The sequence below is a fragment of the Lepidothrix coronata genome, unplaced genomic scaffold (assembly GCF_001604755.1).
Source record: "Lepidothrix coronata isolate B3197 unplaced genomic scaffold, Lepidothrix_coronata-1.0 Scaffold12, whole genome shotgun sequence".
Lineage (NCBI taxonomy): Eukaryota > Metazoa > Chordata > Aves > Passeriformes > Pipridae > Lepidothrix > Lepidothrix coronata.
Genome location: NW_016690192.1, coordinates 8,526,398 through 8,596,955, shown reverse-complemented (window position 1 = coordinate 8,596,955; position 70,558 = coordinate 8,526,398). Strand labels below are relative to the sequence as shown.

At 39.4% G+C, this 70,558-nt stretch overlaps 4 protein-coding genes and 1 long non-coding RNA gene across 12 annotated transcripts in view; 4 read left to right on the top strand and 1 right to left on the bottom strand.

Annotated features, from left to right (window-relative positions):
• Positions 1–13,329, top strand: part of SYDE2 (synapse defective Rho GTPase homolog 2) — a 28,803-nt gene extending 15,474 nt beyond the window's left edge. The window contains exons 4-7 of the mRNA XM_017805304.1: positions 1,167–1,293; positions 6,577–6,758; positions 7,651–7,882; positions 10,822–13,329. Coding sequence (XP_017660793.1) covers positions 1,167–1,293; positions 6,577–6,758; positions 7,651–7,882; positions 10,822–11,324 — 1,044 coding nt within the window. The 3' untranslated portion in view covers positions 11,325–13,329. The remainder of the gene's footprint in view (positions 1–1,166; positions 1,294–6,576; positions 6,759–7,650; positions 7,883–10,821) is intronic.
• Positions 13,330–17,164: 3,835 nt separating this feature from the next.
• On the bottom strand, positions 17,165–40,252 carry WDR63 (WD repeat domain 63). 2 transcript variants are annotated; one of them, XM_017805395.1, is made up of 23 exons: positions 40,136–40,252; positions 39,141–39,260; positions 38,902–38,940; positions 35,172–35,353; positions 34,518–34,622; positions 33,548–33,691; positions 31,954–32,153; positions 31,580–31,696; positions 30,710–30,900; positions 29,659–29,783; positions 29,467–29,556; positions 28,934–29,050; positions 26,583–26,711; positions 24,617–24,672; positions 23,104–23,212; positions 22,272–22,359; positions 21,459–21,589; positions 20,577–20,640; positions 20,075–20,205; positions 19,258–19,462; positions 18,757–18,848; positions 17,946–18,079; positions 17,165–17,372 (listed from the first exon to the last, which is right to left on the bottom strand). In XM_017805395.1, the coding sequence occupies exons 2-23, from the start codon at positions 39,244–39,246 to the stop codon at positions 17,366–17,368; spliced, it is 2,562 nt and encodes an 853-aa protein (XP_017660884.1). In that variant the 5' UTR covers positions 39,247–39,260; positions 40,136–40,252; the 3' UTR covers positions 17,165–17,365. The 2 variants fall into 2 exon arrangements, with proteins under 2 accessions (XP_017660884.1, XP_017660885.1); XM_017805396.1 differs by having other exon boundaries at positions 18,757–18,845.
• On the top strand, positions 29,463–31,703 carry LOC108492760. The gene is made up of 3 exons (XR_001873217.1): positions 29,463–29,576; positions 30,656–30,767; positions 31,612–31,703. It is a non-coding gene; the product is annotated as an uncharacterized LOC108492760 (long non-coding RNA).
• LOC108492754 (mucolipin-3-like) lies at positions 40,205–59,202 on the top strand. Of its 4 annotated transcripts, none has more exons than XR_001873216.1 (14): positions 46,085–46,156; positions 48,032–48,261; positions 49,871–50,038; positions 50,547–50,700; positions 51,180–51,264; positions 51,343–51,439; positions 51,966–52,065; positions 54,035–54,147; positions 54,225–54,374; positions 56,354–56,486; positions 56,567–56,689; positions 57,220–57,426; positions 57,792–57,921; positions 59,093–59,125. XR_001873216.1 is itself a non-coding variant. In XM_017805399.1 (14 exons), the coding sequence occupies exons 2-14, from the start codon at positions 48,034–48,036 to the stop codon at positions 59,110–59,112; spliced, it is 1,677 nt and encodes a 558-aa protein (XP_017660888.1). In that variant the 5' UTR covers positions 46,085–46,156; positions 48,032–48,033; the 3' UTR covers positions 59,113–59,202. The 4 variants fall into 4 exon arrangements, 3 of the variants coding, with proteins under 3 accessions (XP_017660887.1, XP_017660888.1, XP_017660886.1); XM_017805399.1 differs by having other exon boundaries at positions 56,354–56,455; positions 59,093–59,202; XM_017805398.1 differs by lacking the exon at positions 46,085–46,156 and adding an exon at positions 40,205–40,268 and having other exon boundaries at positions 56,354–56,689; positions 59,093–59,202.
• Positions 59,203–62,943: 3,741 nt separating this feature from the next.
• Positions 62,944–70,558, top strand: part of MCOLN2 (mucolipin 2) — a 21,274-nt gene continuing 13,659 nt past the window's right edge. The window contains exons 1-3 of one of the 4 annotated variants that reach the window (XM_017805400.1): positions 62,944–63,079; positions 66,146–66,305; positions 68,057–68,230. In XM_017805400.1, coding sequence (XP_017660889.1) covers positions 63,030–63,079; positions 66,146–66,305; positions 68,057–68,230 — 384 coding nt within the window. In that variant the 5' untranslated portion in view covers positions 62,944–63,029. Of the gene's footprint in view, positions 63,080–63,234; positions 63,343–63,594; positions 63,616–66,145; positions 66,306–68,056; positions 68,231–70,558 lie in introns of those variants that run through there. The other 3 variants (XM_017805401.1, XM_017805402.1, XM_017805403.1) reach the window with 3 other exon arrangements.

Sequence of the window (70,558 nt, the reverse complement as noted above, 5' to 3'; positions counted from 1 at the left end):
GGGGAGTACAACTTCCATTGGGTAATTTTTCATTTATTTTAAAAGGAATTAATATATGACCAGACAAATACTCTTGCTTGCAGACCTACATTCCCATGGTCTTAAGCCAGTATAGTCTAAGTCAGGTGGGTTTGGTTTTTTGTTTGGTTTGATTTTGGGGTTTTTTTGTCTTGAGCCCATGGTACTTTTGGACTAGCCATTAACTGCTCAGTACAGCTGCCTATAAAGTTAATTAAAATAAAATGAATATTTTTAAGATTTAGTTTCTTAAGATCATAGGAGTGCTTTGTATAAATGGTGTTGATGAAAATTAAAAATAATTATAAAATGGAAGATCTGAATGCATGAAGGCACATGATTTAACTAGTCATTCAGTTCAAGAGTAGTGTGGGTTTCAGTCTTATCACCTTAAGCATGTTAAATAACCCTTGTTTTGCAGAAAACTTTAAATATAATTTGAAACACGTAGAATTCAGCATATTGTAATTTTTAAAACAACATTTTATAGGTGTAATGATGGAGTATTCATAATTTTCTTGAAACTGGTTATGGGTATAAAATTTTTATTTTTTTACTACATAACTTAATACTGTAGGAAAAATGTTTTAGTTTATTTTGGTTTTGTGTTGTTCTTTTAATTGTTTTATAACATTTCTCATTTTAGTAAGGGGTCAGTTATATGACTTTTTCTGCTGGGGATTAATAACTGTAATTTGATATACTGCAATTTTGTCTACATAAGGCTCTAAACACTTCTTTCTACTGTAGTTACAATTCTAGCTTGTATAATTAAACAATTAGGAAAAATAACGATGATCTGAATGAGTAGGGCAAGAAGGTTTCATCTGTGTTTCTCTCTTTCCTGAGTTTGCATAAAAGCAAAGCATTAAACAATTCTGTTTTAAAGCTCGCTTTCTGTCAATAAAGCACTTCTCAGCATGTTCACTGTTGTGAAAACATTCACCTTATTCACTTACTGCTCAACGGTGTCTCTGTGAAGTGTCCCATACTGTGTATGTTGACGGTTTCCACTGTTTGGGTTTCCCTAACACGGGTTTACAAACAGTTGCTTTTGTTGCACTCTCTGGATGAGACACCACACGATGTCATTACTAGTCCCCTCTTCAGGCCAATGACTGACGTGAGGCTCTTGGTTTTGCTTTCAGGTGGTGGGTCTGTACCGGTTGTGTGGCTCAGCAGCGGTTAAGAAAGAGCTTCGAGAGGCTTTTGAGAGGGACAGCAAGGCTGTTACTCTTTGTGAAAGCCAGTACCCAGATATTAATGTCATAACAGGTAATACATTTACTTGCTTTTCTTCTAGTACAGAGTTGTGCCATGTTCTTAATGTATCTTTTAAAATGTGAGCTTGTTTTCTGTTGTAATTTAATAAGCTTTCAACTGCTGCTTTGTACTGCTGAAAGCCGGGTGGGAATAAGCGCAGTAACTGTGGGCATGCAAGTATGAATGAAGCAGCAGTGGTTTGAAGGGAGGAGAACATGGAAGGAACTGCTTTCAGTAACTTCTCCACCAGTTACAGAGGGAAGTGGGAATCTGAAAGGAGCTAAAGTCTCAGAGCTGGTTAAACTTCTGCCATTGTTTTTTTATTGGGGCAGATCTGGAAAAACTTGCTTGTGATCAGGTACCTCCACACCATGTGACCCAAGGCCCATCTTGGATCAGTTGTTCTGCCCTTTCTGTTGGAGATTACAGGAGTTAGGGAAACAGATTTCCCATCTTGTGCAGGCTAATTAGAGCTGCAGGAAAGTGCATTTGATCCCTGCTTTTTTTAAAACCTTATTAAGGAGCAGCTTTCTCCTGCTCCCTGGAGTGGCCCTTTTACTTGCTGTTGTGCAGCAAACTCCAGGCATAGGTAAGAAGAGCTGGAAGTGCAAGAACAGAAGGTCCTGGGAAGCCTGGCTGCATCTGTGTCAGCTCCTTACATGAGTCTCTTCACAGGCGTTGCACTGCAGAACTGAAGTAAGTTGTTGAGGTTTTTTGGTTTGTTTAAAAGCGGAACAGTTTTATAACTATTGATACTTGTTATGTAAGCTAAAGTTGATCTAATTTCAGGCATCACTGAGTAAGCCAGTTGCTCCAGCAAATTAGTCAGAAGCATTCATTGCCTGTATATCAAGGGATGGGAAATGTAACAACAATACTTGGGGTATAAATTTTCAGTGCCAAAGCCCTTTCTGTAACACCCAACATCTAGCTGTATGGCAGAGTTATACCCTTTTTGGTGGTTTATTTAGTTTCATTGTACTGGGAATTAATTTTGTTCATTACATTTTATAATATACAGTGTGTATCAGAAGATATTACTCAGTGGCATTTACTGAGTTACATAAACCTTTTGGTTCAGAGTGTGCAGCTAGTCAGTTCACCTTAGTTGCCTTGGCTGATTTCACTGTTGGATTCAGTGTTGATCACAGCATTCTCAGCATCAGAAACTTGTATTTACAGATTCATAGAATTGTTTAGGTTGCAAAAGACCTTTAAGATCATCAAGTCCAACCATTAACCCACCGCTGTTTCACTCTGACAGTATACAGCCTTTATAAACTAGGTGTATGGTAAAGGTATAGTATAAATGGTCTTTTAAACTGGATAATTTTTTTGTCTTTGCAAATAAATTAATGAGAAAAAGTGGTGAGAACTTCTAAGATCAGATTATTCCATGAAATTATTGAAATCTTATTTTCTCGACTTTTGTAAATCACTTCAAAAGGGGAAATTGCTTTCTACCAAATAGCAAAAGCTGTCTGATATTGACTTGTAAGCAGACAAACGGCAAACTGCAACTTGGTTAATGTAAACTTTGGGGTACTGGAAAATTTTGTTGGTTTTTGGTGGTTTTTTTTTAAATTTAGAATACTAAAAATGGCATTGCACTCCCATGCTACAAATAATCATTAAAATAAGACAGTATTTGTAGAAATGGTTCAAGAGTATTGTGGGGAAAGGGTATAGGAATTTAATACTCATCCATATAGAAAAGAATCTGTAACATTTCCTAAGCATTTCCTGAGTATGTCGTACACTCAGAACCAACCAGAACTGACTGAAACTGAAGTCTGACCTTCAGGAGGGCTCAGTGCTAATGCACAGGCTGACAGATCTTTCCATCATGAGTTTATGCTGTGCTGGTCAAATTGAAAGATTTGAAGTACACTTTCCTGTATACATTGCTGCAAGCCTCATTGTTGAAAGTGAACTTCTGGTAACCGTGCAGGTCCTGCTTGGTGGTGGTACTACTGAAGGATAATTTTTTTCATCCAGAGTTTATATTACAAGAGTGAAAAGAGTACAGTTTTGGTGTCTGCCTTACAGAAAGACTACTGGATGTGCTTTTGTATGCGTTCTATTGCAAGAGTTTACTAACATGCTGCTTTCCTTACAAGGGACAGATAGTTTTAAGAAATTACATTTTAAAAAATGGATTTTTTCCCCTGGTAGCCCTGCAGATGTGCTATGTGATTGCCTGCAGTGCCTGTGTTAGTATAGGTCCTGTTGGGGGGGAACAGGGAAGGAAGGAGTGTTTGTACCCGTAGCTTTCACTCACCAAAATGCAGCCCACTCTAATTATGGGCAACTGTTGGTCTGGATTCATGGGGGAACCTGCAATTTTTGCTGACAACAGAGTTACCCACCGTGCTAGGAATACAAGAGTCCACAAAATTTACTGCATATGCTTAGGGAGTTGGGTTGAGGGAGAATGTTTCCCCTGAGTATTTAATGCTGAGGCTGATGCACATGATTCATACTTCTATCAGCCAAAACATGTGTTCCATAAAATATGAATCCTCAGCATAAATCTTGGCTGATTTGAAAAGAAGTGCTGCCTTATGTCCTTTTTGAAATTTGAGTAGCACTCCTTTCCAGAGAGATTAATTTTATTTTTTTTTGACAGCTGTCCAAAGACTAAAGAATGAACATTTAATGACTAAATCTTGACTGAGAAATGCTCCTGGGATTGGCACAGGCTTACACACAATTAAGTGTGCTCGTGGCTCAAACTGAAGCGTGCAGCCAGTTTTTGGAACTGACCAGTAGTCATGTTGTTACATCGTGTCTGTTCACATCCACGTGAATTCCTATCTCTGCATAAAGCATGCAATACTGTTAACAGTTCAGTGGGTCAGAAAAATGAGGAATTAATGAAGTGGATGGCAATTCCTGCTCTCTGTCTAAATTTGTTGTGTGTGGTTGTGTCAAGAGGAATGTGCTAGTGGGTTGGCAGCAGCGGGAAGCGTAGATTCGTGGAAAAAAATAACAGCAGTCTCTTACAGGGCTAATTTAGCTGAGAGAATAGCAAAACGATTTAGAAAGGTCAAAGGGCATTCATGGCTCCCAAACCATCCTGTTATTCAGGGCTGAACAGGAGAAAGTCCTTTGGCAGGCGGTAGTCCTATAATTGTGGATGCTATTACAGGAATTCCTGATAAGTAATTATTAATAGACAGTTGTGTTTCAACAGTATAAGCTGATTTGATTACAACATGCCATTTCCTAATGTAAGCTGATTTTGATTTCAGCCTCTCCCTCCAAAAAAAACCAGGCTGAAACAAAGGTCTTGAAAGAAGTCAGCATCTCTTGCTGGTGTTTTGCTTATGAAAAAAGGAAGACATCCCAAACTGTGTTGTACAGCACCAGCATCTGCCACATTTGTCTCATAAATATTTTAACCAGCTAATCCACATATGGAACATGAGCCTCTAAATCCAGGGAAGAAATAGTATTTGGTGGGGAGGGAGGAATATGAGTAAGTTACTAAACAAAAACTAGCCACTTAAGTGGAGAAGTCCTGAAAGTGACATATTCATTTTAAAACAAACAGAAAACCCCACCAAACCACCAGGGGAAATACTTTTTCAGGAAAATATGTGGATGGTTGTTCACATATTTTCTGTTCCTGATGGGATGTTCCCATTTTAAGCACAGAGTGAGCTCTTGGGAGCTGTGTGGAGGTCTGCAGAGACAGAAGTTTTGCCTTGCTGCCCCGTGCCTGTGCTACAGAGGGAAGTGGTCTGGCAGCTCCAGGGGGAGATGCCGCTTCAGGTAGCGCTGCCTCAGCAGCTGCACTACAGCTAGGTGCAGCATTCTTTTTAAGTGAAAGTATTTGTACAGGTAGAAGCCAGCTCTTACTTACATTTTGCATGTGAACATGCAGTGAAGGGCAAAACGTTAACTTCCGTTCCCTGTATTTTTTCAGAAACGACCTCATAACAAAGCCCAGTCCTGTACAGTTCATTTTAGAGCTCAGTTATAACAGGCCGAGATAATAAAAACTGTTGCTTTGTTAAATAACACAGTGTGATGGTAATTAATTACTGTGATGTGAGATTTTACAAGGCTATGAGGAGTGCCTGCTAAAAAATATTCTACCTTTTTAACTTTGCCTGTTTGGAGGACAGGCTGCTTTGTTAACTACAGTACCTGCTTTTGAATAGTTGGGTTTTTTTAATCCACAATTTCGACTTAACAAAGTATTTAAATTCAGTTGTGATCTAGCTAAAATGAGTAGATATTTGTGGCACAGAATGCATTTTTTTTTAAGGAAAATAAAAGCTGCTGGGAAGCAGGCTTGTTTCCTTCAATTTTCTTTGTTGGTTGTAGTGGATACTTTACTCCTGGATAGCATCCTATTATGTCTTTTCCAGAGGTTACTGTTAGAAGTCTTAATATTTTGGGTTTTTTAATTATTATTCTTGTAATCACTGAAACCCCTCTCAAAATGAAGTATCAGCCAGCCTCCAAAGCCAGCTTCCAAGAATGAAAACGCTCAATTCCTTTTTCTTTTTTTTGTTTGCATCTTTGGAAAGAATAGGGGTTAATAAGGCACTTGCCTGATTGTTGCATCCCCTAGGAACAGCCTTTCCTCCAGCATATCCGCAGCTTCAGAAACAGTGCAGTATGTCTCTGCCACGGGGAGGGCTCAGTGTCTGGGTATTTTAGCCAGTATCTCCTGTAGATGTGAATTATATTTGTCACAGCAGAAGCAGGTGGTGTGCTGGGGGTGCAGGGTACCCAGAGGCAGCAGGGAGTTGGTGTTTCCCCTGTCATGAGGGCATCTCTTTGGTTTGTGCTTTGGTAGGTGATAAGGTGCTGTGTGCTTCACTGCATGTGCCACTGGCACCGGGATGTTTGGTCATAATTTTATAGCTGAAAATAAACATAAAAACTAACTTCTGTGTGTATATGAAAGATGAGGGGTCATCAAACTGAAGACTTTGGTGTTTGTGGGAGCTCTTTTGCTTGGATGGGAGATGGACCGATAAGAGTCCTTTCCTTGCCTCTCCCTCACCCTGAAAATAAAGGAGACCTGGAGAGATACTCACTCTGTGCTCAGTGTCCTCACTCCTGCACACACAGCAGCCCCTGTGCCCCAGCCCCTCGTTACTGTGCTCTTTTGCTGTTGTCCTTCCGTCCCTTGTTCCCAAGTGCAAGGCTTGTCACTGATATGGAGGACTTTCTTATGGGATGGGTGAGGCTGACATACCTTAATGCTCCCAAAAAATTGCTGGAAAGTGAATCTGCAGCTTATTAAAGGCACCTGTTCTTGTGTTTCTTGTGAAGGTGTCCTAAAGGATTATCTGCGAGAGCTGCCCTCTCCCCTGATAACCAAGCAGCTCTATGAAGCAGTGTTGGATGCCATGGTGAAAAATCCCTTGAAAATGACAGCAAATGGTTGTGAGAATGACCCAAGTGACTCTGAGCACACAGCAGCCCTTCTGAATTGCCTGCCAGATGTTGAGAAGGTGAGCAGTGTTAGCAGGTTCAGGTGAATTGCATGCTTCAGAAAATAAAGGAACATTTTCACACTGGATATAAAATGTCTCAGTATATGTATGCCTGTGCATCTGACTTAATGGTTCGCTTGGATATGTGATGCTCTGTGTCTTTGAAAATACTTCCATGGCATGATAAATTGGAGGGTCTGCATTGCTGGATTTATTCTAGTTTTCATTTTATATTGTCTCTGTAAAACTGAATGTAAGGCTGTGATCACTACTTTTGTATTGTTAGATCAGTGATTTTTCCTGTGTGAAGTCCTGCTCCACTTCTGTGGAGCTCTCTGTTGTAATTACCTTGTGTAATTACAAATGCATTTCTCTTTCCTACGTATGTGCAATAAAACCTTTATATCCCATGCTGTGCAGTGTAATAGTGCTGTGCACTGTTACCTGCCAAATTCACCTCTTTAGAAAACCACAGTTAGCCCGTTTTGGGGGGAGGGACTGAGCAAGTGGCTTGCACAGTGTCTGGGCGTTCCCTGGAAGCTTGTTCAGATGCTGACATTATACTGAGGGTTTCTTTATTTTCTAATGTACCTGGATCATCTGTAATATTTCTGCAGCTTCTCCTCTCTCCCTGATGCACCTTTTTTACTGTGAGAAAACTAATCCATATAAAACTGAGTTCAGGTAGGAAACAAGCTGAATTTTACCAGAAAGTCTGTCTTAATTGGTCTATTGTGTGATAGTCAAATACAGCTTTCCTAACTGAGCACTTAGGTGGTCTGTTGATGGGTGTTGGTAGTAAAACCAGAGCTATCAGCCTTGATCTTTTCCTTCTAGAGCAGTGACATTAAGATGTCAGCACCACCTTCCTCTAGTGTTTTGTTTCCTGAGCAGTATTTTGTTTCTTTAGGCTACCCTGAAGATGCTGTTGGATCACCTGAAACTGGTAGCTTCCTACCATGAAGTAAATAAGATGACGTGCCAGAATTTAGCTGTATGTTTTGGCCCTGTGTTACTGAGTCAGAGGCAGGAGACAACCAACCATAACAACAGAGTCTTCACAGACTCAGAAGAGCTTGCTAGTGCCTTGGACTTCAAAAAGCACATAGAGGTTCTTCACTATTTACTCCAGTTGTGGCCAGGTACTGTTTCATGACTCTGATCAAGGGAAAAGCTCAAACTATTGCTGTATGTTTTTACTGTGTGATGGTGTATGTTAATTCACAGGGTGACTGAGCAGCATCGGAGTTATTAAAACATGAGGTACTGTGGCATCACATATTAATCTAAAGAAATTATGATAGTTTCATAATCAACTCTTTCTATTTCGTTACTTTGTTTAATGGGAATTTTGCTTGTTTAATTGCTTTCTTACCAGATTGCAAAGTTTGTGTATAATATAAGAAATGGTGAAGACTTTATGTGAGTAAAGACAGTAGAAAAAACAAACCCAGTGACATTATGGTTTCCACATCTGAATTAGGGAGTTTGGGGATTTACTGTTTTTCTTCTGCTCTCCTGCTGCGACTTGAGGGATTACTTTATTTCTGCCCTTGTAATTTGGCAGAGTTGAGAACATCCTTACAGTAAGACCTGTGCAACTTCTACTTCTTTTTGCAGAGCATTGCATAAGGAAAAATATTTTTAAAACAAAATACAGCAAAACCCAAACCAAAACACCCTAAGTAACTTCTGGCTCCCACTTCAAAACTTAAGAGGTCATAGAATAGAATAGAATAGAGTATCCTGAGTTGGAAGGGACCCACAAGAATCGTTGAAGACCAGCTTCTCATTCTCTTCAACCATGCAAGTAATGCTTTGTATGCTCTTGCACAATTTGGGGTCAATTCTCAGTAAGAAGGGAGGTGAAATTCTAGTACTGCTAATAAACTAATAAAGTAAACGTGAAGGTAACTATTTCTGCTAATATCTGCCTTTCAAATGGGAATTGACTGCACAGTGTTCATGTTTCCTCTGGTATTCAGAGAGGCATAAACCAGTGGAAATAGTCAGGATGACATCTGGAGCCCTGGGTTTCAGCCCATACTGAATTCCTGTGTATTGCTGCTAAACCTCAGCCTTTTCTTCCACAAGCACTGCCTGGAGTTGGGAGCGGATGAAGGTATTGCAGCTTTTCAGTTAAACAGAGAGGGTTTGAGTGTAATGCTGTGAAACAATTTAGCACTGAATCTGAGGGGTTTAGTCTCTGTCAGTCAGGGTGTGGTGCTGCCGTGTGGGCATGGTGGCTGTGCCCTGGAGTCACCTCCTGTGACAGCTGAGCTGTGGCTGTAACACACTGACCATGCACTGGGTCAGCAGTGTCAGGAGGCTCCTGGCTGTTGGCTCCACTTGCTGCAGCCTCACAGAAACCTTGTCTGCCTGAAAAGGAGCAAGTTAGTTTGACATATAGGGCTGCTCCATGATGGGTTTGAGGCAACTGAGAATGCTGTTGCTCCCTTGTCAGCTGCAGATGGGCAGCTCCAACATTGCTGACCACCAAAAATGAAAAGAAGCTTCCAGTCAGGCCAATGAGTCTGTACAGGAGAGATGGGAAAAACATGGGTGGAGGAGGAGGAAGACCAAGAGGTATTTGGACAGTAAATATTGTGCAGAAGCTAATCAGGAAACCCTGGGGATGGCTTATGGCATGTCTGCTGTGGGATACAAAAGCAAGTGGATGTAGCTCTGTCCAAAGGAGTGTACCTTGCTGTAACAGGGTAGGAGTGGGATAAGTATTTCCTTCACTTTGAAGAAAAAGCCAAATGCTATCCCTTGGCTTGCAAGAAGTGTGCAAGATGTTGTGCTAAAAGGGAGGTAAAACATGAATGCAGAAGAGTTGAGCAGGTGAACACCTCATAGTGTAAACAGAACACTTGGACTGAACAGAAGGATCACAGTCTGGTCCCTTACATTTAATCTTCTGTAGATTGAGACAGCTTGATAATCAACATGTTGTGCAATACTTCAGTTTCCGTATATTTCCAACTGAAAACAAATAGTCCTTGTTTGGCTAGACCATGTAACACTGGCAAGTTATTGTTAACCCATGGCCCTTTGTCTTAATGGAGCACAGTCTAAACAGAAGGGCTTTTGTTATAGCAAAAGTGAGGGAAAAAGCAGTGAGAGTTATTGCGTGTTGCTGTGCAAGACATAAAGTAAGACTAAAATCCCCCGGAGAGAACTGTAGTGGACCCAGAAAGAGGATTGGGCACAGTTCAGGACTAAGCCTTTGTGCTTGTGTGTGAGGAGTCTGAAAAGGAGGGGGGGCAGATTGTGGACTGCATGGGTTTGCATGCACCTCCTTTTCAGCAGTGAAGGGGAATAGAAAATCTCTGCTGTTCATTACAAGAGGCAGTGGTCTGTATAAAACCAGAAGAAGTTCTGAAGCTCAGATATGTACAGGCACAGGTCAGTAAAAATAGTTGTGCTGTTTACCGTAGGAAGCAGGTAACAGCAGAGGAGCCTTTTAGTAACTTATGCTGTCTAATGGTGAGCTCAGGTAACACTGCCATCCAACCTGTGTTTGTGTACATCTGCCATGGGGTGGTGGCTGCTTAGAAAAATTAATGCAAATGAGCTTCTTTAATAGTGCAGAACATCAGGGCAAAAGAGAAGCGCAAGAGTTCAGCTCCTGGTATATTGTCAGCTTCTGTAGGTGTTCGTCAGTGGTGGTATTTTTGTTGTGTTTTAACTTCTTTTGCTCTGCCTGCTTTCTGTTATCCTTTAGCCTGGACAAAGTGTGTGAGCTGAACTGTTTGCTTTTCTTTGACCCAGAGCCGGATGGTGATTAACTCACACAGTGAATTTAATTGGAGTTCTGGGAGTTTCTACTTTTAGATAGGCTTCTCTGCTGCAATTTGAATCTGAACCTTCAAAACTGAGCTTTTACAGTAGTTTTTCTAATGATTTTATATCAAACAGCGGCAAAAAATGTAATAGTGGAATGTGTTTGCTGTAAACTCGCATGTATTCGTGCATGCTGTTAGTGTGTGACGTCGAGGGAAGACAGTGGGCATCTGTCGTGGACTTTTTTTGTTTCAGCATGGATTCAGTCCTGACTGATTTAACTTCTCTCTTCTAGTTCATCACTCCCCTGCCAAAGAACCAGCACATCTGAATGCATTTCCTGAGCACCCATCCTCCTTGAATTACCTGAGACCCAAGAGGCAGAGACCTCAGATGCTGAATCTGAGTGGTACCGAGGTGTCTGGGGTACTCAGACCAAGGCCAGCAGGTCTAGACAGCCCATCGAGCAACCGCTATGCTGGGGACTGGAGTAGTTGTGGGGAGAACTACTTCTTAAACCCGAAGGACTGCCTGAGTGAAGCAGACTATGATGATGTCCCTTCGGAAGACACGGAGAGCGGGGATGACAGCAGCAAAGCCGAGGAGTTGGATGCCCCAGAAGGACGCCCGCAGCCCGTCCCTGGAGAGCACACCTTCCAGAGCTACCTGACAGTGCAAGCGATAGACTCTGCAGTGGATCACAGGGCAAACCTCAAAGACCTGCAGGAAAGTATTGATACTCTGATAGGAAACCTGGAAAGGGAACTCAATAAAAACAAACTAAATATGAGTTACTAAGTCCTGTCCTGCACGATGCCTCCTCCTCGTGCCTCCATGCCCCTCGTTGGGATTCCCCAGCGGTGTGAGGAGTGATGGTGCCCCTAAACACCTTGTGGTAAGGCCACGGCACATTTTAAGCCATTCCGTAATGATTCTGCTTTTTTGTTAGAAGGCATTGTCCTGATTTCTGTGTTGGAGGCAAGCTTAGAGACCGTGAGGTGATTGCACATAGTGGCATTTCTCCCTAAAAACACTATGCACTTAGGTGATCTGGGCAATACCTGGTAGAAGATAAAGCAACATCTCTGCTGTCAGTGGCAGCAGAACTCCCCATCCCTGAAATCCTGGCTCTGGTACAGATATTCCTCTTGGAAGAGGATGAATGCTGCTTGACCTGAGTTTTGCAGCATGGACTTCAGATAGACTTGTTTTACTATATATGCAATGGCTGCTATGAAAAATGCTTTCTATAATATTTATATATAAAGTTTTAATTGTACAAATATTAACGTATTACTGTATTAACACTTTTCAATAATTATTTAAACAAGCAAAAAAATAAATATTTTTCTAACCTGGTTTGTATATATCTATGTATAAATGTGCATGTGTCTGTAGCCACCTTTGGAAAGGAGAGGTCTCAGAATTACGAAATGTCCCTGTTTCTAGGAAGACGTGTTCAGTGATGCCAGGATGAGAGTTACACAGCGTTTGATTTATGCACAGAAACATGGCCAGAGAGAAGGCGGGGTGAATGATTAATGTAAATGACCTTGTGTATTGCAGGGACATCAGTTTGCAGGTGTTGACTATTAACTCTCTCACACACACACACCCTGCCCTTTCTCTGTTTTTTTTTTTTGTTCATTGTTTGTTTCTTCCTCAATGGTTTTTTTCACATATAAAAGAGTCTGGAAGGTACTTACTTCTCAAGAAATACTTTTGGTTTGTCCTTGTAACCTGTTACTTTATTATTGATATTTCAGTATGTTTCTTTTTTTCTCCAGAGTTTCATGTATTTTTGTTGTGGTAGCCTTGTCTCGCTGCTGGTAGTTAGATGTCTTAGAGCCCTCTGTAAAGGGCTGTGGCTCTGGAGATGCAAGACTCAAGTTCTGCACAAAGGCGGTTACTTTTTTTTGTCTGAGTTTTTTTTTTTGGCTGTTGTTGGGTTTTTGGTTTGTTGTTGTTTGTTTTTTTTAATTAGTCTCCCAAAAATGGAAACAGGAGTTGTCACATGAGGTGGAATGAGTCGAGAGATGTCACTCCTGGGCAGTTTGAGTGGATTGCAGTTCGCTGGGACCTTATTAGATTCAGCTGTCACCGTCTGCTCAGCTTGTCTTTATCTTTAGTCGTTTATGGTGAGCAATTAAACATTTGATGTTAAGGAGACGCATTCTTGATGTATTAAAATAGTTATCAAATAATTACCAAATTGCATACAGATGTTTTGATAGTCCCTGTAACCAGAAGGAGATTCGGAGCCATTCCTTGTTCTCTACAGGTCACATACACACCCCTGAGGAAGGGGGGATTTGGGCCAGTGGGGGTGAGAAGGTTTTGGTGTTTTGAGAGGTCAAACACCAAGCTGCTGTCAGCTGGCAGGGTAGAAATTAATTCTACATCTTTTCGGTACAATTTTTGGCATCCTGCCATGGTTTTCCATTCACCCTGTGGGTAAGTGCTTTTCTGCTAACCCGTACTTCTTTATACTGCTTAATTGAAGAGTTATTTATTTACAGTAGCAAGGAATTAAGAATTGTTAGGGCAAACTTCACCCCTCTTTTCTAAGGAATTATTTTAGCATGGTTCCAATGGTTTATTCAATCTCATTAATTTATTTTATAAGTGTTAAAAGATGCAAAACAATTATTGCAATATAATGATAATGTATGAAAATGTAAATTTAACCTGAGGCATTTATCAATAAATCAATGTATTTTTTTAAACTTTTATACCTACAGAATGTGCATACTTTTTAAACTATAAATTTAAATTCTAAATAAAAATTGAATTAAGAACAAAATTTGTCTATGCCTAGTTAGTGGTTATTTAAACCTGTCTAAGCTGATGCCATCCCTCTGCACTGGCTGCACATGTGAATTAATTCCATAAAGACATTTAGCTTTTCGGGAGGTGTTTTGTTCTATTGTCATTTCTAGATTGACCCAACATTTGAGTTAGATAATTAAAAAAAAAAACCAAACAGCAATCCACTACTCAATTAACACTACTTGAAAGATGTTTGCATTTAAAGTTTTTTGATAAGTGATATATGAAGCTTTCATTGTCTGTAATAATCCAAATATGTAAGTAGTCACTTCTTGAATAAGTGTAAGATTTTTCTCCAGGAGGAGTCTGTAACTCAGAGCAGCAGTGCAATGCTGTGTCAACTTGAATATTTTAACATTGCAGCAGCGGAAATGAATGACTTGATAAATTGTAATAATGTTAATCTAATCAGGCACTTGAAATACAGTAACGTATTGGTATTATTTAAATGAAACATCTGCTGTTAATTCAGTGACAGCAACTTGTAGAACACGTTTTATGTCTTAGAAATCCTCTTTCAATGAGACATTTCCCCACTGGTATTTTTGTTATATGTTATCCCTTATATGTATTCTTACTGATACTATTATATTTCATATTATTTATATAATCCACTCAAGGTACATTCTTTTTATGATTGTTACCAATTTGTAAGGAACAGGATTACAATGGGAATTACCCTAATCTAGAAACATGGAGATTAAAACAGCCTGTTTTAATCAGAGCAGTAATGAATTTTTTTTATACAAAAGATCAGCCTTGGGCTGTGTGTGATTTGCAGGGCAGAGCTCCTCTCGAGCCCCGTGGGCACAGCCAGGAGCCTCCCCTGCTGTACTGACCTCAGTGTTGTCTGCTTGGTATAACTGTGTTTGACATCAGGAGCAGCTCCTGTTCACCGGCGGGTAGAAGGGTTATAAACAGAGGGCAGAGCCTGTGGTGGAATTCAGAGAGCAAATGTCCTTGGTGGAATTCAGAGAGCAAATGTCCTTGGTGGAATTCAGAGAGCAAATGGCCTTGAAGTTCATGGACTTCCTTCAGGTGTGACCTCTGCTTCCCAGGTAAAGGAAATGGATGTGGGTGCTCTTGCAGAAACAGTTCCAAGACTTGCACCCAAATCACATATAAATGGTTGTACCAAAGCACAGGTCAGTGCATAACCAAGAACTGCAGGGAAAAGCAGAATTGCAAAGGTAGGTCTGTGCAATTCTTTGCTGCCAAGTGTTAAGGATGTGATACACTTAGGTGGATTCAGGAATGGACTAGGCCCATTCATAGAGTTTTAATCCTTTCCTGTTTGCTTAAATAGGATTTTCCAAACACTGCTGAGGCTGTGTCACTGACCCAGCTGACACTGAATCACTTCTCCCAGTTTTTCAGCTTCCCAAAGTGGCTTATTACAGGAGCGTGCAAGGGATGGGTAGGGATGGCGTGGGGTGTGGTGTAGTGGGGGTGGCAGCATGACCTCAGGCTGGCTTAAGCCACTGGGGACCCACATCCTCAGAAACCTTGGGATTTTACATCTTCCCAAATGTGTAACGTACTTGTGTGTTTGTTAATGCACCAGACAAGAAACATACCTGCAGCTATTCAGGTATGTTCTAAAAATAGAGGGAGACATCCCCAACAGATATTCAGGATTTTTACAGAATAAATCTGTAAATCTGATAAGCCAGAGACACATCTGGTATTTCTACTGTCAGATCCTAACCCCCCTTTACCTTCTTCCTCAGCCCAAGGTGTATAGGGTTTTCTTAACAGTAAAAGTGTATTTTGATATAAGAAGCCATGTCTCACATTCTGGAGCTAGCAACAGCTGAAAGATGGTTATTTGGGGTGGAGGGAGGACTGATATTACACTTTCATATAACTGTGATACATTTGTTTTAAAATGTCATCCTATATAATAAATTTTCTGGTTTTTCTTTTTTAATTTACCATTTGACTTTTTTAGAACCATGCAGGAAAGCCTTAACACCAAAGTTTTCTGAGCAAAATTGGAACAGTAGGACATGAGATGATGCAAAGCTGACCCTACAGGTATTTGAATGTCTAGAATTGTGTTAGAGAGGATAAAGGTCATGATGGGATGTGTAATCTCAGATCTCTAGTGTTGTGTGGGAACAGAGATGAGGAGGAAAATGACTGTCAGGAAGATTGCTCCCTTTCCATTGGGAGATTCCTGCAGTTACCCGAACTACTTTGCTATAGGGAAGGAGAGGAGCTGCTAAGCAGAGCCCTGACCCCCTGCCTCCTTGGCCTCACTGTTAGGAAAACCCAGCTGAAATCCCTCTGTCTTCTGAAATATTTTCTTAATCAAAACTCTCGAGAGTGCCTCTGTGGAGGGGAACAAGGCTCCCATTGAGGCTGCTCCCACTTCTGGGGGGTAGTGGCAGAGCTGCAGTGGAGGGGAAATGTCTTAATTTTCCAGATAAGCCATGACCATAAGGTTGCCTTAAATGTATATGTAGTTTGCGGCCCTGTTAATCAAAAAAATCTGTGGAAGATGATCTGAGGTGGTATACTAATCAAGTCCAGATCTGATAACAGAGAGCTGAGCTTTTTAATTAGTCAGTTGTGTGATATTTGCATATCTGTATAGAGCAGGCTGTTGGTTAAATATTGATTTAGCAGAGCAGCAATGTTCTCTTCCTGTTTGCACTCTGACTGCAAACACTGTGCTGCAGGTGGTAGGGACATGCTTGTTGAGTTTTCCCTGGTTTTAATTTAGAGGTAGTTCAATATGAAGGGCAAGGAATATCGCTATAATATTTAAACTTCAAATTAACAAACAAAAGAGACCATTTTTCAAACAGGGTCCTATCTAGTGCTACCAAATCTCTCTTAAATCTGACCAAAGTTCAATCAAAGTGGTAAAAGTGCATGACAGGGAGATCCCGGCTGTAGAAAACTGAAGGGGCATATTTTTACCACTACTGAAAACCAATTTGCAGTGTTTATTTTGGGACACAGGAGCCTCACACTGATCCTGTTGTGTATTTGGCTGTGCTTTACTCTGACAAGCAGAGCACTGGGGCTGGCTATTGCTTGTCAGCTGAAGATCCTCTCTGCAAATCCCCTGTGTGTCAGTTGTCTTTTGTGCTTTAGTGTCTGCTGTGACCACATGGACATTTGTTTGACAGGAGTCTGTGACCCTCAAACAGTTTGGTGAGTCATGGAAAGAGTGAACTCACCCATATAGAGTTTAATCTGTCCTCCTCTGATAGATTTAATTTCTGCTTGACAAGCTCTGCTCAGTTACATGGTGTCTGACCTGGCAATTGAAACCGAGTAGCCACCAGCAGAACTGCTTACCAGGGACTTGTCTCTGTGGATGGAGGATGAGTGTTAATATTCATGAGCTGTTACTCATTTACACCAGTAAATATTAAAACTTCTGTATAGCACCATTTGATCTCTCTGAGGAATAATTGTCTTTTGACAGAAATGCACAGCCACAGTGCGCTTGGTAAAAGCTGTTTGTTCTAAATAATGCTGATTTCTTTGAGGGAAGAATATATTTTAATGGATTTGGTTTCCTGTGTGTAAGCATTTGCCAGGATTAAGTAACAATTCTTTTGTAATTCTGATGACAGCAAGTAAAAGTGGTTCAGAGTCACAGAAGTGACTAGGTTGGGAAAGACCTCTGAGAGTCCTGACGGACAGAACTTTGAAACTATTATTTAAACAGAATATTCATTATAACTGTATTAATGAAAAATAGTGGGGGAAGTGTGCCCAAAACAATGGTACTTTAACCACACTGAGTAAACAAACAGATGAAGTTAAGAAACAACAATCTTCAACTGCAAGATTCTTTATTTCCAAAGCTAAACAGGTTCTGCTGAAATAGAGGTCTTCAAATAAAAAGCTCACTGGTTCTAAAGGTGATAATGGGCTCTAAGTATCCAGTGAGGGAAGTGTTTCTTGTCTCTAAATCCAATATTATCTGCTTCTCCAGGTCCAGAAACACAGTCTTCTTGCTCCTCCATCTCTTGTTTTCTATAGAGTAGTCATACTCTGAAGGAAAAACACACACCACACCGTTAAGCTTTGAAACCTGTATGCAACTCCATTGCTTTCCAGTGGGTTATGTCAGTGCTGTCAGAAATTAATGAAAATAGGCATCACCTGGGGCTACAGCAATCAACCAAAGAAATGGCAGTTTAGTTAAGTTAGTATTGTTACACCATTTACCAAAGAATGTATAGGCAAAATCCTTATGTGAGTAAAGAACAGGAGGTTGGAGTCATCCCTGCTTGAAGGAGCAATGTTTATAGGGAAGTTGGCAAAAACGTAGCTTTCTGAATGAGTAACTGATGTAAAATGAAAAGCAAATTTATAGTTGTTAAATGTCCATAGGCTTTAATGCTGTTGCAGGGGTTTCACTTGACCAAGAACTGCACTTACATGAACTAGGACCATTTTTTCCATTCTTAAGAACTGTAAATATGAAATAAAGAGCTGCTAAGCTATTCTAATTACATCCATACTGATTTTTGAAAATACTAGGGGAAATCCTGTCTAGCAAAACAGGTGTGTTTTAAAGACCCAAAGAAACAGAAAATTTTCTTAATTCTAAATACAACATACTGTTTTCTCTCTCTGTGCCTCCAGCTCCATTTCAGTTCTGTTTTGGCTTGAAACTTTTGATACTCTTGAAACTCTTGTTCACAGTACTTCAGGTATTTGACTTCTCTTTCAAAGAAATCAAGTACATTGGCATGCTGTTAACACAATGACAAACAAGAGTCATTACATGCCCAAAGACACAGATCTGTGGCTGATGATCTGAACAGTATTATTAGTTTATCTATATTGGGAATATAAATATCTCTATTTATCTCAATAATTTGCAGCAAAACAATATAAAGATGTGAACAACTTCAGACACGGTACAGATAGTGCTTATTTCAAAAGCACATGAATGAGTGGGAATGCTAGGAACAGTTTGCAAAATGTGCTTTCACTAAGCTAGAACCAGATATGAAGACATGTAAATTGAAGTACTAAATTTAAAGGGAAAAAATGGACGCAAATTTGGACAAGAAGGTGTAAAGAAAAAGGAATTCAGTATATTTACATTACTATGAACTCTATAGCATTGTTTTAAATGCATGAAACCAGGTGTCATTTCATGGATGTGGCAAAAAATGCTGAAGTTTTCATGTAGCGAGGTTGGAGCAGTGGAATTCTACCAAATGTCACTGAGGTTTCCTTTAGTTGACTCCTATCTGAGCTCTGTGCAAAGCCAGCTTTGCTACAGGTGATCTTTGGAGAATATGGCCATTCTGATCTCAAATTGATTGCCATCATTTGAAGGCAACTTTTTCCAGGCAGGCTTGTTTCTCTGTTGGGAGTTTTCAGGATAAAGTGTCAGAGATTAATAAAAATTCTTACCAACCTCATTACTCGAAGGATGACTTAGTGTTTGACAGATTTCCAAAACATGCAGTACTCCAAGATTGTCAGAAACAGCTAAAAAATGCTGCTCCGCTGAAAGATATTTGACAAAAAACATATAAACAATCCAAATTTCAACAGCAACATGAACCTCCACCCAAATACAATCTACAGAGGGTTCATTTTTGTTCTGGTCATTTTGGCTTATTGTTCACTGCAGCAAAAAAGGCAGCCTTATTTCTCTCTTATTTTATTAACAAATGAAATTCCCTTTAAAGTTTTTCTTTTTATCAGACTTTTTCTTTCTTAGTTAAATGTTTTCAGTTGCTTTTATGCTGTGATAGTACACTTAGAACTGATGTATGCAGTTTTGTATGTACAGTGTTAAATTAGTGTAAGTGTGTACTTATATAAGAGAGTTTGTAATAAGATTTATGTGCTTTGGAGTCACGGGCCAGTTTGCAAACGGTAGCACAATAAAGTGCAATCACCATCAACATACGTGAGGCAGTCCAGGGGCTGATGAAAGTGATGACTGATTTGGAGATGTTCTGGAAATGAGATGGCTCATGAGTTTTCTTCAGTAAGTCCCAAATATCTAGATTTCCATCATCTCTGCCAATGAAGAAAACTCCTGGTCTTGCTAAGGACCATTGTCCCGCAGTGTATCTTCCTGCAGAGCAGCTTGACTGAAGGATTGGTCCATTCTTAATTTTTTGTGAAAACAAAGATAGATCCAACAATCAAACAGTGCTATCAATTCATTCCTTCAGATCTCCTGTCATTGGAGTATGCTCACAATTTAAATGATCTTATTACAAAACTTTTGTCAATGGCAAAATTTGTATCACCTTCTGCAGATAAACAGAATTATGGGGAAGTAAAAAACCTGCTATGTCACTTCCAGTCTCTTAAGGTAATCTGTCTATCTGCTGTTAAAACCTGTGGTCTGGAGATTTTGTTAGGTGCAGTTAACCTGGACTCCTACATAAGAGGAACTGTAAAAAAAAACCCCATGTTTTTTTGTCTTCACATGATGAAAAAATTTCGTCCTAAAATACAAGTTCTTCAGACTTAAGTATACGTTTCCTTTATTCTTTGGTTTCCCTAGCAGCAGAAATAAATAGTTGAGAAGCTACAGTTTTTACGAGGTTAGAATTGAAGGTCTTTTTTATAGAAGCTTCTTTTATACCTGATTCGTTTCTAAACTATGAAGCTTTGTGACTTACAGACATTTCTGAAAATAGAGACTCAGAGTTTGTTATAGTTCTGTCTTGTATATCTATGAATTATGTTACAGCTGTGTTAAAGTAACTTACTGTAACCCCTTCTTTCCAAATGGCAAAATTCTGGCCCCCAATGCTTAGGAAGGTGTCTTCAAAAAATGGAGATCTCTGGAGAGTGTTGATAGTTTCAGTGTGAAGGCTGTATTTCTGAGTCTGCTGCTGACCTAATGGATGAAAAAGGCAGTTGCTTGTAACTTGTGCCTTAGTGATCAAGAAACAAGAGTGCAGGACCCAGAACAGGCTTTGAAGATACTAGGTACAGGAATTGGAATTACTGCAAATCTAATTATTTCCATGATTTGTGACAATAGGTGCATAGTGATGCACTGTGAGACTAGAGAGGATTGTGCTGTTCTGTCATGCCAGCTAAACTGCTTGCACTTTTGAGGGTGTCCTGCTAAATCCTATTGTCATCAGTGAGATAGACTATTAGAGCTGATGAGCAAGAACCTTAAAAAGACAGAGTATAGATGCAAATATTTTAAAGCTAGTGATATAGTAAAGTTCAAACAGGTATTGAGAAACTTGAACTTACTAACTGGTTTTGCTGAATTAGTATCAATTTTCATTTTCCAGTCAGAATAAACAATTTCTCCATCCTGTAATGCCAGAAAAACCAAGTAAATGCTAATGTTAGAGCTTAGTGGCTTTTATCAAAGTTACTTGTTTCTAACTTTACTTAATTATAACCATCATTAAATATGATCCGAGTAAATTAAAACCTGAATTTGCAGCCGATGACTGAAAACACATAAAAATTTTGCATCACCATTTTTCGGTTACATATTGCCAAAACAGCTTTACTTACCATCATATATGTAAGCAGTCCTTCCTGCAGAATTAGGGGCCCGGTTTTTATAGTTCATGCTTTGCTCCAGTATTTGAGGAAAATGTGACTGGAAGCGAAAAGGTAACTAGAAGCCAAATTTTCATTTCCATATGAACTCAAAACTGGGAAAGATTTTTTTAGTTTTAGATGCATAGGGTAGGTGAAGGGCTGTGAACATCTGGGACTTCTTAAAGTAAAATTAAGTTGGGGGGAAACTGTAGTATTAATGTTTACACCTGACATTCGGGAAAACACTAAAAAATTACTACTAATCTTATGCATTCTGGAATAAGGAAATACTCTTTGGTTCCTAATAAGCTCAACATATTTTGGAAATGTCTTCTAATTCTGCCCTTGAAATAAGGGTTCATAGTCTACCACGTATTGGAAGTTTATTATTTTTTTAAAGAATGTAACTAAAAGCATTAAAATGGAAGTAAAATGTGGCATGTTCAGAAAGATCTTTTCAGTTACACCTGAAGAAAACATGCAAGCCCATACATTTGTGAAAACCCTGTTATTTAATTGTTCAGTCTTTCAGATACCTCAGATTAACATTTTCCTTGGTAATATATTATTTTCACTTACTTCATTTCCAACAAAAAAGTTGGTGGATATATTCTCTAACACTTCTAGATTTTTGCTTGAAGAACTACTCATCTCTGTATATGGGCTCTCTTTGGCAGGTGCTCTTACTGCACTCAGAGATTTTGCCTTCCCTGGAAAACAAGATGGTTACATCTATTTGTTAAACACAGGAATTTATCAGACCAAGCAAATCCTTTGTCTTGTAAAGGTAGTTCGTGGTTAATGGGAATTTCAAGAGGAGAGATGAAGAAAGACTGACAGGTAAAACAGCAGTTCTATAGGTTAACTGTTTCCTAGTGGAATCTGCCCTTTGCTGCAGCTGCTCTGAAGTCAGTCCTTCCCATACCCAGACAACTACTTAGCGTAGCACCACCCGGTTCTTCCCCAGTTTTACACAGCATCAGTGTCTCCATGGGAACTGCCCTTATCCATCACTCGTAGCTGCTGCAACCAGGAGCTAACATCTCTGCTCCAGGGAATGGATTATGTCTAAAAATAGTTTTCTGTAATGGCTGAAAAGGACATACTGTTAGAGGGATAAAGAGGTTGTGTGGGGGACTTGCACAGGCTTTTGAGTGAAAGCAGGTAGAGTTACTGTGTATGCAGAGCTGCTCGGTTTGGATTCAATACGTGTGCATATCTGTGTAGTCAGTACATGCAGGTTGCACTTTGAACACCAGTATATTTAAGAAACCTTTTTCCCCAGATGTTTTTAGCTATACAACATTTTGTTGCTCAGCTTTTATTATGTATATACTGAAATACAAGCTTATTAAAGACATTTTCCCTAATAAGGTGTAATAAAACTATTACCTGAGGTTTTGTAACAATAATGCAGTTCCCTTAAGATAATTCTGATGGGACCATACTCTGTGTTGGTATCCCCTTCATGCAGACTTATCTGTTCAGAAAAAAGTGCATTTACTAAAATATTTTGTCAGATCTTTGACGTGTAAGTCTAAATTTTTTCTACTATAATGGAACAGGTCTTTCCAGTTTGCAGTGTGTTTGTAATACTCCACAAACAGTATTTGCTGCCTCACATACAAGCATGGATAAAATGCTCTTTGTGTTATCCTTCTCCTGTAAGAATTTTGCTTTGTTTCTAGCAAAAATACCCCAGCCCAGCTCCAGTGGTCACGCTTGTTCAACAACTATTCAGTTGCAGCTATTCTGAACAGCACAGATCAGCACACCTAAAATTATAATTATTTTTTTTAACTTAATGCTATTCTCAGCCTCACTTTTTTCACAAACTGCTCTGACCATTTTCATGAGACTGAATGTTGTTTTGCTAGTAAGTATGGTTTGACCGTGTTTTACTATTTGGGACCCACTGAGACAGACAGCAGAGCTGCTGAAAAGGCTGACAGGAACTTACACTAGTTACACACCTACTTCTGCACCTACTGCAGTTTTTTAGAAGCAGTCATGCTGTTTCTCATGAATTAGCTTTTAAAAATGCTTTTTATTGAAATTTCAAAGGAATGTTGAAGTATTTAATTTCATAATCAGAAGGAAAATCACAAGGAAATCAGTTTGCTGAAAAAATTAGAGTTGGGAAGGAAAATACAATATTTCTATGGAGTTCTGGCCATATCTACATTTCGACTTGATCCCTATGTTCTATATTTATGTACACTACCTTTATGAGAGGTTTCCATGAGAGATCTAAATGCTTAGAAGTATCTGGAACACCAGATGAAGGTTTTTCATGATGTCCAATGGCTGGAATATCCCAAAATAATATTGAGCTGCAAAATAATTGTATAATGTTATTCTCTGGTTTTATTTTGAAGTCAGATGCAATTTTCCACACATTTTAAAGTTTGGAGGTTTTTTAACCTTTCATCTTCAAACTTTACATAACAATAGAGGCTTTGAGAAGCAGACAAATGCTAGATACTTAATTGCTTCTTTTGTTATGATGAAATATATTTCTTTTTTCCCCATTTCATCAGTTAATTATACCAAAGTAGTTAAATATTGTTAATAGAGTTTGCTTATGGACAGTTACTGGGTGAACTTACTGGCACTACCTGGGTGAAATTCCTGGAGGCTGAGGGAACTAAATAGAACTGTGTAGCAGATAATCTAGTAATCCAAATCAAAAATCAGTCTCAATTTTTGTGTGTACGAATTTATTTGCTGACATTCAAGGCAAATGGTCCCACTCACTTATATCTGTCATCTCACTGGAGTTTTCAACCTTCTGATTGTTCCTTTTGCTCTACTCTGGACATTCATTCAGAGATTTGATAAAGCCAATGATAACTTTTCTCATTGCTGACATCTCCTTCCCTTTTCTAACAGGAGTTGCTCAGTGACCCATGCTCTTCAAGCATGACATTACAGTGACTTCCCTGTTATTATTTTGGGTAAATACTTTCAATTTGAAACCCTTGTGTGCGAGTAGTTAAAATAATTTCTTCTATGTGTATTACTTGCATTACACTGCAAACTTACTAACAAGGGTATTTTCAATCTTTCTTCTAATTTAATTCTTCAAAGTCTTCTCTGTTATTTGATTAGGAAAAATAACTTTGCATCATTATCAAATTTTGCTCTCTCTGATTCTCCCTTTGATGTAACTAACAAGTACATGATTGAGCCCAGCCATGCAGTGTTGAAGCCTCAAGCCTTTTGACATCATGAAAGCTAAACATTTACTCCTACTTTTTGCATTCTGTCTCCTTACCAGTCCTTCACACAGGATAATATTTGGTTATAACCATCATGACTATTCAGTCCACAAAAGAGGAGATTCATACAGAATAATTTTGCCAGCTAAGTTTCCAAGTTTAAATATAGTTTACAGTATTTTTGTGGACTTAGAATCTTTCAACAGTTTTTTGTGCATGTCACACAATCAAATGTAAGTGTAGAGGTGTAGCGTTCCAGGCTATGTATGATCAACACTCTTCTGGTATACACAGAATATAAATGTATACGTGCAAGGTTTTTCAGTTAATAAGCTCTTAATGCCATTACTGTAAAGGACAAGAATGCAAAGTGCTTGTCTTCTGCATACAAAATTTCAGCTACTCAGGATATGCTGATAGGAATCCAGAAGTGTGCTAGTTAAATCATGGATTATGCTCAATAACGATTTCCAAAGGCAACTGGAAGACATCTTGTAGAGTATATGTTGTATATACCAATCAGGGGAGCAGGTTACAAGCTGCAGGCAATTTTCACCTCTGTTTTGGTTGTCCTGAAAATAACAGTAATAATTATTACAGGGGAAGAAGAAGATGAGAGACAAAAACCACACTCTGCCACGTAAGTACTTCAACACATAAAACAGGTTACTAGAAATTAATTTCCTGTTTCTGCTTGGGTAGAGTTTGAAAATCAGGACTTATTAATTTGCAGTTATAAAGTCAAGCTATTTTACAAATGTACTTCAAGTGAACTGATATCAGCTTTGCCTGCTACACACCTAAAATTCTAAATTAACTGAGCAGGATAAATACTGGCACCACTGCAAGCCAGGCCCTCCTTAGTTTGCCATGTTTGTAACTTCTTTTATGCAGATTAACCAAAGAGCTAACCATTGAGAAATTTATTTCCCACTTGGCTTGACCTTGCTGTGGGATGGTAGTGATCCTTTCAAATGTTAATTACTAATAGTTTAGTTTGTATGTGTGGGATTCTGCAGGTTTTATACTACTTATCATTTACCAAGTAGTTATTGGCTTATTCCAAATTAATTTTAGTTACTCAGAAAAATAAAGATGTCAAGAGTACCAAGTTATTATAGGCTGAACCCTGATCAAATATCATTTCCAGTGATGAAAAATATATATATTGGCTAAAACTATTTATCAACCATGTAGCAAAATTTCAGCTACACTTTTTTTATTTTTTATGACAGTTAGGCCTACTCTAATTTTCATGCATGAATTTGTCTACCTGGAGTGATAATGGTAGTCTTGCAACCAGGCAAAGCTGAATTAGGTTCTGGGTATAACTTTGAATAATTTTTTATTAGTATATAATTATAAAACTCCTGATTTTAGGAACTGTGCCACAAAAACTGCTCTGCCGTGCAAAGGCTGATACATATTCCATGTTTATATAACAAAAAGTATGTCTCAGTACATGTTGCTAAATACTGATAAAGTGATTCCTTAGTCAGTGTTATTTATTAAGCAGGGTTTCTTGTATCTGTTATCCCAGATGAACATGAAAACAGCTTTCTCAGTCTAAATCTTGACTAAAAAACCCCACCCAAACAACAAAAACCACAACAATGTCTGCTATCCAATCCCTTTCCACATGTTTTACATCTGGTACTGATTAGTATCCATGGGTATTATTGTAGCATAAAATAATAATGAACAGTCGTATCAGCTTTCTTTTTATGACATATGTGTACCCTTTTCCTCACTTTTCTGGTAATGTTGCTAAGGACTGCAGTATCCTTAAAAAGTCTTAAAAATTTGCATAAACCTTTTAAAGATTTCAGTTTTCTTCCTCTTGGCCTGTTTTTCCACTGTCATTATTTGATCACTGCATTTGACTACATTTGCATTTCAAATTAATTTAGCAACCATTTGCAACACTTTGATGGTAATTGAGCATCCAGTACTCATATAATAGTGTTGGACCCTTTAACTACAAAGACCCTAAGTACTATGGAGCTTTAAAACCATCACAGAAAATGAATATTTTGAATACACAGGCAAAATGAATATTTTGAATACACCTTGAACAATGAAGGTAACCACAACACCACCATTCTTGGGTACCCAGATATTTAGGTAATTGAAGTTATTTCTCAGAATTTTTTGGTGACAGGCTAGATTGTTTGTAGTAGAAATTTAACACATTTTACATGTGGAAGGCTTATTAAAGTTTTGAATTATAATTTTCAGTGAAGTTGTAGAAATTTTTTTCAGTATGAGCAGATTTATGCCAGACTGAGAACCCAGCACAGCTGTAAAGCATAACAGGACAAGAGACATCAGATTTTTAATATTTACTAAATGCAGTGAGAAATAATGAAGGCTATTACAAATAATTGATGCTTTAATATTTTCTCCTGAGTTTACACGAGGATTTCTGAGGTAGTACATTAGGAAAATAATAAAAAGAAGAAAAGTGTATTTTTAAACTCACCTCAGAATGATGTGGCAGCCATTGTATATCTGTTACTGGTTTTTTGTGACTATACTCTCTGGAAGAGACTGCACAGTATTTCACTAGAGGTGGCTCTGTGCTACTCTGCTGGACTTGCATAGGTGATGGCTAGAAATGTTTTAAAAAGAGTTATCAGTGTATTTACAAATAGTAGATCTATCAAACAGAAAAACATTACTTTGCATTCTGTTAATGCTGCTTCACGTATTTCAGATCAGTTTATAGAACTTTCAAGGGGTCTAATACCTTCCTCTAGGGAAAAAAAAGAAAGGAAAGTATCAAAACAGGCCTTTGGATATGAAGCTCCAAAAACAATTCCATCATACCTCCATGGGCACGCACACATTCACTTATTAGTTTCTCCTCTGCTCTTAGGTCTCTCTTCTGATTATCCTCTTCATTGTCTTCTTCCACTGAAATCTTGTTCTCTTCCAAGCTACCTTTTCTCTATCCATAAACATCTAAAATACTTTTCAGTATTCCATTCAGTAACAATATCTCTGTGTTTGATAGGCTTCGTAAGGCAAGAGCAGAGAGTATGTTGGTGCCCATTAGAGAATAGAAGCCTAAGTCACACAAAATGCAGTAAAGCTATCAAGCTGTACTAATCAGATAGAAATTACATTGTGATAATGGTTTTATTTCATGAACTCATCAGATTTCTTATCCTTTCTAGTCTCTCATTGCAAAGATTATCTACTCCTCTCTTTTGAATCAGGACACCTTCACCCATTTTTCCTTCACTGCAATATATTTACAATGGAAGAATTTACCATATTAATAGCTGCTATCTCAATTTCATAGAATTGTAGAATGTTAAAGGGTTGGAATGGGCCTTATAGATCATCTAGTGCCAGCACCCCTTGCTATGGTCAGGGACACCTCCCACTAGACCAGTTTGCTCAAGCCTTATCCAACCTGGCTTTGAACACTGCCAGGGTTGGGGCATCCACAATGTCCCTGGACAACCTGTTCCAGTGTCTCACTACCCTTACAGTAAAAAATTTCTTCCTAATATCTAACCTAAATTTCCCCTTTTTCAATTTGTGCCCATTACTCCTTGTCCCATCACAGAGTCCCTCTCCAGCTTCCCTGTAGGCCCCCTGCGGATACTGGAAGGTTGCTTTTTCTTCTCCAGGCTGAACAGCCCCAACTTTCTCAGCCTGTCTTTATAGGGCAAGTGCTTCAGTCCTCTTATCAACTTCATGGCCCTTCTTTGGACTTGCTCCAACGGCTCCATGTCCTTCTTATGTTGGGCACACTAGAGCTGGATGCAGTACTCTGGGTGGAGTCTCACAAGAGCAGAGTAGAGGAGGAGAATCACCTCCTTCAACCCACTGGCCACACACCTTTTGATGCAGTCCAGGATCCCGTTGGCTTTCTGGGCTCTGAGCACACACTGCTGCCTCACGTTGAGCTTTTAATCAACCATCATGCCTAAATCCTTCTCTGCAGGGCTGCTCTCAGTCACTTCTCTGCCCATCCTGTAGGTTTGTCTGGGGTTGCCACAACCCAGGTGTAGGACCTTGCACTTCACTTTGTTGAACTACATGAGGTTTGGATCAGTCCACCTGTCAAGGTCCCTCTGGATGTCCCACCCCTTCCCTCCAGCATATTGACTGCTCCACACAAGTTGGCGTCATCAGCAGCAAACTTGTTGAGGGTGCCCTCGATCCCACTGTCCATGTCCCTGAGAAAGATGTTGAACAGGATTGGCCCCAGTACTGACCCCTGAGGGACACCACTCCTCACTGATCTCCATGTGGACAAGGGACTGTTGACCACAACTCTGCATGTGGCCATCCAGTCAGTTCTTTATCCACCAAATGGTCCATCCACCAAATTCATGTCTCTTCAATTTAGAGACAAGATGTCGTGCGGGTCAGTGTCAAATGCTTTGCATTAAGTCCAAGTAGATGATGCCAGTTCCTCTGCCCCTGTCCACCAATGCTGTAGCCCCATTATAGAAGATCACCAGATTTGTTAGGCATAATTTTCCCTTTGTAAAGCCATGTTGGCTGTTACCAATCATTTCTTTGTTTTCCATGTGCCTTAGCATACTTTCCGGGAGAATCTGCTCTGTGATCTTGCCTGACGCAGAGGTGAGGCTGACTGGTCTGTAGTACCCTGGGTCTTCTGCTTTACCCTTTTTTTAAATGGTGGTTATATTTCCCTTTTTCCAGTCATCAGGGGCTTCACCTGACAGCCATGATTTTTCAAAAATGATGGATAGTAGCTTAGCAATTTCATCTGCCAGCTTCCTCAGGACCCACAGATGAATCTCCTCGGGTCCCTATAAGGCACAATCCAACCATCACCCCTGGACTTACCTTAGTTGCCACTTCTGCCGCTGCTGTCGCCTCACTGTCTGAGTCGACAACTTCATCAGCAACAGGTTTTTCAATTTGCAGTTTCTCTCCATATTGAGAAATATCCCACAGTACAACCTACAACGAGAAATGAGTATAATACAAATTATTTCATCCTGTATATTAATACTAATTTTTTTCCAAATCATGGAGGTTCAGGGAAAAATAAGAAATTCTCTCTTTGCGTTAGAATTTATAAAGTCTTTAAAGTATTTTCTCTTTAGTCTGATGCAATCAATTGAAAGGCTACACTTGTCTCAAAAAAAAAGTCTTTACAACTTGACCTACAAAGAAGCATCATACAATAATGGTTTAGCTATGGAATAACCAGGCATAGCTTCAGTCCAGGATAAGAGAGCTTCTAAGAGTCTGTGACATCTGTCTTCTGTCCCTATATATTACTATAGATGTTGAGTACATCACTTCACCCTTATTTTCATCCTGTAAGAAAATACAGAAATATCCAATTTTATTTTTAAACAGTGAATTAACACCTGTCCATTGATGCAGCCACCAGCAACGATATTTGGATCACTTGGACTGAACTGGAAGCAGTAAATGTCTTCAAGACACTCCAATATTAACTAGAAAGAAGAAAAACAAGGTAGTTGAGAAATACAGTCACACTGTTTGTTTTTCTCTTGTTATTTAAACACTTGGCATATTTAAAAGTCTTGGTTAAATACCTGGGGGTGGATAGGGTCAGAAAAACTCCAAAAAAATATTACTGATCGGTGCAGCCGTGATTTTTTAGAAAGTTTAATTTGCTCTTCATAAGAAAGCTGCTCTCTTGCTGACACTGCTATAATCCCTGAATGAGAAAAAAAATTAATTTTCTCAAAAGACACAATTCAAGTTTCAACACACTGTTAATTATTCTGAGTGACTTATATTTATACCTTCTGAATATAGTGCAAAAAAAAGCAAAATAAAAACCCCAAACCAAAACAAACCAACCATGTTTTTTTTTCTTTCAGATCAGCTTTGAAGAAACTATTTTTGTTACTTAAGATGAAGGTATTTAACAATGAGTCATTGAACCTAAGTATCAAGATAAAATCCAGCTTTTTTTGCTGCTGCTCCTCAGTAGTGTAATACTGCACCTGAAATGATGTGACAGGCATATAGTCCTGGCCACCCATCCTGAAACCAAATCTTTTGTAGCCCAGTTAATTTTCTACACAGGCTTCAGTGTTGGCTAGTAGTGCAGCGGGGGCATTTACATAGAACTTAAGTGGGGCTTTAAGTCTGGCTGTATAGAACAATAATCCACAGCAGGGGGCAGGAGTTGACATTTAATATGTCTTGTGATGCTCGCTGGCACTCATCAGAGCCTCATCCCATCGTGGCTGTAACATTCCTCACAAGTGTTAAGGGTCCTACAAGAGCCAGCCTTGGGGAGAAGGACAGTGGTATGCAGAGCCATCTGAAGCACTTGGCACAGTTGCAGCCCTGCTTGAGTGAGCCTCATAAGGGAGAAATTTCTCTTTCCTATGAGCTCCACTCATACATTAGTGTGAAGGACTTTGCATGGCCTATCTCCTGCCTGAATTCTACAAAGAATTTGTCTCTCATTTTTCATTTCATCTCAAATCAGCAATTCTGACAGGTATACTAAATTAGTTTTGATTTGTTTTTAAATTTGAAAGCTGATTAATTTTATGAAAGATGCATATTTTTTAGCTCTCATATAATACCCGTCACTGAAGACTCAAATGAGCATTGTAACTGCTTTACCAGAAGCCATGGGATGCCAGCAAACGCAGCTAATGGTTCTGTCCTTGAGGTACTGCAGGTTGGTAAATGATTGGTGTGCTTTAAGGTAAACATCTGGCTTGCCATCAGAACTGCTTTTGTCTTCTGCTAGGGCCTTCCAGTCATCAAAAAAAGCATTCATAATTTCATTTTGCTGCAATGCAATTTCCACTCTGTTTTGTGGAAAGAACAGTTAACGCTTCAATAATCCAGATGTGCCTACTCGGTAATAGAATCACAAAAATTTCTTTAAAGAGGCAGCTTTTGTTTTACACAAAATTGTGACCACAGTAGTTAAAAACTTAATTCATCAGTGATGCATTGCTGCAAGGAAACCCTCTTACGTTTAAATAGAAATAGCCATTGTACCAAGAATTTAACTCTAGTTCTGTGTGCACCAAGTACAGCCCAATTCTTGTGCAAAAAGTGTAAGTGGGACTTGTCCCATGACTGAGGACATAGTCATGGGTAGGACTGCACCTTTGCTCACTGCATAACCCTCTGCTTGAGTGAGCAGTGTTTGAAAGATCAGCTTTGCAGTTTATTTGAAAAGATGTATCACTATTAACTTTAGCAGTTTAATATCTATTTAAAACAATAATTCATATTTATATGGCATAGACTTTATGTAATTTTTAACTATTATTATTAATTACTTAATAATTAATTAATTTTAATTAACTATGAAATTAATATGTTAGTATGACAATAATAAACAAGGGAAAAAAGTGTATAGAAACAAAAAGTAAAATTGGTATTTGACTAGACCAATGATCCACTCAGACAAGAGTACTTGCTTGTATTCTGTATTATTTCAGGTAGCCTTTAAGGGTATTGCTGCAGTAATTTTACCTTAAGTGTACTGATGTAAGAAATTCTTTCAGCCTCTCAGATGACAGACTCTCTGCTTTCTCTTCCTCTGAGAACTGCCTAGGACAATACTGCGTGGCTGCATTTTTTGGATAGGTCCTAGCCAGTTGGAATAAATTTGAATGTAAGTACAGAAACCATTTCAGAGACAGAAACCCATGTAGTGTGTGAAATTAAAAAGTAAATGTATTATTTTTTTCTAGAAACTCTTTGGAAAAGAGTGGAAGAAGGAAGATGCAAACAGAGCATCTCATTTTGTTCTATTAATTAATCAGTTTGCAACTAACTCCAGAATTTTAGTTAGGAAACAGTGCATAGCTTAATAAATAAACTTGTAAATATTTTCTCATACTTACCATTTTGTCTGAGTACTAGCTTCTCTTACTTTCGGAACTATTTGCACCCCCACATCTTTTTCAAGCATTTTAATACTGAAAGTTTTGTCTTCATAAGAAGTGCATTCAACATAACTGTCTGTTTCATGTGAAGCGTTCTTATCAGTAAATGCAATTGGTGCACCAAACTTCCTGCGTACTCGAGAAATCTTGAATTTAATCTGGAAAAGATGTATTTCCATGGTTAGTAGAAGAGAATGTTTTTGTAAAAACATTCTGTAAAATGGCAGCATTCGTATCATCATAGAATTAGTTCTATTGATGATTTCTGTGTTGTGTTAACTTATATTTCTGCATTTTGAAATTCTGAAGTGCTCTTAGAAATAACCTACATATGTAATAGAACACAGGTTGTATTTCTAAAACAAGAAGTTGCTGTAACATTTTTGGATAACTGCTAGTAGAATAAGAGAAATACATTTTCTAATTCATGCAATATCAAAGTCTCATGTTTAATTGAAGGATTAATTTGCAGAAAGCCTTATGTAATACTAAATTAGGCTTCCAAGACCTAACTTCTCTGCCCTTCCCTCTTAGCGGAACTCTCAATTTGGGTGAGGTATTTCAGCTTTCCTTGCACTACCTAGGGAGAGAAAAGTACTCTGAAGAAGATTCACAAAAATTTGAGTGAGGAATTTCCTTATAGTGAGAACTAGGAAGAAGGGATGTGGCTTGACTTCCACCCACAAAGAGAAGTAGGCACTTGATTTCAGGCAGTAGAAAGGTATTGCTTTGTCTTGGATTCACAGCACTTTTGAGTGGACCTTGCTAGCAATGTAGAATACAGAACACTTGGACTGTCAATGTGTTAAATTTGGTGACTGTGAATTAGCTTTAGAACAATCGGACATCTTTTTAAGTATAATCAAGATGTCCAGTTTCTGAGAACTATCAAAACTTAGCCAGTCTCTCCTGAGCAGGGATTTAGGTATTGAGTAAAAATCACTGATGGACAGTTAGATGCTTACAGATGCCCCACACATCACAAGTTAGGTGAAAGCTGTGAGCTCTACTTTTTGGACATATAATTTTCTCAGTATAATCTGCAGGTGTAATTACTCAAATATGTCCTTCTGTAAAGTCAGCTTGTAATACTTGTAGTCAGTAACACTTAAAAGTCTTGCATGCTGCTTAAATGCCATCCATGGAATGAAACAGAGTTCACTGAGCTTCAAGGATACAGAGCAGTAACTCAGTTTGTAATCTGACCACACTGTAAATTAAACAAAAAGCAGCAGAGGTGCCAATGACCAAAGAGGATAAGGACCTTTGAATTTATACCTTAAAAAGTAGTTATGTTCAATGCAGTCTCACATGCCTTAGTTGCAGGACTAAAAGAGAACAGAGTCTAAAAATAAAGTTTCTACAGCACTTTCAGTTTTTGTTAAAAGTGAAGCTATTTCTCTATTTCTCTCTCTTTGTTGGTTTTCCTGAAAGACCTCAAGCAAAACTAGGATCGCAACTTCCAGCTTCCTGACTTTTTGGTTTTAAGGAACTTAAAATATATTTCGGGGTTTTATATTTATTTGATTGACTAACATCTCTTAATTCTGACCTTTGTAACATTGTCTTTAACAGATTCTTCTTCAACTTCCTTTTCGCTGCCAAGAGAAACCCAGGGTCTGGGGATAAGAGGCTTAAAAGGATCCAGAACTTCCTCTCTATCTTCTTCTTTTTCTTCTTCTGCAGTTTCTGGAGGCTGTGACATCAAATAGTGAGAAATGTTACTTTTCCAAAAATTTATTACTGAAATGTAAGTATGAACTAGAAACCCAGTTTTCAGTCTTCATTCACACATTCTTTACTTTTGTCTCAATGCAGTGAGTCTGGCTATACTGTGCCCCTGGGCAGGGCTGGATTAGCATTCATTTGTGCATTAGAATTTTCCAATAAATGTTACATGTTTAATATTTAACTACTAAACAGAGACTCTTGTCTTGAAAGCAAAACACTTTTATATAAAAAGAATTTATACTGATTTTCTGCTGGAACTGCAGTTTAATTTTCTTCATTGCTACTTCTCCTGATTTCCTGATGCCGGATGACAAACTAATGTTGAAAAATTATATAATCTTCCTATAAACCTTCTCCTATAGTGCACAAGGGAAATGTTCTATGTATCTAGGGCTATTTAGAAATCAAGAACATTTCAATGTATGATTTGAAGACTATATATCCCTCCATATTGGGAAAAATAAGTATAATATTTATTTGAAGATAATATATTGTCCTTTATTTTTATGTCTGAGAAATCTGAGTCTTGGCAAAGAAAATTAATACTTAAGATAAAAATGTAGCAATGGGGGTAATACTGGCCGTCTGAAGTAAAATACAAAAATTTAATTCAGTCCTTCTCAGTATAAAAGATATTTTTACAGTGATACACATATTTTTCCATGCTCAGATTACCCATTAGAGAAACATCAGATGCTTATGATTACAATATCATTCCTGAAGTATATGTTTGAGACTAGATTCTGAAATATTCATAGATAGAACAATGCTGTGGTATACTTGGATTTTACCTTTACAAGGTTTTCCTTGGCTTCCTCAGAAGCAACAATGTAAAAGTTTTGTCCGTACTGGAACTTTGCATCAAAAACTACCAAAAGTTCTTCTCCTGGATATTCCTATTTTAATTAAAACAATTAGTGGAAAACTGAAAACAAATAACATTCAAAAGAAACATGAGGCTGTGACTGGAACAGCTACCACTAGTGTTAATTTAGTATCTTAGGTTAATTTTGTGGTCTTAACAGTGAATTTCATGTGCTAATTGAAAAGAACAGATGGATTTTATTTTGTAATAAAAATAAGTCTGGGACAAAACTAATCTTTCATACAGAGCATTAAACAGAAAAGAAACTGTTTTAATGATTCTCAATAAATAGGCCATGAATTAGGGGAAGCCAAGTACGTAAAGCTCTGCCAGTTCACAGAATCAAAACTAATAGTATTTATGTTACTTTTAGCATATTTTCAATCTAAAGTTAGCAATAAAAACGTTCATGGAGAGCTATGAGAAACTTTGAGTTGACAGTGGTCCATGACCTATAGCATTCAGATGTTACAGCATTAGTGTATTTACACAGAGTCAAACAAGGGCAGACCTTTTCCCTTGAAAAATATACACTCTGAGAGCATGAAGTCTTAAAGTGAGAATGAAATAAGCTACATACTAGGACAACTTTTCTGACAGGGTAGAAATCAGAAATGTTAGCTCTTGTTTCCAGGTCCTGAATGATATCTTCTTTTTTAATAATTTTGAAACAATTTTCTTCTGTGACATCTTCATCAACTCGGCAATTAAAAATTTCTTGGGTCTTTGTAGTCAAAACTAAAGGAAAGATTTCTGGGTGGCCTATGAAAGAAAGCAAAATTGCTTGATAAACAGTTTAGAGTGTTGTTTAAGCACACACATATACTTTGATAAGTCTGTGTCTTTACTGTTTATAGCAGAATGCCTTTGAATCACTCAGCTTCCTTCTCAGTATTTTGGAAGGCAGAATACAAATTATGTTACATTTTATTAATCTTTAAAAATACACAACGTTTCATACTTAATGAATATGATTTTCCTGTTATGAATTTTTTGGGTTTTTTTCTTCTCGATCAACAGGTGATCAAGAACTTTAGTGAAAAGTCATTAATGGACTGGTTTTAATACATTAAGGACACGAATGCATGGCTCTGATTTATGAAAAATCCTTGGACAGATATAATGCAGTCCTTCCCTGAAATGCAGTCCCACATTAAGCTAATGTTTAATCTAGATGAGGCTTCTATACTCTCCCAAATAAGGATGCTTTTCTGATTTTGGACTTTCATCTTGCTCTCATTGAGTTCAGAGAGCAGTAGAGTCTATTTCTAGCAAAGCAAGTGAGACTAAAACAAGTTCACTAAGATTAAAGACAGATGTTTATTTTCAGCTTTGTTGGAAAACAGGAAGCTCTTGTTTTCTACACACATGACCTCTGTTAGGTTCATTCCTATTAATTCAGAACAAGATATTTTTTATCCTAGCTCTAGCACTGATATCTTCATTGGTTTTAGTGAAGCTGGATAGTTAGGTAACCTGAAACTGTGCTTTGCAAACACTCATCTGAAGATAATATACAGTGCTTCCTGTTAAGTGTGTGCCAGCTGTATGTACGTAAGGTAATGTATGTAATACTGGTTTTTCTCATGTTACATGTTCTGTATTCCAGCTGACATTACAGCTGTAGTCAAGATCACTCTATTCCCAGCTAGTTGAATCCTGCTGCCAGGAGACTCTTCCTTTGCAGTACTGCCCTGCTGGCAGACCCATGCGTCGGGTCTCAGCTGCCGCTGTAAGAGCTTTCTTCATGAGGGCCGCTGTACTTCTGCCTGACAAGGCCAGCAGACGGTCATCTTTTTGGTGAACTGGAAACTGTAAAGGACTTAGGGTCATGTATACTATGTACTATTTATATGTGCTGAAATGGGCTGGCTCTTGTGACAATAGCTGATACTTTCTATCAGCTTTGTTTCATTCTTTTTTCCTAGTTTAGTCACTTAGTATTTTATCTTAATTCCCAGCACCTCTGGTGTTTTTCCTCTGTGTATGCCTTAAAGAGAAGCTCATATACCTAAATGATGATTATGACCAGCTGTGTCAGCGTGTTTTGAGAAGTCATCTCTAACCTAAGCCAACAAGGACTGACAAAATGATAAATCCTCCTTAATCTCTGTTATTTGGGGAGCTAAATCTCTGCACAATCCTATCGCATAATGCATAATGCTGGATGAATCTGACATTTATCCTTTAAAATCTTTCAATGCTGCTACTCCACTGCATCTGCTCTGCTATGGTCGTCACTAAAATTAATTACATGCATGATGTTTCTGGTACGTGGCTACACTATGCCAAGTATGGATTACTTAGTGTTCAGTAGTCATTTTGTAGCACATACAATCTGTTTGTAGCATGCACAGTCCATTTGTTCACTTTCCTCACAAGCTGTAATCAATATTCCATGTCTTTCCTTTTTGATATCTTGGAGAGTTCCAGGATTTCTGTGTGGGTGCTTCCAGAAAACACAAAATCATAAGGATGTTGACTGGGAAAGACCTTTAAGTCATCTGGTCCAAACTCACTGTTGCTTATACCAGACCTCAAAAATCCTAACCAGGAGTAATGGTTGTTTATTCAAGAAGCTTGTATGATGTTAGTTTTTTTTAAATGCTGAATTGTCTATACAGCCTTGTGCACAAATGCTAGTGCTAAAAAAAATATTTTTAAGGAGATGTAGGTTTCAGTGTCAAATGAAACAATACAAGAATGCATTAAAGTTGAGCAAAAATAGAACAGACATCACTACAAGAGGAAACAGACTAAAACAGATAGTCTATTTTTTTCCAGTGCTCTACTGCTGTAAGTCCAAGTTAAAAAACAGAGTAATGAACAAAAATAAAATATGTACACCTTTTAGTCCAAGGAACTAAAATTCTATATTACAGAATATGATTTTTAACAGAATCTGTAATATAAGGAGCTGATACTGGAATTCTTACTATTGTAAACATTTTTATTGAATACTCCTTTCCAGTAAAAGGTGTGTAATGTCTGATCATAGGCTTCACATTGTTTTTCTAATAGTAAATTGTACTTGTATAATTTGTAAGTCAGCAGTTCTTAGTGCTATGAGAACTTCACAAAGAACCAAGAAACTCTAAGGAGAAGCAAAGAACACTTACAGGTCTTATGCTAAGAAGATACCATGCATGCAGTTTAAATCCTGCACAGACACTGCTTACACTGCTGTTATTGTCCTGCTTTAGCAACACGTTTCTAGCAGTAGTTTAGCTATTAGAGCTCTAACCTTATTTGCCAGTAGGTGGAGGTACAATTCTGTCTTACTGACTTAGTATCTCCTGGAACACTGAAAGTACATTTTTATAAAGGAACACTTAAATCATCTGAGGGATCGCTCTTTGTGCATTTTTATTAACTGCAGCTTAGCCATTTCACTGATGTTAATCAGAGTGCAATTTTCACTTCCACCCATGTGTTCAGAGGATTATGTAAGAAAACAAGTGATTTACAATTTCTTTTAAAATTAACTAGTTTGTGTATTCCTTGTTTGCCACATTGTTTTAGCTTTTAACAATAAAAGCTCTAGTGTACAGGCCAATTAATAAGACAGCCCTTCGGGTTGTTCCTGTAAACCATAGATAAATTTTACATTGACATCAATTTAAGTTATATCTGAGGAAAAATTGTGCAAATTAGGTCAGAAGTAAAATCCAACCAGAAATATGAAAAATAAAAACCCACTGAAAATAATTTTATGTCTAAGAAAAAAGAATATATTTACATTCAAATAATTACATATTTTTAGCTCTTAACTATGGCTATGCTTAAAACTGAACTTTTCTTGCACATAAGCCAAAACAAATGCTTGATATCTTCTGACTTTTAAGTGATGAATTTTTTCCCCTGCAAAACAAATGATGCTAATCAATGTCTATTGGCACCTATGATAAAAAAACACAAGTGATATATTAAAATCATCTTCTCACCAAATTTAATAATGATTTGACAAAGATCAAAGATTAAAAAATTATAAACATATTTCATGTTTTTCTTTCAATTGCTTAACTATTACTAAATGCAAAGATTTTGCACCCTGTAATTTTCTTGTGATCCCAACTCCTCTCAACTCAAGATAAAAACCTCCTCTACAAACCCATATCTGTTTCCTATTCAGAGAGCCACTATAATCACTACTGCAATAGCTGTGTTTCTTCATAGTTTGTAATTTTTCTCATTCTTTAAAAAACCCCAAACTTTCCTTATTATTCCCTGGCATTAGTAACACTGAAGCTTCAAAATGCCTTGAGTATTCCAGAACTACTACTTTAAAGCATAGTCATCATAGCACTTACCTATACTGGCCATAGAAAGATCAGCTTCATCTTTTTCATCTGAAATATAATGACATGGTGTTATCAGTAATGTTCTGTATGTTGGTTACAAAATTATAACCAGTAACTGTAGCTCTCTTGGTTATTTATAAAAAACAGCATATTCTAATTTTTTTTAATGCATGGGGCCAAAATAATTAAAGTAGCTTTTGTGGGAGACCAGATTGCTGCTTGTTCCATTACTGCTGTACTTTACATACCAAGCTGTTTTCCTTTTCCTTTTGAGGATTCCTTAGCTTTGTTTCCACCTTTCTGTTTCTTTGCTGAGGTTTTTGGACCTTTGCTGGATGCGAGATTTTCTGACATTTTTCCAGATTTCTCTGGAGAAAGATACATATCATCAATAATTTTAAATAGACAATAGAATACACCTTGTATGAGTGAACATTTGGTTCATGATTTTATGTAGCTTATCGTTATAGTAACATTTTCATATGCAGCTAAAGGTATGTTTCATAATTTTAAATCATAAGCTGTATTTTTATCTAATAGATGGAAAGAGTTCATCTGTCCAGGTTACATGAAGAGAGGGGTTTCCCTTACAGAAAGCTAAGGACCTGAGCTACAGTGGGAAAAGCGTGGGTGAAAATTTACCAGTTACAAATGTTTGTCCCAATGTCCTTAAGTGTAAATCATTACTCAGCTGTACAAAGCATTTCTATTTCCAGTTTATTTTTCAGTGTAGGTCTGTGGAGGACAAACTCAGAAAGATGTATGCATAATTACATGTAGCAACCACACAACTGGAGACGATACTGTATAGCAGGCTACTCCTGTTTCGTTTACTCTCTTTCTTCCCAGTATCTAGAAAAAGGATTAGAACAGTCGTGCAGGAAAGGCTCAGTTCCAAGGCAAGAAGGAAATGCAGTTCAGCCTGCCCGCTGTACAGACCGGACAGCACCATCATGTGGGAGATGCTCACATAGCAGCTGACAGAACAGCTAAATCGGGATGGCCCAAATTCTCTTAGAGGTATTGAAAATTGTTGGATGATATTACTGAACAGCCAAAGATGTTCAGCTGGGATGAGGGCAACGGGGCTCTCACTTTGTGTCCTGCCTCTTCCATGTTCACACTTTTTAAACCTGTAAACTGAGTGGGAGAGGAAGAATTTTTAAAATGTCTACAAAGCACCTACAGTATTTGGATGCTATTACAATTTTAACACTAACAAGAGGAAAGTAGATGCACTTACAGGACAGAAAGAGACAGCACCTTCAAGAACGCTGGATGATATAACTACTTCTGATGATCTCTTGCAGGAGCTACAGCCTGTCTGCCCGTGCACGTGAACAGCACAATTACTTCAAGACACTAAAGGTGAAAATGTGAGTTTATAAAATAAATGTTCTGTCTTGACAATTTCATTATGAATAGCCTAAAATAGTGTAAGTGCTAAAACAAACATGCCATGGTCTGTGCATTCTCGATTTCAGTGGCATACCCTGGCTGAGAAACAGTGTTTCACTCTTTTGTAACAAAATTCTCGAATACTCCAGAAGCGAGCAGTATAATTTTAGCTTCCAATATGAATTTTAGTTTGGGGATGGCCATTGATAGCAAGATATAGGCCATGGATTATAGCCTAGTTGTATAGCCTGGGTTTGGGATAAATGTTAACCTCCCATGAATTCAAGGTAAATTTTGCTGTTGACTTTGATTGGAGCAGAGTCTGACATTTGTGTTATAGTTATGCATTTTTCTTTTTCACTCCAATCAAAATAGAAAAATGTACTCTATAAATCCTCAGACTCTTTTCTGTAGCATACTGGATCTTGCAGATCACAGGTGACAAGCTTCATCCATGGTATGTTAGTGCATTTCTCTATTATGTAATCTCTCTTGATTATGGCAAACGCAGCTCCCTTCATTAATCTGTTTGAAGAGCTGTAGCAATTTTATCTTCTGCTTCTTCCAAAAAGCAATGACAATACCAATGCAAAACAAATTAATGTTTCAGAATTCTGAAACATTTGCCTTGCACAGGATGATGTTTTTGGAAAGTTAAAAACCCCACAAGTCATATATAATGAATGTAAGGAGAAAGTTAGGAGTTTTTACTGCCCTCATTTTCATAGTCTTTTCATCAAATACAGGACTAGAAACACTGTTAATATATTTTTGTGTAATATTCAATATATTTTCATGGTTGTAATCTTTCAAAGGAGCCTCTACACTGAACAATATGCTTAGTTTATAGTTCTGAAACACTTAGGCCTACCTCACTTAGAGTGCATGTCAATTCAGATGGTTAAAAGAGACTAATTTTTCCTTATTTAAAAAGCAAAAAAGGCACAAAGCTATTTCTTATCCAATTTCTTGTCTATTTTACATACAAAAATCATGACTCATTTTATAAATGGATTCTGTGACTACTCTAATTTGAAACCAATCTTTATGCCTCTGTAAGAGAAGCCCTCCAGAACAGGAGGAGACAACAGCTGTTTTAGAAATTAGTTGAAGGACAATATGAACCTTCTCAGATATATATTCTGGTCACAATTTCTTACTTCACCATTTCATAATTATCCACTGCTACAAAGCTGGTTTGGAAATTTTGAGTGAGTTCCTCTGAATATCCTAAACCCTAAGTCATATGAATAGAGGAAACACTGAGAAGGCTGAGATAAGTCACATGCCTATATTTAGCAAAACAACCTGCAAGTAAAAACATCCCTTTTCCTTCGACTGACTTCAAGTATATTTTACTTATAAAAACAGTTAAAACTTTTGAAAATTGTCTCCTAGGAATCAGTTCTCCTCCTTCATTGGAAGAATGAGGTATAGAGGTACATGCAGCACTGTAGATAAGGGCAGTGGTGGTGAAGCTGGTGTCAGGGACTGGTGTGTGTATTTGCATATGTTAATATGAAAAGTACCCCTGTTTAAGGATTGCAAACGAACACATCAATCAATGGGGCTGTTTGTAGATTCCTCTGGGATGCACAGGACCTCCCCAGCTGGAAAGCAGATAGAAAAGTACAAAAGCAATTATCTCCTTTTACAATATCCCTAATACCATATCGCTTCTGCCCATTTGCCATCCTGTGGGCACATGATTGTCAGTGGTTAGGAAACATGTAAGGCCTCCAGAGAAAGCAAAGGCAGAGCTTCTAGAAACTTCTCTGGAAGCATAATCAGGCCCACAGCCATTTACTAAGTATATATGCAAAGCTGTTTTTTACGCAGGAATATGGTAACCCTCAGGTGCTCCCTTCAGGAAACCAACACACACTGAGAACTTTAAAATGGGTACTGAAGAGCAGCCTTTTACACCCCTCCTCTTCCAGGGAAGAAATAAAGGAACAAAAGTTCTAATGCGTAAGTTAAACGTTAGTATTTTCAGAAGTTACCTCTTATTTCAGGGGTTTGGTTTTTTCACTAAGCTTTTGCACAGAGTACCAAATACTATCAACATAGCCATGAAAAAAAATCAGGGTCTGTATTAGTGGACTGTCTGAAAATATGACCAAAAAATTAATTCTTTAATCTATGATTAGTTCGTATCCTCTAAGGGATATTTTTATATTGCTTATTTAGAAAGGACTCTAATACGTGTACTTGTTCAGAAACATGCAAATATATTATGTATTTCCACTATGCTTATGTAAATTCATGATTCTGTGATTGAGAAGAGGTTGGAAGCAACATTTAAATTAGCATAATTTGAAAATTTTAAAAGTGCAAAATCAATTGCCATAAATATTGCCATATATTTTATTTTTAAAAAATAACTATATTAAGAATTCATTAAGTATGTTCAGTCTAATTTTTCAGCAGTATTTCAGTGGAACACAGTGTTACATTATTTAATTGGTAAAACCTAAGTAAATATTTGGCAACTTTGTTTGACATTTTACAGACTAATTTATTTACAGTTAGCTGTAATATTTTGAACATTAGGCTTAAGAAAAAAAAATAAGATCAGAGTGTTCTCCTAATCATTTAATGTACTGAAACATTTACAGTTATAAAACAAACCCATGAAGTTGCTAGGTACTGCAAAAGGGGAAAGTTAATTAGCTATTAGTACTACAAAAGATGCTGTCTGATTTGAGGACACAGAATGATTAATTAGTTGCCTAATTGGATGATTTAAGGTCAAGTTTGTGTGCATTTCTAATTTAGAGCTGTAATTTACTATAATTTGGAAGAATGAAATGCATGTCCACTTTACAAAAGCATGACAAGGAAATGATCAAAAACATGTGCTACTTGGTTTTTTTTGATTGTTGTTGTGTCACTGCCAAACTAAAAATCACATTTTTGTCAGTAAACATTTAGGAACATTAAGATGTTAAAAATACCATCTTGAGAATTACTTTTTCTCTCCAGAAATTCAGATACAGTGTTCCCTTTAATTAAATTTATTCTACTTTGCTCTACACGAAGAGCAAATAATACAAATATCTAAAGTTTGCATTATTAATAATGCTTGTGCATATTTGAACACCACCTCATTGTATAAGTTGTAGAGAGTAAAGCTGAAGTTTTGGCAACTGCCAAATCATTTCAGTGTATAAATAGTTCTATTTAAATGTACCTGATTTCACACATAAAAATTCATTAAATTAGAATTACTTGAACCAGGTTATTTTGTTATTTGATAGAAACCAGTAGGTGTACAGTATCTGGGACGGTAAGTACAATACATGTAAAATTAGGTTAAGAATTAACGAGAAAGGCATAGAGAACAAAATGGAAAACTTCATGAGAACATTGACTGTGTTCCACTTCTTTTCCTTTCTTCCACTCAAAGAGAAAGAGAATAGAGTTGGAAAAGGTATAACATGGATGATTGAAGATATAGAATATGTTTTGCACTAGGAATAAACCAGGATTCTTTTTAGCCTGAAGAGGATATGACAGAAGTCAGTGAAATCAAAAGAGACATGGAAAAAGAGACCAGGAGATGATTATTCCCGGTCTTTCCCAATACAAGATCTAGCTGACATCACATGAGCTTATTGAGGGACAGACTGGAAACAAACAAAAGGACTGCAGAAGTATTTCATTGCACAATAGGTGGTTGAATTATGGAATATACTGCCTGTGGACGGGACAGCTGCCAGAAGTACACAATATCAAAAAGTAACAGGGCAAACTGACAGATGAAAAACTGAGGGCTACTAAAAACAATGATAATACATCTGGGTATAGAAATGAAACCATAAATCCAACAAAAGAGGGTGGAACTATGGCTTTACTGTAATCTTGACCAGACAGAACTTCCGGTATGAGCCAGTACAGGTGGTCTAAGTTATTAAAATTTTGTAACAATTTGGTCGGTACTTCAAAAGTTATCAAGTATGACGTTGAAGTTGCCATAACATGATCAAACATAACAAACGGTAGCATATGTTGCCTTGTCATGACTTGTCATGAACCAGAAACGTTATATTGTAAAGATTTGCACTAGATAAGACTTTATTAATATTTTTTTAAATAGAAAAGATAAGAAAAATAATAATCTTGTCTTCAAAATGTGAGAGCTGGGTCGCTTGAACAAGACCACGAGGGAGACGGGAACGGGGAGCGGATTTTCGGGGGGTTTGCAGCAGCACGGAGGGGTTGGGGGAGCGTTTGCAGCCCGAGTCTCCTCACCAGCACCGCCCAGCCCCCGGCACAGCCACCGCGGGGCCCTGCCCGCCCCAGCCCGGGCGCTGGGGAAGGCGCTGCCTCGGGCTCGCCGGTGGGAAAGAGACGGCGGAGGCGGCTCGGCCGCACGGAGCAGTCGCGGTTTGTTCCCTGCCGGCTGCTGCCCGCGTTCTCAAGCCGAGCATCTTTCACCCGCTTCCACCAGCGCTGCCGGGTGCCCGCAGTTCCCTTCGCTCCCTCCCTTCCCTACCTGCGCGGCCCCGGCTCGGTGCGTCCCTGGCGGCGGGCGGTTGTCATGGCGACGGGCCGGCCATGATTGACGGCTCGGACAGGCAATCAGCGCCCTGCTCTCCCAGCCCGCCCCCTGCAGGCGGAGCCGCAGGGGCATGGCGGATAAGAACTACCTGTCCCAGGATGCTGTGCGCGGGGGACGCGCCGGCGGTAGGGCTCTGGGGCGCGGGGCATGATGGGGGTTGTAGGCGACAGCCAGCGGCGGCAGCTCCCTCTGCAGCCAAGCCGCCCACGGACCCCCGCCCCAATTTCTCCTCGGCATTATCTCCGAGCAATGCTGGGGCCGTCTCCAGCTGGGATGTAGGGTTATGTGATTCGATGAGATTTGTTAATACGAAGATTTGTATTCTGCACCTTTTGTATTTTCGATACATAGGAATAACTTTGTTTGCTTTGCTGCAATGTAAAACACGGGAGCCCCCCAGTATCTTCCTCTCTGTGTGCAGCACCCAGTGCTGGTTTCTGATGCCACTCCGAGGTCCATCCACTCTTCTCATGGTTGGCAGGGTTCCTTGATGTCTTCTGTTTCAGTCTGTACAGCCAGAAATTTCCCTCTGTTAAAATGCTTCTGTTCTCCCTGTTTTGGGCTTGGCCTTATTTTACCTCCTCTTTTAGTACAGGTGCCCACAGGGGTACAAGTGGCACCAATTAAGCAGCTGAAGACTGGACACTGTTATCCTCTTGTCAGGCAACAATGCCAGAGGGATCATTTCCACAGTGCAGTGGGACTGGCCCAGACCCAGGGCAGGAGACCGTTTTCTTTGAAGTCGAGTTAATAACTTTAATAGCTTAATTGTGTATAAGTGGAATGACTTAGGCATGTCAGCCATTCCACTCAGTTCACTGTACCACTAGCTGCCCTTCATAACTACGGTTCTGTGACCTGAAATGGTTTTTATTCGTTTATTTTGTTTTGCTCTGTTTTTTTTATGATGGGTGGGACACAGCTATTTATAACATAAACATTAACTTTATTTCCCCTGGTGCAGAAGCCTAGGTCAATAAATCCGGAGTCGGCACTACCATCCTATAGAGAAAGTGCGTGTTATAGCGCGGAGAGCCGCCCGTCACGTGCGGCAGGAGGGAGATGCGCAGCCGAAGGTGACAGACGCCGCGTGTGCCGGTGTGCACAGCACAGCCCAGCCCCGCACAGCCCGGTACAGCCCCGCACAGCCCCGCACAGAGGCCGGGGCGGGCTGGCGGAGGCCGCGGCCCCTCCGCCCATCCAAGCGGAGCCCTGCCGGCCGGGAGGGTGCGGGCACCGGGCTGCGGACACCGAACTCACGGTCCCAGCGCGGCGGCAGCACCCCCGGGGCCCGGGTGGCAGGTACGGCTGGAGCCTTGAACAGGGTGGGGCGTGAGGGGGTGCGCTCTCGGGCCCCAGCTTTTGCGTTTGGGGTGCCACGGTACGTGGGTGCCGAGCCTGGGAAGGGCAGAGGCTGCCGCGCTCCGACCTGGCCCGCCGTGGGGATGCGGGCGATGCCGGGGGAGGCAGCGGCGGCTCCGCGTCCGTCCCGCGTCCGTCCCCTGCGCCACCCGCAAGGCTGCGGCAGCCGGGCTGAGAGCGGTGTGCTGTGAGCGGTGTGCTGAGAGCGGTGTGCTGTGAGCCCCCTGCAGCGGCCGGGATGGGAGGGGAAGGGGAAGGTCCCGGTGCGGGCTGCCCTGACAGCCCCGGCTGTGACCGCCCCGGCTGTGACCACCCCGGCTGCGGAGCCCCTGGCGCGGGTTGTGGGGGAACACAGCCTGGGAGCTGTGCCTGTCTGGAAGGGCGCCTCCACCACACTGTGAGGGCCAGAAGCGGGTTTAGTTTTTTCGAGTTTGGTTTTTGTTTGTTTGTTTGTTTGTTTGAAATCCAGCACAGCACTATTGTAGTATCAGAGTAGGGGTTAACTTTAGGAATGCTGGATCAGCTGTGAGAAAGATGAGTGAAATACAATACAGCATATTGTATTGTATCCCGCAGGACAACGAAGATCTGCTAAAACAGTAGCTGAACTTTTTTAAGCCACTGTATGGGCCTATTCTTAGTGTTAAACTGCTGATTGAAAACTCCTCTTGCCTTCTCTGACAGCTGGAGAAATTGAAGGTCTTGAATCGTACTGGTTTGGTGTGTGCAGGGGCTGCTGGAGGCGACTGGATGTGACTGAGGCATTTTCAAAAATCAGTCTTGGCAAGGCTTTTTTTGTTTGAGCATACAAAAATTATTCTTATGCAAATAAAAAACAATTTGTCTAATAAGGCACATCTTTAATTTATTCACAGCTTAGGCTGTCTCCTCTGTTTTTACTGTCAACAATCTTTTATCTGAAATAAATATTCCTGGCTATCTCTTAGGTACTTTATAAAGCATTTATAAAATGTTTGGGACTCGGTGAATTTAGTAACAGATCAAAATCTAAACATGCTGAATGCTATAGAGAGTAATGTCTCAAACCATGTTTATAAAGTTCTCATCCAATCTTTCCCCCTCATACTCAACTAAAATGGGAGCCTCTTCTGTTAATCACGATGCTTGAATACAATTACCTCTTTGTCTTTCTGTCTGCTTCATGATTGCTGCTGGTTTGCACTGGGTCTTTTACAGACAAAGAAATAGACATAATCTTGCTAAATAACAAGTCAGTGCTCTCCGGAAATTTATCTGAATTACAATTTGTCATTCTGCATCTCCATTTCCAAGAGTGAACAATGCTAATACTAACATCTAAGAAAATTGCTGTATGTCTTGAAAATTCCATTTCTTTCAAGGATTGGACATAGGCTTGTAGATATGGGGGAAAATAGTAGCTACAGCAGTAGATAAGTTTTCCAGAAGAGTGAATGTTCGTGAGAGGCTTCTGGTGTTCTCCTGGATGCAGAAGGAAATGAGTCAGGATGTCTTGCATATATGCTGTTTTGTCAAGTGAGAGAGGAAGAACTTCTCAGCAAGTGACTCTGTAATTCCAAATGGACAGAAATTCCATTATTAAATAAGTGTCCTGACAGCCTATCTGCAAATTTAAGAACTTGTCCAAACTTTTCTGTGGGTTCTGCAGAACATGTGCAATAATATGAGAAAAGTCTGAAATTTAGTGTAATGTGCAAGTGCCTTTCACAGAAAATAAACATCTTTGGAGTCCGGGTTGTTAGTGCAGACCAATCTGGTACTACTATATCCATCCTTGCATGTTTTTCAACTGACATGGACTGATTTTAATTTCAGAAATGGAAAATCCTGAAGTGGCCGTGAGCAGCTGCAGTTCTCATGATGTTGAAAATGTTTGCAGCTACAAACGGCACCCATCAATATCGCAGGAGGGGCTTTTGGAAGACCAGCTTAGAAGGAAGTTAAAATTTTTCTTCATGAACCCGTGTGAGAAATTCTGGGCCCGGGGCAGAAAGCCTTGGAAACTTGGGATTCAGTTACTCAAAATAGTAATGGTTACAGTTCAGGTGAGTACCTATGGAAGCAGGGACTCTTCTTAGCTCATGCAAAGTCAAATGAGTGCAGGTGACATGCTGTTCATGGTGTGGTGCAGAGAAAGGGAAAGAATAGACTGCAAAACTATCTTCTTTGCATATATCTAGTTTAGATCTTAGGTGGCATAATTTTCTCCTAAAACTGGTGACTGAAAAAAATAGCTTTCCTAAGCATGGAGATGAAACAAACTACATTTAAGGGCTCAACCTGACTTTTTACTTTACTTTTTTTCATTCCCATTTGTCCCCCCAAACTCTTGCGTTGAAAAATCTTCAGAAATTCTTCATCACTCTTCCTCTAACCCAGTCTTGCACCACAGATTTCATATAACACATTTATCTGCTGCCCAAAACACAGTTGTTTGTCTCAAAGTTCTGTGGTTAAGAAGGAAGAAAGTCTTTCATAAAACCTTTCTAATGCCTCAGATGATGATCCTGCAGAGTTGCCCACATGTGATTTACCTTTATGGTGGTGTCAGTCCTATGACAATACACATATATAGAGAAGAATATTTTCCATGGTTGCATGAATTATGGGACAAACTGCAAAAATTAGAGGTCTTCTGCTGTACATGCGGCAGCATGTTTCTGTCCCTTATTGCTTCAGTTTTAAATGTGTCATCATTCTCTGATTATCATACCTCCCATTTTGCAACTAAAAATAAAATTTGATGATGGAAGAACCCAAATAAGAAAGCAAATAGTGCCAGTCTTTTCAGAGAAAATCTACCTGTAGGTAATTCAATCTTAGCACTGTTGATTTGCTGGTGCCGAGCTCACAGAACATTTCAGTATCTCTGTAACTGAATTACCCTTATCAAAACCTACATATCCAGTTTGCATCATGGCCATAAAACTAATCTGTAGACTACTGATTCAGACTTATCTCTGATGAGTTTCTTCACAATACACCTGACACCAGATTTGAAACAATAGTCAAGAGAATTGTGAGCTCCCAGAAACAATACATCATACTTCCAGAAACCTTTTCCAGCCTGGATAATAGCTAGCTGGGGGTTTTGCTAACTTTTCAGGAACAGTTGTATTACATTTTTTTACCAGCTTCAGAGGTTATCCTGTTACAAGCACAGTTTTGATCAGTTACTCTCAAAGCACTTTTCACTGAAATTTGAAGGAGAGATGTTTGTTTTTCTGAATTATTCTCAAATTGCCTTTTGTGCGCTGGAGTAAGGACTTTAAAGTGGGGTCTTGTTAAGTCTCCTCCTGCTTTTTAGGCTGTGGAACAACGATATTCCCCAAGGCAATTCAATTGACACCAGGCTGAACTAACAAAACAAGTGTAACAGTATATAGGGAGCTTGAATTTGAGATCGCGTCCTTTTCTTAGTAAAAATGAGAGTCCTTGGCTCACATGCTAGTAAACATATTAAAGGAGCACTCTTGAAACCCACTGTTTCCTTAAAGTGAAACTTTCTTTTGACCAGCTGTGAAATGGAGCAGCGTGCATGTGACTGCCATGTCTACCAGCATGACAAAAGAGTGGCTGTTTGTAGCACAGGATTCATACGCTAATCCAGAAGCAACTTTGTCTTTGAACAGGAAATATAAATGTCTTTTTCAGCTGGTGATTTTTGGATTGAGCAACCAAATGGTGGTAGCCTTCAAAGAAGAGAACACTATTGCATTCAAACACCTCTTCTTGAAAGGATACATGGACAGAATGGATGATACCTACGCTGTATACACACAAACAGATGTCTATGACCAGATATTCTTTGCAATAAACCAGGTGAGGATTGTGGCTGCAATGTATATTGTACATATGCCCTTTGCCTGGCTACCTTTTCTTGAATTGAACTTCTGTGCCAGTTGCTTAAGACTAAAGCATCAACTCATTTAGGTTTTCTGTCATTGCCAGAGCATTGTACTTGTGGTGACATCCTTAAAGCTCAGTATATTAATTCTGCACTAAAAGCAGTCCTTGGATCTGATCCAGAATTCGGTGCAAGGCTTTCTAGTAAGAACTGTAAAGAGAAAAATATAATAAGCAAAAAGGTATTTAGATCTAAATCCTGTACTTACTGTTTTTGTCAAATACCTTAAAGTATTTGAGGACTCAGCTGTAGTGTGGTTTAGGTTTCACAGTTCCTTAGGTGATCTTTTAAATAAAAGAGACAAGTTATGACACAGATCCAAACACTTCTGGGTTTGCTTTGTTTTGTTTTGTGTTGTTTTTCTCAGAGACTAACAGTTTTGGTGCCATTTAAGTTTGTTTGTTTGTTTTTTCTGAACTTTAGTACTTACAGCTGCCCAACATCTCTGTTGGAAATCATGCTTATGAGAAGAGGGGAGCAGAGGAGACAGCTCTGGCCCTTTGTCAGCAGTTCTACAAGCGAGGAATCATCTGTCCTGGAAATGACACCTTTGATATAGACCCAGAGATTGTGACTGGTGATGAACTTAATTATTGTATCGATTCTTTGGGAGAAGGGACCCTACATTTATGATAAATTCTTAAAAAAAAAATTACAGCACTGTATAGTCTTATCACATGATCTGTATTGAACTTCCTACCAGCCAAAAGTGGGAGGAAAAGTACTGTGTAACCTGTAGTCCTCACCTCTGAGGTAGCATTCTTTTCTGTCTAATGCCACAAAAAAGTGATGAGTCATTAGCACCAATGGCCATCTAATACAAGTATTTGGGACTAATTTCAGGAGCCTTCCCTGTGAAATCATGATTAACTTGGCTGGTGTTCAGGGAAGCCAGTGTATTTGTCAGCTAGCTTCTCAAATGCCTCCTCACTCAAGCATGCTATCTTGTCTGGTATAGCCAACAGCTCATTACAGCCTCGGGCGTGGGACAGGCAGATTATGGTTAAAGAACATGATAACCCATGAGATATTGTTGTGAGTCCTTATCCATTCCAGACTGCTTGTACATTGAGCCAATTACACCGTTAGACAACACAACAGTGGGAAAGCACAATTTGAATTTCACTCTGGATTTCCACAGGTGAGGAGGAATGAGCACTTCCTGTGTTGGGGTGTTGGTGCATTTTCCCTGTGAAAAGCTAATCTGAATCTGTTGCAGACTGGTGACCGTGCAGCTCACGTTCAATCTGAAGGCAATCAACCTCCAGACCGTTCGTCACCATGAGCTCCCTGACTGTTACGATTTCACTTTGAGGGTATGTGGAAGCCTGCCATGTGTCTTTCTGTTCAAAACAACAAATTGCTCTTGCTGGTTTACAGTCAGCACAGATATTTTCTGAAGTGTTGGGCACCACTGGGTCAGTGGTCCTGAAGCACTTGCTTGGTTTACAGCCTCTTGTGTTCTAATCCATCTGAAGTATAATGAAAGCATAAATCTCTTCTCTTTAGAGAGATTATTCTGGAAAAGGTTGTTTTCAGATCATAGAGGAATGAGAATGCAGTTTAAAAGAATTTCACTTAGTAGCTAATTGATCAGCCAATTTGTCACAGATACATGATTCATCAGATTTGTCTTTCACTTTGACAGCATTTATTTGAAGAAACTGGAATTACCTTAAGCTTAAACAAGTTTTGTAACTTCTCCCCTCGGAGAATTATTCTGAATCATTATGCAAGCTTGGCTATGGGCTAAAATGGGCTACATATATAATGGTTTAACTTTATAAAGACATGCACCTTTTTTGTTTGTTTTTGGTTTTGGTTCTTTTTTTTTAAATACAGATAGTGTTTGATAATAAAGCACATAGTGGAAGAATTAAAATAAGTCTGAACAACGACATAGCGATCAGGGAATGTAAAGACTGGCATGTTTCTGGATCAAGTAAGTGACAAAAATGTATTCAAAGTTTCATGCTGAAATTTTGCCTCACCAGTATAACGCTTGTCAATCTTCTTCTTTATTAAAACATAAGGCACCATTGATATACAATCTCTAACATGTGAACTGTAAATCCTGATTTTCTAAGGAATTGTTTTTCAACCTCTGATCTGAAATCCTGGGAAGCCAGCCACCATTACTTTCCTTAGCAGTTCTCAAAGCTTGCACCATTGATAACGTCCAACCAAAATTTTTCCACGCCTCACTGTGCATCCTTCTAGCTTTCGCTACTGAACTTACACTGCTCATTTCTTAAGGCAGGGCTGTGAACTGTTCTAGCCCCAGGCAACTGGACACATGATAGTGGTTGAAAGTTGAAACTGATTTACTCTTATTTCAGGACTTAGCACCAGGAAAGATATGGAAGCACTGTTGTTAAGGCTTGCTGGAATTAAATGGCTAAAACCACTTCTAACTGTCATTTGCCATGTATTTGAGATGCATAGTATAGTTAAATTACCTATATAGTGACTCACAAGAGTGAGCTGCCTTTGTTGGCAGCTATTTGTTCTGGTCAAAACATCATACGAGATCCTTTTAATTAGCAAAAATAATCTCTTTGATAGACAGAAGCCTTCCAGGACTCTAAATTCTGCTTACTTTTAATTTTTTTTTTTTCTGAAGTAGACAATAGGATGTACCAGGTTCTTTTTTTCTACTTTTGCCGCTTTCCCCGTTGCTGTGCCTATGTTAGGGAATGAAGAGCTGGAAGTGAAAAAGGAGGATTGGTGGGGTTTTTTCAAAGATCCAGACTGGAATTAATTTGGGGGGCATTTACTGAAGTGCATCGCAGAGCACAAAACCCACCCACGAACGCGAACTCCGCTCGATCCTGCACCGCGCGCTCGCTGCCGTGCCGGGAGTGCCCAGCAGGTGGCGATGGCGGGAGCGCTCGCTGATCCCCCTTCCCGAGGGTCCGCGCTCGGGTCCGAGGTTTGACTCTCCAACACCCTTCAAAACCCTCTCCGGGACTACTCCGTATTATTTTCTGAAAGCCAAGGAAAAATAGCAAAGTAATGGTCGCAACTGGACAATACCGAGTTGTTGCTGTTCTGGACTATGCTGTCAAACCAACTTAAATGGCAGCAGCACAAGCAGCCAGAAGTGGGTGGGCTTTTTCTGAGTAGTGAACTTCGTGGAGACAACGACAACTTCAGCATCCCATTTTGTAGAATTGCTGCATCTTCTTGCAAATTTAGCATTAAGTTGTTTGATGTTTTTCTCAAACAATCATTCTTTTACCATTAAAAATCTAATCTTTATACTGTCGCACCTAGTTTCAGCCGTATGATAGGTATAAAAAGAAAAAAAAGAGGTCTAGTGGTAGACGGTGCAAAATTTGACCTTAGATGATCACAAATGTGAGTTTTAGTAACAGAAGAGATGGAGAAATGTCTAGCTTGAGGTTGATCTTGGCTAACTGAGCAGCAGTACAAATTATCCGCACTGCTCTAGGAAAAGAAACCTATCTGACAGTCAAATACTAGTCTGAAAGAGAAGAAGATACATACTGTAAAGTTCCTAGGTTTTGGGTTTGTTTGGTTTTTTTTTTTTTGGTATGTTTTTGTTTTGTTTGTTTGTTTGTTTTTTAAATTCTGTTACTCCAAAGGCCATTCCAGTACTTGTAAAACGATCAACTCTCACCTCTAATTCTGCAGGGTTGTAAGAAGGACTGACACTCTGGTATATCAACCTTCCTAAATTTACTGAAGTGGTATCTATAGTGCAGATTCACTTGTGTCTCTCATGAAAATATGTCCTACAAACTTTTGTGGGAAAAATGCTAAGCTTTTTCTTAATTCCATCGTATAAACATAGTTAACATAAAAATTTGATTCTTACTTCAATACTCAAGGTGGTCAACAAAATGAAATGCATCTGACTATAAATATCTGCTTTTTTGTTCTTGCAGTACAGAAGAACACTCATTACATGATGATCTTCGATGCTTTTGTCATATTGACGTGTCTGGCCTCATTGATCCTTTGCACACGATCAGTGATTAAAGGAATTCGGCTCCAAAGGGTGGGTATAACTCCTCCCTTGGAAAGTCTTGTCTTATGTAAGTCTGATTAACTGTTTTCTTTCCTCCTTTGTCCTAGGAATTTGTAAGCTTTTTCCTATATTATTATAAGAAAGAAGTGCCTTTCAGTGATCAAATGGAATTTGTCAATGGATGGTACATCTTGATTATGGTTAGTGATGTCTTAACTATTGTTGGATCAACTCTAAAGATGGAGATACAAGCCAAGGTAAGCTTTTTACACTGTCAGGTGAAAGCAAAACTGCTTCTGTCCCACCTAGGTTTAAATCTCTCAGAAGACTTTAGGCTGGCTATACTTGATTCTGAGTGGCATGAAATTTTAGAACTCTTTCTTCTCCTCTTTGTAACTGATATGTGTTGTTTCTAGTAGCAAGATATAAACCCTCCAAATATCACTAAATATTATAGTTCTAATTATTTTTGTTCCTTGTGACTCTGAGGAATAAAATGAACTTCATATCTGAAAGTTTAAGACGGTTGACTTCCCCTCTTCTTCAGTTAAGAACTCTTATATTTGCTCATTTGATGGATTTTTCAAATTTAGCATTTAACTTTTTGAATCCTGTTTAACAAGTGTTTAACTAGCACAGAATCTCTCTCCTTAAACATCACTTTGCTGCTTTCCCAGCTTCTAGTTTCCAGCATGTTCATAACAGTCAGCCACAGCCAGGTTCTAGGCCTTCAGTTTCTAAAATAAACTTGATATAGAAAAAAGGCAAAACTTGTAAAAGCATACTATGTGCAGCAAGAATTAGGGAAGAAAAACAATATGCAACCCTGAAACACTCTGATATTCAGATAATGTTGTTCTTCACAAAATCTGTAGCAGGCTTTGAAGTGTGACATTGCAACATAATGAACTTTGGACAGTAGTGATGAAAGGATGGGTCTGAAATCCATCTGCTGACAGCTTGACTATCATAAACACCATGTACAAATTGTCCTATCTTACCTTAGGAACTGTAAACTCAGTTCTTAAGAACAGAAAGAAGCTATGAGGAAGTTGGCTAGGATAAAAGATCTTGCTTTGGGAGAAGCAAAGAAGAGAACAAGATTGGAAAAAGGTCTGGCATTTGGGATTCTGATCTTATATTTGAAATACATCTGTTTATATACGTTTCTTTTCTAAGAGAGTATTTTACTAAAACTCCTCTACAGGTACATTTCACTTCATTTTGCAAACCTTGTGGACCATAATAACAAGACCTTGTGCCACATAACTGTATGAAAGTGGATGAATAACAAGTTCACATTAAAGTAGCCAAGTTCTAAATAAATTATGTTAATAGAAAAGATTAGCCAATATCTATTGCCGATATCTATCTATAATATCTATTATCTATATTTCATTCTTAGGAGAATAAAAACTGAAAATAATAAAAACTTCTTACTCAAGTAAGCTGTCATGATCTATTTCAGAGCAGAGCTGCAGTTCAGGAACAGGATATATGCTAACTTGGATGAAAACAGGCCAGTATGTATAGGTGGAAAAAACAGTGAAGTGCCAATAAAATATAAATGAAGTTCTGGTTAGAATTAATTAGGAGCTAATTAGTCTTCTCTTTAATAGCTTTCTACACCTCATAGTTCCCAGCTACCTAACAAGATCCTCCTTGGTATTTATCTGAGCAATGCTGACAAGTCATGCTAGGTTTTACAAACAGCTTTTCCTATGCACTGGAAGAACCTTCTTTGCTCTGTGGTTCTAAATTCACGTCTACGCTGTCCATTGGGATGCAGTGGAGAGACTTCTAAGCTGCTCTGGGAAATCTGTGGATGCAGATTCTGGGAGCAGTTGCTGCAGGCCTGGAAGCAGCATAAAAATGTTTGCAGAGCCACTCTACAGATCTTGGTGGGCCAGGTACAGAGGGGGTGTCTCTGCACCTGCAGTGCACCTGCGCTCTTGGCCTTGCAAATGAAGCCCATCTTGTCAGAGTCTGTTTTACAAACAGCCCTATGTAAAGGCATGTGAAATCAGTTACACTTGAAAGGGCCCTTGTTCTTTGGTGAAACCTCTCTCCAATGCATACTGCCTCCAACTGATTTCCAATGGGAGAGTCTGCCAAGGAAAAAGTGTTTCTTAACAAATCTTTCTAGTAATGAGTCACAATTTTGAACCTGTCTTTATAATAATGAATTTTTTTCTGTCTTATTTTTTTCTTTGTTTGTTCTCTTGGTTTTTTTTAGAGTCTGACAAGTTATGATGTCTGTAGCATACTCCTAGGAACATCCACCATGCTTGTATGGCTTGGAGTCATTCGCTATCTAGGTTTCTTTCAGAAGTATAATGTAAGGATCTCCTGGGATCTTCGTACTGTTGGTATTTATTCTGTTTGTTGCTATAAGGGGACTGGAAGAAGTGTCTGGTTAAATTCTTACTGTTTGTATTGCTTTGTGCAGCTTCTCATCCTAACCCTGCGAGCAGCACTACCCAATGTAATGAGGTTCTGCTGTTGTGCTGCTATGATCTACCTGGGCTATTGTTTCTGTGGATGGATTGTACTGGGACCATACCATGTGAAGGTAATATACTTAGACGAAAAAAAGACAACTTGAATAACAGAATGCGAGGTTACTACTGTTGTTTTCTAAGTTTCCATGTCAAGACTTCCCTTAATATAAAAATAGTGCATCTTCAACATGATGCTGCTGTGTTTGAGGAGTCTGACTTCCACGAGTCAATCAGGCTTTCCCTGAGTTATGAAAGCTCTGAGTCAGAAGTGGAAGCTGCCATGACTCCCAATCATATGCTGATATTTTGAGAAATAATTTTCATTTTACAGAACACTCTTGTCAGACTAAAACTTTGGAAACATTATGCTTATCCCTTTTAAAAAAGAATTTGGCTTATCTGAATTGAATGTGTATATGTATAGGAGGTGACAAACTTTACTCATTCATCAAATTTTTTATTGTTTGCACTTTGTCATACCCTGGGTGTAGGAAGAGATCCAAGGCAGCCAGTTACCAGCTATGTATCTTCATGTTATCTACAGTCTTTGTATCCAAATAAAGCAGCGACAGATATTCTTGTCTTCTTCTCTCCTCTCTAGTTTCGCTCTCTGAACACAGTTTCTGAATGCCTTTTCTCATTGATCAATGGAGATGACATGTTTGCCACCTTTGCAAAAATGCAGCAGAAAAGTTACTTGGTTTGGTTATTCAGCAGGATCTACCTCTATTCCTTCATCAGTCTGTTCATCTATATGGTGCTCAGTCTCTTCATTGCACTCATTACAGATACGTATGAAACAGTCAAGGTAAGCATAGACTATTCATTTGGAGTAACAGTGCAAAATTGGTGCTATCAAGACTCTCGTATCCCCCAATATTTTAAATTGCAGTGCATGCCGATCTAAAGAATAAACATAATGACTACTTTTGAGGGTGTAGAAGGATGACAGGAGGGTTTTTAATCCCTCTCTACTTCATCTTTCTTACAAAGTCTGTCTGTTTTCCTGCTCCAATGAAAGCTGAATATCTACTGAAAAGCAGTATTTTCACATTAGGTTCTGTGAATCTTCTAATTTCAGACTTGAGCAACATCTGAAAAGTGGTCTGGGGAGAATTTGGGTTATTGTACATTTAAGCCTTTTTAAAGGTTTAACTAAATATCAATTTTTAGCACTACCAGCAAGATGGCTTTCCAGAGACAGAACTTCAGAGATTTATAGCACAATGCAAAGACTTACCGAACTCTGGCAGGTACAGGTTAGAGGAGGAGAGTTCTGCATCTCTCTTCTGTTGTTGTAATGGTATGTATCTATATTAAAATTATACATTAAGTTATATGCAAAAGTGACACACTGCTAAATGCCCCTGGTGTAAAGTTTATGAAGAGTCCTTCAATTTTGGGGGTGGAGGGGAAAAAAAACAGAACACAAAAATCCCAGACTATTTCTAGTGCTCTAAAATGGAGCTTCAGCAAAATGTCAGCAACCAACAAATTCCTAAGAGGTGAGGGAACTTTCAAATTAAGAATCACTTAACATGTGAAAAATGGTACAGAAAGTTAGACAATATATACAGTAACTCGGGAAGCCCATATGTGTAATGTGCAAGCATTAACAGTTCTTGTACTCACTGCAACAGGCAGGACTTACAGAACTCATTCAGTGTTTTCTTAACCACTTTTTAATGACACCTTGTGCAGTAAGGTCTCCTAACTTAAATGGTAACAGGCTTGAAACTTGGGGACAAAATCAGCTTGTAAAAGTTTTAAGACAGCATGCGCTTGGAAAACATTGCCTAACTTTCACTATGGAGAACAAATGCTTCAGTTATTTGAAGTTTTGTTTCTTCAGGAATACTGATTGCAGGATATGTGGTTTATATTTAACCATGCAGGCAGCAGCTCTGAGTCTTGCTTGCTGAAGGGCTTTTAGTGGGGGGAGCTGAAAAATATTTGCCACTTGATTAAGAAGATCAAAGGTGTTTTCAATTCCTTGGTATTGGGCTTTTCTGGTGGACTATATTGTTATGTGCCAGATAGAATATATTTATGAGGGGGAGGAGATGGGGACATATCTTGGAGCAGGGAGAGCCTGCTGTGAGCCAACCCCTGTTCTGACCCAGTGCCTTACTGGAGATAAAAGTGTGGGATGAAGCAGAGCAGGGTATCTTGCTCCTGGGTAAAGGGCATGGACATGTTAATATTTCCTTTTCTGCACACACCTCTCAGTTTAACAGGCAAGAAAGCCAATATGAGGCAGGACAGGGTGGGGATGTAATAATTTTCCCACTGACTGTGCAGTGGGGATCAGGCATCTAAAAGAGCATTCTCATGTTCAAAATGTTTTACAGTGGTTGTTAGCAGTTTCTTATTGATGTATGTCAAATTTCTAATTAAATAGTTCAGTTGCATATTTAAGGCTCCTTGTACAATGAGACTATTATTTTGATACTTTCCTCCTCTCTCTTGTACAGGTTGTAGTGAACATATTTAATGGATTATGGGAGCGTATCACAGAGGCTTTAAAGTAGCACACATTGGAAGAACTGGACAACAGATCTTCTGGAAAACCTTATATCTAAAGCCTGAATTTGCTTTTCTTGAGAAACAGTGTAAGCCTGTGCCAGAAGCTTATGCTAAACTTACAGACTTTTTGATTAGACACTCACTGCTAATTCAGGGGGTTTGGGTGTTTGTTTATATTAGCTTTATTCTATTTGTTTTCTCAGTTAAATTGTGCTAGAATGCAAAGGGCATAAAAAAAGCTGTCTGTGTTCAGAGTCTTGGCTAGGTTATAAGAGTAGACCAGAAATGTAGTAACTTTCAACTATAATTAGAACTAGTGTTGGACAACTGCAGCTTTGAACACCAACCTAACCCTCAGTACTGCTGCCATTATCTGTCCATGGTTGACCTGTTACTGAACGAATGAAAGCTCACTCTAGAGCTCTCAGAATTTTTTGTTTATTTGCACTCATAGTAAAAATAAAAACTATGAAATTTGGTGTAATTTTTTTCCAGAGTCATTACAGTGAGTTGATACACAAACCATTCGAATATAGCTGAAAGCATAAAATAAATATTTCCTTAAACAGAAGTACCACCTGATGTGAGTGGCAGTCTCAGAGAGGCCAGGATATGCCAGGCTGAACTGGAGCTTGAGGGGTGAGTAGCGTGGAGAAATGTAGATGTTCTCCAGTATCCAGCACTCAGTAGGATCAGTGACAGCCTTAAACTTTATAGTGTGTGGACCTTTCAAAATATCTATTTTTTTACTTTGAAATCTTCCTCTGGTTTACAAGTCTGTGGTAAAGTCTCTGGTTTACAAGTCTGTAAACATTAAGTGTAAACTAAGTTAAATACACAGAAGATATGTCTCTGAGAGTCATATTCCTCCACACTTTAGAAATTGGATGTTTCCTATCAACAACCTGCTACTGTCAATGGCCGGCTGAAACATTAGCTCTTATAAAAGTTCCGTTTTGACAACTTAGTTTATATACTTTGTGATAATATTTAATTGATGGCTTATTTTCTATAGTCTATTCACTCTAGGAGCAGAACAGAAAACCAAAGGGAAACATATTTTTGATAACTTGCATTTGTGAGCAACATTGCTGGAGCTGTATGTGACAATGTATAATGTTGTGGAGGACACTGAACGTGTTCTGTCTGAATGCTTACACATTGTAAATGTGCTACAATAAACACTTCCAGCTGCAGTAAGTATTGGATGTGTCAGTATTCATCTTAAGAGTAAATATGTTGCTAGGTTATAGGAGCTTTGTTTATTAATAACACTATACAATTTCTGGCATGAAACAGTGTGTGGAGTGTGTGGACTTGGATTTCCTGTAGTCAAGACAGTCCCTGTGGACTCTGGTGAGGACCTGTTTCCAGCTGATCCATTTAACAGCATTTCAGAATTTTCCATAGAAACAAATATTCGAGCATTAAAACTTACACTAAAAACGCTCCTCAAGTTTAGCAAAAGCAAACCAAATACAAGGTGCAGGCAGAACAGATCTGAACACTATCTGAAAGTTCTGTGTATTGAGGCCCTTGCCCTTTAACGTTCACCTAAGACTGAAGAATTTTGTAGCTTTTCAAGAAGACACAAGGCAGTCTTGCCTCAAAAAGCAAATATTAAGTGACCATGTTTTCTCTTGACACATTAAATTCCTTATGGATCTTTGACAACACACAAAATATAATGTGCACATCACTATTGTATAGTTTGTGCAAGAAATTCTGACAAGGATGGCAAGCGCTTTCAGATAATGAAATGCAGCAGACTGATTTACAAGGTTTTTTCATGCAGAGTAAAGAGAAACATAAGATTAATAAATCACTTAAAATGCAGGTGCCTTTTGTAAGCAGCTGTGGAAAACAGTTATGGGCAGGGGCAGAGTGAAGCCAGAGGGGAGGGCTGCCTAAAAGTAGGCAAAGGATGTGTAAAACAAAGGAAAAGAGGTGACAACCGCTTACAAAGTTAGCAGAGCAGCAATTGCACATTTCTGGCTATGGGTGCAGGCTGATACACTGGGAAAGAAGAGCAGTAGCCTGGAAGGTTACTGGATTACAACTGCTCAAAATGTCCACTTCTGACTGGAAAAATAAATGCTGCTTGTATTACATATCTGACACATATTTATGTTTTGAGTTTTTTTAAAGAAAAAAACAGACACTCAAACACATGTTGTTTGCCTTGGTGCTACTGCTGGCAACCTAGGTGCTTATGTCCAGATTTCTGATCTGCTTGATCCTTGGTGTTTAGGATCTTCATCTGCCTGAGTATTTCGTTTGCCTGAGAAGAAGCCAGTCAATGCTGTGTTTTCTAGCCCACTGGCTGCATTTGAGACTAAGTGCAGCAGACTGCTGCTGTTGCATGTGTGGTGAGGCTTTTTTATCTTATTTTGTGTCAATATATTATGTGCCGGTTATGGCTTTGCAGAGCCAAGACGTGTGACAATGATCTTATTATAAAAAAACCCTTGTGACTTCAAGCAGTATCAATGATCTCAACATTAGCAATGCCAGTAGCACATGTAAAGCTGCATCCTGGAGATATCGGTATCTTTATGCTGATGCAATCAAGCAGGCACAGATAGAACTGTAAAATGCAGTGGGGGAGAGCAAGGAAGCAGATAAAGCATCAGATAAACTCATGCTTAAAAATGCCATCCTAAGCAAAACAGGCTTTCAACCCTGACCAAGAAGTCGTGGACGGGTAAGAGTTTCTTTGTTCTGATTCTCACTGGGCTCTGGAAAGACTTGCCAAAAAAATACAGATATTTAGTACTTCCTCGTGAAAATAAGTCGCAGGGTGCTAAACTGGGTAACAGCTGTTTTCATATCAAGGCTTATTTCAATGGCAATGTTTTGCATATACTTACAGGAAGAACTTCTTGTTTTTAGCAGAGCCCGGATCTATTTACAGAATGAAACTATACTGAGAGGAAGAGAGAGGTGGGGGCCTTACTTGTTTCTAAGTACCAGTTTTTATGTTGGATTTAAGCACATTCTCAAGGGGAGGTAAACAGTGTGCACATAAAAGAGGAAGAAATCAAATTCAGATATGCTAATACCTATCTAGTATTAAAATGTGTAAAGGCATTTTGAGGGGATGGGGGATGGTGACAGAGACAGAATGCAGGACAGCACAGAGATGCTGCTGTAAAAGACCAAACCTGTGGCTGCATCCATTGGGAGCATTTTCCTGCCTGAGACAGTACCTAATACCAGATGCTTCAGAGGAAGCCTTCAGAAAACTTTCATGCATGAGCTGACACAATGCTCTTGCAGCTAATGTTGAGTAACTCCACACAGATGTTTGTCTGGGGTTTTTTCCTTCTTCTCTCAAACTATGTGACCATAACCAAACACAGCATCATCTGAGAACATTATGTAAGAATCCTACGCTGCCCATGCCCACCGTGCGGGCAGGTAGAGAGCTCAGTTGCTGCAATGAAGCCTCTCATGAGTCTGTAATCTGTTTTGAACACCCTAGTTTGGAGTAACTGCATTAGGCCACGTCCTCTGAGGAATCAAGTACCTCTTGAGCTGCAAGACAACCCGCTCTGTAGTAGCTAATCTCACCTGACAGTCTTCCCTGCACGTTATCTCCGTGCCTACAACTACCAGCTGGCAGTAAGACGACTACAAAGCCTTACTCTCGTAGCAAGAGCCCGCGCACCGGAGGGCGGCGGTGGGGCAGAGGGAGCCGGGGCCGCAGGGCACGTGGGCGGCGGGCGCCCTCCTCCGCCGGGCCCATAAAGGCGGCGCGGACCGTGGGGCAGCGAACAGGGTTTGTCGGTGGGACGGAGCTGCGCGGCCCCGGCTCTCCCCGTTCGCCCCCGCGGACTGCCGGAGCCCTGCCCTGCCCGGGCAGTGGCCGAGCCCCGCGGCCCCATGGAGATCTCGCTCAAGTACCTGCCCGGCGGGCGGGCGGCCGCCACCGGGTGAGCGGAGCGGGACGGGACGGGACGGGACGGGCGCGGCGCCGACCCTTCGGGTCACCCCGCCCGGCGGGAGCGGGGTCAGGGCGCTCCTTCGCCAGCGGCTGCGGGAGGGAGCGCAGCGCCCCGGGGCGGGGGCCCGGCCCATCCCGCCGGCGGGGCCGCGATAGCGGGCGTGCCCCCTGCCCCGGGGCGGCCGCTGCGGAGGGGCCGGGGCAGCGGGCGGAGGTGGTGCTCCAAACTCTTGTTTGGGTCTCCTGCACAAGGTAGGTCCTGTCCTCCCGCCAGGGAGGCCGGTGCACGGAGGGCACGGAGCGGTCCGTGTGTTCCCTCGGTCCGGCTGCGCGGGGGCTGCGGCGGCTCCTCCCTCGGCAGCCGAGCGCTGGGTGACCTTGGCAGCTCTGCACAGGGGGGCTTTCCCCTCAGTTTCCGAGTTCGCTTTCCTGAGAAGCGCGAGGCGATGTCCTCCTTTAGGCGAGTGCTGAGCTTAGTAGAGATCGTGAAGGTGAAGCCCAGGCTGATACGTAGAACGCAATTCGGTGATATATTTTTTCCCTCCCATTTTTCTCTCCTTCTTCCCCCCTTAACACCTTATCAATCTCGTTAATACCTCTTCAACAGCTAGAGCTCAAATAGATAAATGTTTCTAATCTGGAGCTGTGATGGACACTGTCAGTGTTGCTGTAGTAGTGAGTTACTCGTTAAAAAAACTGACTGTGCTCACTTACTAAGTGTATTTTAGCTACTTGATGCAATGGGGCTTTTTCTGCTAGGTGAAGAGCTAAGTATTAAAAACGTATTTCATGAGTAGGTAGCTGCAAATTGTAGTCCTTACTGTTGAAACCTCTTCCTTAAGCATAATGTGGAGCCCTGAAGTGCCTCGCTACAAAACGTTGTCTGAACAGACTGACCTACCAGCCACAGCATTGCAGTGGTGGTTAAAGTAATGCAGCTGTTAGAATTGAGTTAGTAATAGTTACTATATATGACACATGACACCTGGATATGCATCTAAACATGCAGAGTAGAGTTAGTCTTCATTCACAAAAAAATTCGCCTCTGCCAATGTTTTACAAAGCATACTATGGAAACCTATTGAGAGGTGTTAATTACACTTGTGCATCTGAATTGAATTGTTTAATTTCTCTGTTTTGAGCTAGGTGCTTTATTTGGATTATTTTTAGATTATCAGCCTAATAACCATTTGGTAGAACTAGATAGTTAGTTTTAAATGTGATGTCACTGTTAATCTCTTGGAGCTTTTAAAATTCTTTAATGCTTTGATTCTAGTTCTGCAGATTTAATACAGTCTATTTAGATGTAATTTTGAATATATCCTAGAAACGAATGGATTGAAAAACAATTGGTGTATTTGAGCTGTTGCCAGTGAATTATTTTTTAAATACTACACCGCAGAACACTTGTTCTATACTGGAAGACAAAGTCCAGCAGTTTTTTGTTTGCTTGCACTCTTTTTAGAGATCTGTCACTTTTGATATACTTTTACTGGAAGATTGGGAAGGATTTTGCTGAAGTCTTGGAGTGGTCCTTATGTCATACCCTCCTGCTTTAAATCTCAACCAGTTCCAGCTTTTCTCTTTCTTTCCCACCTACTCCTATGACTTTCACTCTGAGTTAGCTCTTGTTCATTGTGTACCCACACAAAAGTTTCTGCCCATTCAAGAGAAGCTTGTACAGGAGCAGCGATGTCTTTGGGTGTCAATGCAGGATTGAAGTTCATGTGTACCTGTTTCCTTAGACAATGCTCACAGCAATAATTATCATGTGCGTTTCTGTTAGGTGTGTTTACATTTTTCAAAGCTTTTGTATCTTAAACTTTATTTAAGCTAGTCCAGTATGTTTTTAGTATAAATTTAAACAGGGATGCAGTTCACAGTTTCTTTTTCTTAAAAACTTCCCATGCTTTTCCTACCTCAAAAACCAAAATCGTCTTACCTCCCATCATCTTCATGAACGATTGATTTAAGGCTGTGTAATAAGGATGACTTTTGAACTTCTAATGTTAAAATAGATTTTTTTGTTTTTTCACTTCCTCTTCTGAGGAAACACCACAGTGTCAACTTTACTGTGTTTTCTTAAATTTCTCTTCTTGCGGGACAGCTGGTTCTAGCAAATCAGATGTGCTTTGTGGTCTACAGTTTTGGCTTAAATAACTGTACACTTCAGACAGATGAGGACACAGAAAGTAAAAATGCATCTGAAAACTTTTGGGTTTGACCCTGAGAGAAAATGTTATCCTTTATAAAATTCAGAACATCGGGAATGATGTTCTGAATAGTAAATGGGACTGATAATCAGTCAGTGTCAAATATAAACCTCTTAACATAAAGGGAAGAAAAAAATTACAAGTTTCTGATCTGTGTGTGAAACAGGAAAGTTCTGAAAATTACGGTACTGGAAGATAGGGTTAAAATGATTAGGAGACGGGGAAAGTTTTCAATGTCCCATTCAGCTGAGAAGGAGAAACATAAGGTGATTTAAGACATCTACAACAACAGTCCTCTGTGCTTGGTCCTCTGATTTTTGCATGCCCAGATACTTAAATAAATAAATGACTATGAATTTAGCCCTGAAAACTGCATGTTAATAACAGAAATGTGTGCAAAGCCTGCTCTGGTTGTTTAAGACGCTTTTTTCTGCGTGTAAAATGTGGGTTCCCAAATCTTCGTTTGCAAAGCCTAGCCATGATTATGAGAATGTGGGTTATTCAGACAGATGTGTTAACACATTTGAAACAGAATACATATTTGTTTCAAATATGTATTTTTAAGAAAGAGAGAAATGTCGACTTTATATTGCTATTACAGATACTCTTATTTATGCCTGTTTCCTGATAGTTAGTCTAAATGCTGTTCTGATGATCTAATGTGGTTGAATGATTTTTAATGATGTGATCATAGGGAAATATTTTTTGCATTTTGCTGTAAAACAAACAGAAAACTATTTCAGACCTTTTATGTCATGTGGTGATCTGAGGTGAAACTGCATTGAGGAAATTGTCTGTCAAAGCATTCTGTTGGTTTCTAATTAATATGTTATTTATGGCAGAAATATGATGACTCAGTCAGATTTAGATCTGAAAGAGACGGCTTTGAAAGAGGATTTGAAGTTTTACTTCATGAACCCATGTGAAAAATATAGAGCAAGACGTCAAATACCATGGAAACTGGCTTTGCAGGTTTTGAAGATACTTATGGTTACTACACAGGTAATGCTTTGGTTTTACTCTTAATAAGAGTAGCAATGGTGTGCAAGAGAAGTAGGTATGTGGTTCTGGGCCTTTGCCATCCCTGTATATTTGCTACTGACTTGAACTTCCCACTTAAATCCATAAAGAAAAAATACTATGAAAGGTGTTTCAAGGGGGAACAATAACATAGGTTACAAAAGCCTCTTGGAGATTTTGGAGCAGTATTTGACCAGGTACTTTGCTTTTTTGGCATAATACTTTAAAGCAAATTATTCTTCCCATTAAATCCAGCACTGTCTTCAGGCTTGTTGTCATGTTTTTAGGTTATAGTTTCACTGGACTATTTCAAAAGTGATATTTTCTGACATCTAATCAGAAACTTGAAACGTACACGTTCAATGTGGAAATGCTATGGTCTGTGGTGATGATGGGATGACTGGGCTACAGGAATTGGATGTGCCCCCTACTTCTGTCATCAAATAATGCATTTGAACAGTTGAGTACTGGCTGAGGTACTAGGTAGAGGCAAAGAAGAGGGTGTTTTTCAACTGCGCTGGTATCACAGTGTAGTTGGTTGTTTTACAGTCCACTAATAAATAGTGACTGGATGTGAAGGGAAGCAAAATGGGACACACATATAAGTAGAAATTACTTTTTCTGAACCTTTGAAATGCAAGACTGACATCTGACAGTTTGCAAGAACAGCTAAATATATGTGCTGAATTGTAGGATTCCAGGTTTGTGTTTGACTGGCCCATTAAAATAAAGCATAACTCTGGCTTACATGTCCCAGTGCTTTATCAACTGTGACAGGCTCTCTGGCCCCACTTGGTGGGGTCTGGCCCCTGCTGCTGCCATGCTGTGCCCAAATCCTGATGGGGCTCTATCCACAGGCTGGAATAGGATTCAGTGGTTGGTCTTTCTAGGCAAAAGTTCAGGTTTTTTGCTTGCAGTTTCTCACTCTTGCTTCTTCCCTGCTTCTGTCAGATTCTTGTGGGGCTTGGAAACTTCCTGCAGTAATGAGACAGGTTCACCTTTGCTGCTTGTAAGCATTTTAAACCTAGAATGAAGGGTTAGCTGTTTGGGGCTTGGGATATCCTCCTGCTGCTGTGCCTATGAAGAAACTCTTGTTGCTTGGTTTTTCAGCTTCTAGGCTCTGTTTGTTTTCCTTGGTGATGGGGGGGAAGAATGGGAATGTCCATATAGTAGGGCAACACGTGGCCTCAGTAGTAACTCTGCTGTTGCTTCTTGTTAAAGCCTCCTTAATTAGCATCTGGGTCAAGCAGGTGATGCTTTTTGTTGCTGTCGGGTCCCACATAGATCTGCTCTAATCCTATGCCATGCCAGAGGTAGAAAAGGTGCAGGAATTTGTCCCCTAGCAAAGCAGACCATTTCAGGGGTAGTAGGCTGTGCTCTTAAGTTAGCTCATCAGCCATTTGCATCCTCCACAAAGGTTTTGGCAAGTTCCAGTTAGAGTTTTTGGCCCACGATATGTAAAAGTTGCACGTAATGTAGCTGTCCATTCACTTGCTGTAAGTTTTGGAATCAGATTTATGTTTCTCTTACCCTGCATATGGTAACCTTGACTTTAGTAGTCTTATGGCATTAGCTAACAAGTTCTTTGCTCTTATCATAGCAGAGTTACAGCAACAGGCACCTGTCTGCTTTGTATTTACTATAATTGAGAGCTGTTTCCAAAATGCTACTGCTTGACCAGTGTACAAAATACATATGTGTGTGTGTTGGTTGTTTTTTTTTTCTCTTGTCAGCTTGTGTTTTTTGGTTTGAGTAACCAATTGGTGGTCTCATTCAAAGAGGAAAACATTGTCGCTTTCAAACACCTGTTCCTGAAAGGCTATTCTGGAGTTGATGAAGATGACTACAGCTGCAGTATATATACACAACAGGATGCTTATGATAGCATTTTTTATGTTATTAATCAGGTAAGTGTGTGTGTGTGTTTATAACTATGTATAGCTGAAGGTATAGCTATAAACTTCTGCTAAGGTTCTGGTTTTCTGTTTCCATTTTTGGATTTTAGTTTTGATATTTCAGTGAATCAGTGTAGATCTGGTGTCCTGAAATTCATGTGCAGCTGTCTGCGTTTTTGTCTCTGGAAGATGAATCCAAACCAGAATTTTATTCGGGTAGTGCATAATACCAAAATCCAGAAAGTTTGAAAATCTGTCATCTTGCATGAACTAAAACCTTGGTTTAGGTCTTACTTTGAAGACCTATAGGCCTGAATATACCTATGCATGGTATTCAAAAAATTTGTGCTTACAGTTATACTGAATTGCAGCTCTGTAGTGAGCACCAGGGGCCTCAGAATGGCGACTACAGTACTTCCAGGAGTGTAGGGGCACTTGCCTTGGTTAGGGATGGTATTTTAAAGAACAGTCCCTTTACAATTTTCAGAGGAAAGTGAACAAATCTAAGATGAAAATTCAGTAAACATTTTTGTATTTAATATTAATACATTCAGAAGTTATAACATGAAAGACTGCCTGTGGAATATGAAACGTCTCTTGTGTTTGGGGATGATGATAAGCCCAGAAATGATTAACCCTGGATGAATGGAAAGTGGCTTTAAACTTCCTTTCATTTTCAGTGGCCTTGGTACATCAGCTCTGATGCTTGGATTAAAGCAGTCACTGCTGCCACTATCAGCTATGCCCAGAAGCATCTGGGATTTGCAGGGGAGCAAAGGGCTGTGCCTCATTCTTAAACACCCACTCATGTCAGGCCCCTGTGCTCTCTGTGCTACAGCAGAGCCATCAGCAGATCAAATGTGCTGTCCCTGCTGTGCTGGACTCTCACTCCTGGCATGTTAAATGAGTGGTGGAGTAGTTTTCTCAGTCTCCCTTTGAACTCTCAATGTTACCACTGTTTCTGCAATAAACTGTGCTTTTTTTACTTCCTTGCTTGCTTTGTCTCACTCTCCTTCTTTTGTAGGCACTAAGGCTGAGGTGAAGTCCAGATACAAGACAGTAGAGAAATAATAGCTTTATATCCTCAAGAATGAGCCAGTGTGTGATACAGGCATCACAAAAAGGTCTCTTCATAAGATGTCAATGTGGTATAAATGTAGTCATATCCTTTAAGGAGATTTAACCTGTGAAATCTGTGTGCTTTAGTGTCATATGGAATTGTGAGGCTTTTATATTACCTGTAAGAATTCAAAAAGCATACCTATAGGTGAATTTCATGACTATTGTTACTTTCGTTTGTTTGTTTTTAAAGAGTGCCTTCTGGGAAGAGCCAAACCAGATGACTCCCAACCTAAAAGCAAGGGTTTTTTTATTTTGAGATGGGCAGCTAGAAGCCATGGATTTTGGTGCTTTGTTTTGAGTTTTAATTTGAAATGCATGATTGGGTGGGTAAAGCTAAAGAATATGATATTACAGAAGATAGTAACAGTGCACAGCTACAAACAACAACAAACCAACAACATAAAAACCCAAACATACTTTTACACTTGGAAGAGTACAAAGGTTTTCCTTGCTTCTCTACTGGGTTCAGTCTGGAAGATTCTATTATGAAGAAGCTGTGTGAAGTTGTTACTCTTGTGCCCAGCCCTGTGGCAGAGGCTGTAGGACAAGGATGTCCTGCTGCCTACTCTGTCTGGGACCGCTTAGAAATGTATAAACAGCAATCTTGCTTTTAGTTTTTCATAGTGTTGTTTGAAAGTGGCGTGTGGGTAACCCAGTGCCACGTGCTGTGCTGTTGGGAGGGCAGAGCCTGAGAGCACACGTGGACAGAGCAGTGGCTGCTGCATGCAGTGATCTGGAGATGTCTTCAGAGGGGTGAAGAGCTGTGACTAACTACTGTTTCCGCTCACTTGACCTGCCTCAGTCAGACTGACAGGGTACAGAGGCCATACTTTTTCTCCTGGGATGTCTAAACTTGTTGCAAGCTCAGCTGTGAGTACTCGAAGCAGCACTGCAAGGCAGAGCTTGGAATAGAAGTGTGGTAGTTTCTGTTGCAGTTCCTTTTGGACATGGAGCATGTGGCTGTTGATGACTGGTGGGATTCTGTACCCCCCAAGGTGGGCTAGTGGCCATAATGCCCATAGGAAGGGGGGAATAGGATGACACCAAATGATGCATAATAAAAAAATTCATGTCAAAGGGGGAAATGGACTAATCTGTATCAAAGCCAGCTAAACAACTTCTTTTTTTAAGGAATAGGAAACCTTGCCTAACTTACTTCAGGCCTCTGAAAAGCTAAATGCTTTCTTGAGAGCAGACCAGTGCTATACACTGTCCTGA

Coding starts and splice junctions, on each gene's coding strand:
- WDR63 (XM_017805395.1), bottom strand. CDS start 39,246: ATGTCAGAAAATCTCGCATCCAGCAAAGGTCCAAAAACCTCAGCAAAG. Junction 33,692..34,517: donor CCAAGGAAAACCTTGTAAAG/GTAAAATCCAAG, acceptor TTGATGTCACAG/CCTCCAGAAACTGCAGAAGA. Junction 31,697..31,953: donor GCTAGTACTCAGACAAAATG/GTAAGTATGAGA, acceptor CCAACTGGCTAG/GACCTATCCAAAAAATGCAG.
- LOC108492754 (XM_017805398.1), top strand. CDS start 48,034: ATGGAAAATCCTGAAGTGGCCGTGAGCAGCTGCAGTTCTCATGATGTT. Junction 54,148..54,224: donor AAGGAATTCGGCTCCAAAGG/GTGGGTATAACT, acceptor CCTTTGTCCTAG/GAATTTGTAAGCTTTTTCCT. Junction 54,375..56,353: donor AGATGGAGATACAAGCCAAG/GTAAGCTTTTTA, acceptor GGTTTTTTTTAG/AGTCTGACAAGTTATGATGT.